Source organism: Coptis chinensis, chromosome 5 (assembly GCF_015680905.1).
Source record: "Coptis chinensis isolate HL-2020 chromosome 5, ASM1568090v1, whole genome shotgun sequence".
Lineage (NCBI taxonomy): Eukaryota > Viridiplantae > Streptophyta > Magnoliopsida > Ranunculales > Ranunculaceae > Coptis > Coptis chinensis.
In genome coordinates, this window is record NC_141460.1 from 17258423 (window position 1) to 17330511 (window position 72089).

The 72089-nt window shown below is 37.3% G+C and overlaps 3 protein-coding genes, 1 long non-coding RNA gene and 1 pseudogene across 7 annotated transcripts; all 5 read right to left on the minus strand.

The window, feature by feature from the left end:
* Positions 1–15584: 15584 nt before the first annotated feature.
* On the minus strand, positions 15585–16034 carry LOC147496924 (uncharacterized). The gene has a single exon (XM_086562702.1). It carries the CDS (start codon positions 16032–16034, stop codon positions 15585–15587), a length of 450 nt encoding a protein of 149 aa, XP_086418828.1.
* A 7835-nt stretch (positions 16035–23869) lies between these two features.
* On the minus strand, positions 23870–33365 carry LOC147496925 (transcription initiation factor IIB). Its single transcript, XM_086559759.1, has 7 exons — positions 32823–33365; positions 32710–32734; positions 29449–29578; positions 29235–29365; positions 29033–29121; positions 24379–24455; positions 23870–24239 (listed from the first exon to the last, which is right to left on the minus strand). The coding sequence occupies exons 1-7, from the start codon at positions 33173–33175 to the stop codon at positions 24106–24108; spliced, it is 939 nt and encodes a 312-aa protein (XP_086415885.1). The 5' UTR covers positions 33176–33365; the 3' UTR covers positions 23870–24105.
* A 1210-nt stretch (positions 33366–34575) lies between these two features.
* On the minus strand, positions 34576–36042 carry LOC147496926 (uncharacterized; annotated as a pseudogene).
* Positions 36043–42887: 6845 nt separating this feature from the next.
* On the minus strand, positions 42888–45045 carry LOC147496927 (uncharacterized). 4 transcript variants are annotated; one of them, XR_015194970.1, is made up of 3 exons: positions 44484–45045; positions 43738–43919; positions 42888–43652 (listed from the first exon to the last, which is right to left on the minus strand). It is a non-coding gene; the product is annotated as an uncharacterized LOC147496927 (long non-coding RNA). The 4 variants fall into 4 exon arrangements; XR_015194971.1 differs by having other exon boundaries at positions 43738–43888; positions 44428–45045; XR_015194972.1 differs by having other exon boundaries at positions 43738–43892; positions 44428–45045.
* Positions 45046–63135: 18090 nt separating this feature from the next.
* LOC147496928 (uncharacterized) lies at positions 63136–63750 on the minus strand. The gene has a single exon (XM_086562703.1). It carries the CDS (start codon positions 63748–63750, stop codon positions 63136–63138), a length of 615 nt encoding a protein of 204 aa, XP_086418829.1.
* Positions 63751–72089: the final 8339 nt, after the last annotated feature.

The window sequence follows — 72089 nt, forward strand, 5'->3', positions numbered from 1 at the left end:
GTCCCAGGTAGAAAGTACATTTATCGTGATCGAATTGAGGCTCACAATAGGATTATGAGTGATTACTTTGTGCAAAACCCGAAGTATCCCCTTGATATCTTCCGTAGGAGATTTAGGATGCAACGCCATCTCTTTCTCCAAATCTTAAAAGCGGTCTCCGACCATGACAAGTACTTCACATACAGGGTTAATGGCATTGAAAAGCCATGTTTGATGGGTATGCAAAAGGTGGTTGTTTGCATTCGTTTGATTACATATGGTTGTGGTGCAGATGCGTGGGATGAATACGTTCAAATAGCAAAGAACACTCTTTTCGAAAGCTTGAGGCATTTTTGTGATGCCGTGATGGCAGTCTTTGAAGAAGAATATCTGGGACTCCAAACAAATAAGACATTCAATGTCTAATTCAACAAGGTGAAAATTGTGGCTTCCCAGGTATGCTTAGAAGCTTAGATTGTATGCATTGGCAATGGGAAATATGTCATTCGACATTATTTTTTTAATGTTTTAAACCCTTTTCATGAACATTATAATGTCATTATGTTGAAGATAGTATTGGAAAGAACTTGATTAAAGAAGCAAGAACGTGTTTCAAAAAAATGCAATTTGAGGAGTCAATCTGAGAATGCGACCAAGAGAGATCCAAGACATCATCCAGATGACCTTCAAATGAGCATACCGGTTTGTCTGAGAGCGAGAAGACAATATTTGGCACGGACACGTAGTCAGGTATTCCTCATTGTCTCTTTTTGCTAATTGAAGAAATCTTTCCCCTCTTCTTCCTCTCCGGAGGTAGTACTTGAGCATCCCCATTAGGACAATCAGGGGAAGTATTTGCCAAGGGGTGATGCGGCGCTGAGTCAGTTACATCCTATGTTCTTCCAGAAAAGACGTCACAATCAACCACTTCCTAGACATGAATAATTCTATCTTCTCCTGCACTTGCAAGGTACCTAGCATTAAAGCTGAATTTAATGCTCCAAATTGAGCCTTGGTGAGCTTGAACTTCTTGGCACATGTAAAGATCGGTCATCTCCTTATGGAATTTCCCATGCCGATGGACTTTCATCCACTTAGAAGTACTCGCATTCTATTGATGCGTCATTGAGTAATCCCTCTCCTTGTCAGCAATAAATCCATTTATTATAGTGTTTGCAACACCCTTTATGTTCTTCAACCACGCAGGTCCTGTTTTTTCTTATTTACTCTAATGCTTTTACTCAAAGAAGCATTCATAATCTCTCTCACTATCTCTAATAACATCAATGGGACCTATAACTACATTTTCTCTACACATTAGCTCCTTAACAATCTTCTCAAATTCCTCCATAGTAAGTTGTTTCCCGGTTTGAATTGAAGATCACTAAGGCTACTAGTTGTTCCATCTCCATTAATGAGGAATGTCTTACCCGTGTCGAGATTCTTAATTAAAAATGAAGATCCAAAACTATTGCTTTTATCTATTGACAACATTCAACCATTTTTTTGTGCATCTCTAGACATAACTTTTGATCTTGCTCGAGATGGCCTAATGGATTTAGCGCGTAAATGCAAATTCCTATCGCCCATTGATAATGGCATTGAAGATATCTCAGTGATTCGCTGTACTCCAATTTAGCAGTCTCCAGAGCTTGGTTGTATGCATCCTGCAAAACTTTATGAACTTTAAGTTGCTCCAACTTGGACCTTGTTTCTTCAGCCAATGCTCTTCTGGTGTAATTCACCTGGTGCTAATGTCCAGCAATACACAAGTACGGAAGTGGTGGAGAACTACCACAAAGGAAACAGTTATACTAGCAGTAAAACCATCCCTTGCACCACTTATATAGAAAACTCATGTATAACCATCCCATTCTGTAGTAGAGCGGTGTAACCGTGCCAAATTGCCAATGCCAATCCTTGACGGTAATCTTGCCAGTGTTCCAACCGTCAAACCAAGCGAAGGTTCTAATGGGCTGTCTGTGGATGGTAAGAGATATTTCAAATGGGCCATGATCCCTATCTTTCAAATATATGCGCCATTAAATGGTCAGTCATTCCGAAATATATCCAAGAGTGTCAAGTTGTGTCATAGACAGGATAATAAGTGTTCTGATTTATAACACTAATAAGTTCAAAAGAAGTCAGACTATATATGGTGAAATCATTCTATCGTCTCTCTCCCAACATCTGGAAATGCCTCCGATAACTCAGGCATCTGGTCTTCCAACTTGGCCTGACTAGTGTTCTCATGAACCATCTCACAGATGGCAGAAGCATGTTTGTGCGGCCAGTCACCTGCTATAAAATCATGGATGACTCCATCAACTTGGATCTAGCTTCGACCTGGGAGCTTCTTCACACCTATCTCAACCATTTTTTTGTCTCTCTCACAACTTCAGCCCAACTTTTGGCAGCAGCATACACATTTGACAAGAGCACAAGGTACCCAGAAGTTTAATTTGGCTGAAGGTCTACAGTAAGTTTAGTAGCCACCGCACGTGCAACTTGTATATTCTTGTAAATCCTGCAACCACCTAGTAAAGCCCCCCAAATGGCATAATTATGCTTCATTGGCATGGTCTCTATGAGAGTGGTTCTCTTGATGATAAATCACACACGAACTCGAATTACTTTTGAAAAGGATTTTTCTTCAAGTAGTATTGAGTAAATCCCAGCAATCATAATAAATTAAGCATCTCTTCTCTACAGTATATGATATCCGAGTTATCAGGAACCACACTTCTCAACCGAATAGGCTATTTCTCTCATGTTTTACAATTTAGAAACATCTCCCTCAATTATTCTAATCAGCTCCCTCCATTTTAAGTAATTTACAAAAAACTCCCTCACCTCACTGAAATTAGAATTAGCTTTCATATTATTTAAAATAATTTAGAAAACCTCCTATACATCAATGAAATTATAATCAATCCCTCCTAATGTTTTTATATTGTTTTTTAAAATATGCATGTCTTTGGAAAAGTCTCATGCAAAATATGTTGTATTAATTTGGTTTAATATTTTTTGTAGGAAATAAAGATGTTGGTTAAAACCCAATCAAAGCTCGAGTCCATCAGCCAAAGAGGATCATTTAAAGAATCAATAAGTGAGAGCTCATGGAATAAATTGTGCAATCAAGAATGAAAGAAAATGTTAGAGAATTAATAATTATGGAAGGAAATCAAGAAAGGATAATTGCAACTACCACCATATATTATTTACCATTTTCACCAGATTAAATATCCTGATTTTCATTAATTATTTATTCCCTTTATTTTATTATATCAAATCATTCCTTAATACCTTATATTTTTTTTCCACCATGTATATTCCCCCATATCCTCCATATTCTTGTCAATCACTCCATTCCTAATTCAAAACCATATCATTCCATTTTATCCTTTATTTTATTACCAATTTATATTTCATTCCTTTCTCATGCCTTGATAATATCTCTTCCATATTTCATTTTCTAAATTCTTTTATCTTATATTTTTCTTTCTATATATCCTAAAGATCATTTCTATTATTTGTGAAGATATTATATGCAACAAGATCTTGTTTGTGGAAGCTATAAATAGAGAAGAGAATTGACATTGAAAGGAGACCCATTCTATCTCCATTATAGTATTCAATTAGTAGAAATTTTGTTTTGTACTTTTAGTTCATTTAGTTAGTGAGGAAGAGTTCTTTGGAGCGTGTAATTTTTCGAAGATCAACATCAAAGCAATAAAAGCGGTTTCAATGTTCATTATATTTCTTATCTTTAATTATTCTTTCATGGTAATTAATAGCATGGAGGGCCAAGCTTCCACCCCATGGTGGAAAGTGAAAGCTATCCATGAAATCATTGTTATTTTGTTTTTGTCATTTTTGTTAGAATTTCATAATATGTGTTTTTCATGAAATCTAATGATATATCTTTTTAATTAATTTTTACACTAAGGTTAAATGTGCATGGTTTCTATTACCGTGGAAAATATGGGGTATTTTCCATTGTTAGTTTATTTTTTTTGTTAAAAAACTTTTAGACTCAACTTTATTAGTTATTAAAGGATTTTTGGGAATTTTTGTACTTCTTATTGTGGACATTAAATGCCTAAAAACTCCTCATTTGGAGTCAAATAAAATAGAGGATTGAATTTAATATTGAGATGTTTTATTATGTTCTTAAAGTTAAAATTTTCACTAATTCTAGAACTAGCGTTTAAGATTTTGTAAAGTTTCAAAGAAATTTAACAAGAGGTATAAAATGAAATACAAGAATTGTTGGTAAGTTAGTAACTTTCTACCAAGGGTTTTGATAAATTGATCTTTCAAAATTAATTGTTTTAGTTAGTCATTATTTCTTTACAAGTTACTTTTATTTTTAGTTTAGATAAGAAATTAGAAATCCTCAACAATTGTTTTAATATTAATCACCAAGTTAGCTATTGGTTTATGAAATCTATTCTCCCCGATTAATTCACTTCAAGATGTGGATTGATACCTCACTTACTACTATTCTAATAATATTTTATTGATTATTTTGCAGTTTTTGATATTTTTGTTGATTGACAAGTTCTAAACGACGGAATTAAATATTCAAAGAATTTGTGCAAATCACGGTCAATGCATGCATAAGTAGGGGGAGGGTGTACTTGAGAAATGAATTTCGAAAATTAGTTTTCAAAACACAAACATATTTTTGCTTCTATATCATTAGCATGAGAAAGATGAATTTTAATGATGAGTTTGGGACATGTATTCTACATCACTAAGTATTGAGTTTAATGAATAGTTGATATTGTTGATTTCATTACTGCTTAGAATATTTATTATGTTAGACATAGTTCTTATTGATAGAATTCTTTATCAAGGCACCACCATAGTACTTTATCAGTTTTGTGTACTTCTGCTAGAAGGGAGATTTAAACCCCTAGTAAACTGGAAGTGGAATTTTTTAGACTTAACCCGTGAGACTTGAACTTTATACCCATTCTTTGAAGAGTTCTTACGTAAAATCCGAGTCTTCGTGACTCAACTTCTTTCGGTTCCTTATTTCGTTGTAATATAGTCTCATTATTCTTTAATTTGGTTAATCATGAAGTGACATCAACTGGAGAGATAGCCATTAGGTCTTGTAGTCTATTCGAAACAGAGTATCATACTGATAAGTCAAAGTAGTAAACCCATTCAGCCTTTATCCCACCTAGTATAACCATCATGTTAAACCCTTTTGAGCCATACATCAAACATTTTCCTTCATAAACCCTTTTACCCAACTCCAAACAAGGAGTATAATCTAAAAACCTTTATCAGCCATATATATATATAAAGAAAAAGATAAAAAGTTGAGCAGAATTGATGGAGAAGCCAATACAAAGGAAGAATTTTCTTTGCAATACAGAAATTGAAGACATCTTTCCAAAAAAGAAGCAAAGCCCTTAGTATTCTTCAGAAACCTTTTGAATCCTTTTTGCCTTTCCTTCATAAACCAATCCCAAGCCACGTTACAACCCATGACTTATCACTATAGTATGATACGAAGTCTAGAATAGGTGAGAAGATGCTAAAGCAAAGGACCCGACACTTCATATGTGATTGACATTATTTTCATGAGACTACTTTCATCTAGAAGTCCATTTTTCAAGGTAGTATATGGGATGTTCGTATTCCTTATTCTTTTCCCCACATACATGAGGTAAAATAGTAGACCATCTTCTGAGAGATTCTTTTCTGAAAGTATGACCAGTGAGGATTGAAAGTCGAGATTATCTATCTAAAGGTAAACTAGGGATTCCATTTATTAGATAGGAGAGTATAGGAGATTGACTAAGTACACCCATTAGCCTTGATTGGGAGTTTTGTAAATTTTTACTATCTCCCAGCATAATCTATGAGTCTTTGCAGCAATGAAGTTAGTAATGGAGACCTATCCATTAGATTAAGCACTAAGTTGGTAAGGAATTTTTCTCCCTGAAAAATACTATCATTCTTGAACATGTTATTGATTGATTTTGTGGGTATATCACCTGAAAACCCTCATGAGACTATAACTCGTCCTTTTTTAGGAACTTAAAGGTTTAAAGTCTTGTTGCATAAGGTAAATGCAATCGCGATGCCTGCAAAAGTGAGTTAGGATTTTATTTTTAGTAGGATATGATTTCGATCACTTATCTTTTTTTTTTCTTATTTGCTAAGAGACTAGTAAAAAACTAGTTGGGGGTTATGATAAGTGCTTAAAAATTGTATTTTAACCTTCAGTTATACCTTTTGTTTAGCCATTTTATTAGACTAATAGTACTTGTAAGTTGTGTTTTATGACTTTAGAGGTGAAAAAAATAATTTTGTCAAATATTAGAGTTAAAAGGGCAAACGGAGCAATTCGGAGCATTAAGGATCACATGGGAACTTATACATAAATTATGAAGAAGGCCCAAGGTTTTGAAGCTATGAGAAGATATGACTTGGACCTATTTTAGAGCTTACTTGGAAGCCTAAAGCAAAATGACTCGTTACTTGGACCAAATCCCGCAAAAGAGAAACGAATGATGGAACGAAAAAGGAAAACAGACTCATGCGTCTAGGACGCATGAATTCATGTTGTCCCATGCGTCCAGATGCATGAACCCGATATAATAGAGTTATTAGAATATACTCATGCATCTAGGATGCATGAATTTGTACTAGCCCGAGCATCCAGACACATGGAACCGACTCAGCAGTTCCACCTCTTTACACATATGGAAACGAAGATGGAAGTGGAAGGAGGTTGAGATGTAATAGGAAACTAGGTCCAAAAGCCCACGCTTTAAGATGTTTCTAGAATTCATTGTAACCCCTATAAATAGAGCACCTCAGTGCTAGTTGTAATCACCAATTCACATTCATTCATTATTGTCTCCAAAACTTGAGGCAGAGAGAAGTTAATAATAAGCGATTCGGTTTTCACTAGCTAAATCTCAATAAATTAATCTCCCTAGTCTTATGTTCTTCTTTTCTTCTTCTTCATGTTCTTCCTTTTTGATGGAAGGGTAATCTTCTCCTTCAAGGGAGGAGATGAAGTCGGTGTTTAAGGTTCGGTGATTCTTCTGGTTCATGGTGTTCTCCAATTAGGTTAGTTCTTTATGTTTTTAGTTATTAGTTCCATTACCCACACCAGGGGATGGAAGTATAGAATAGGGTTTATGTTTTGCAATATTAATATCATGCTAGTGTTCTTTACTTTTTTTCTAGTATTGTAGTTCTTTAGAGTTAGGTAAATATTCTTTGTGTTGCCCTAAGGGGTAGCTCAGTGAATGGCTGCCTAGGGGAAGTATTCTTTGTGTTTGCCTTAAGTGGTGATTCATTGAATGGCTGCCTAATTAGGAAATACTCCTTGATGTTGCTCTCGATAATACATTGAATGGTTGCCCGAACTTACATAAAAGGAAAGAAGATATTAATAGCATAAACATAGGAACCATCTTAAGTAGAAATAAGTATTAACGAGGTTTTGTCCAAAAAGGCATCAACACTCGCTTAATGGCCTAATTATAGTATACTTGTAAGAACAACCATGAAACAGAAGGTCATGGATCTAAGGTATCGGTGAATTTAAATCTCTTGAATCCCCTATCATAGAATAAATCATTAGTTTAGTTTAGCTTAGCATTAGTAATTTACAATCTCTACAACCACTGTTTTTAATCCCTCAAACCCCCTTTCCAATCCTCCCCTTATTCACAATACAACTTAAAAGTGAAACGATATCCTACTCATCCTTTACTCATAGAGGGATAATTAGGTTTTGATCTTCCTTAGTTTTGGTCAACGACATCCAACATCCATCATCTCTCATCCATCACAAACCACCAAAATGAACCGTTGTCATCTTGTAAAGCCAACAACACTTCTTCCCTTTAGCTACCACAATGGAACCTCTGCTCAGTTTTCATACCCCATTACCTAACGAGTTTTGAAATCCTTTATCATCTAACTTCCCAGTGGAAATTAGGCTTAGCCAAATGTCAAGGACATGTCTTACATCCTTGAGTGTCAAGATGTAGATAGCATTAGTTTCTACATGAACATCACCAATGCCTGTAATCTTTGAGACTCTATTGTTACCCATTTCCACCTTACCAAAATCACCTGATTTGTAGGTAGTGAAGAAACTCCTAAGGGGTGTGACGTGATAGGAAGCTCCTGTATCTACCACCCACTATGTACCCTAGCATGACGTGCTTAAGCATAACTCACCACACTCTAACATAATCCCTACTTTACACTTTGAAGCTATGACAGTAGAGTCTCGGCTGGTAGTGCTTTCTTTCATCTCTAACCTGTATTCGTGTACGGTACTAGTCTTCTTATCTCTCTTCAATTCTATGCATTCATACTTGAAGTGGTCATAGATACTGCAATGATAACACGACAAGTCTTTGTTAGGAGGTTTACTCATGCTCCCAGATTTTCTTCTGTCATCACCTCTAAAATGAGATGGCTCTCTACTTTTGCCTCTCTTTTGCCTTTCTATGACAAGGATCTCTGAGTGAAAGGAGCTACTTTGTGTGCCCCTTCTTGTCTCCTCATTGAGGTCTTCCAATTTCTTCCACAAGCTAAAAACAATAGTCTCTTGGGATACATGGTGGAATACACTATCGTCAATCCACTGTCGAATATACCCAATCGTTTTTCTATCAAGCTTGCTCCACTCGGCCACGGATAATGCATCCGGTTTTACTCCTCCATTCTCAATAGGTTGTGCTAGTCCTAGTAATAAAACATGTCTTCCCTCTTAGCTTTCCAAATAGTGTAGTTACTTCTATTTAGACTACTTATGCGAGTGTTTATAGAATGATCTATCTCAACAAACTATTTCAACTCAAACCTTCTCTTAGGAATTTAATCAAACACCTTTCGAGAAAGATTTGGAATAATAACTTTTGTGATTGATCTAACCATGTCTCTGATACCACTTATTGGGGAAAACAATATCAATCGATCCCCCCTAAAATAGCTTGAATATGAACACTCTAAACTCCTATTAAAAATCTAAGTTTTCACTATAACCAACAACCACAAACCTAAGCTATGAAATTAAGTATCATAAACAAGCAATAGCAATGTAAAGTAAAACTTACCACAATGAAATACAAGATATAACGTGGTTCGGCTAATGATGTCTACTTCTACAAGAGCAAATCTTTTTATAAGTGTGGGAATAAAGATTACAGTCACTCTTCTCAAGTCTCTCCAAACATGCTAGATCTCTCTTCACTAATATCTCCTTACAAATTTTAACTCTTTGCAAGTGTTTTCTCTCAATTTTGGTTGCTCTCAAAATTGGGTTTCTCTTTTGTATATCTTATGGGTAAACAACCCTACCTTCATATATATATATGATTTCGAAATTTTGGTGTGAAACGAAATTCCAAATCAACTCGGTTTGTCTATTGAAAACCGGACTCCTAATTGTGCACCAACTCGGTTTGTCTGTTGAAAACCGGACTTCTAACTGTGCACGGCATGGGGGCGTGAACCCTTTGTATAAACTCAACCACATCATACCAGCACATGGTGAGGGACCCCAGCACATATTCCTAATCATAACTCATTACTCGTGAGTTTAGCTCATGGTGATTAGAAACTAAAGCATGTAGCACCAAGGAAAAACATCAATCGTTATAGCACATTCTCAACTGTTATTTATTTATTTTAATTTTTTTTGGACATTTCAAACTAGAATTCATTCCCTTGTTAGTAATTCGCCGAATTATTCGCGAATCAAATTTTTGAAGGGCAATACGTATAATACTTCCGAATGTTTAAAAGATTCGGAATAATTCGCGATTTTTTGCCTTGAAACGTATAATATGGTTTTTGACAAATTTTTCAAAAATTCGGCTAAAAAATTCGGCACAAAAATAAAAATCGATTGCGCTTTTATTATTTTTTATGTACTTTATGTCATCACTCTTACTTTAAGTCCCCCACTCTTATATTCTTAGTGATAAATTAATCCAAAAACTTTGTTTTTATACTTTTTGGAAAATATTTAAATTGTCATGCGTGTGTATATTTTGAAATTTGAACTGTAATTTCAATCCAAAAACAAATAAATGAAGGTAACTATGTGGACCATTCAATTAGTTTCAATGTTTTCGTAGCTAAATTGATTGGATATGTTTGTTATGTTGTAAAGAATGACAACTATTATTAATATATACTAACATAATTGTAGTAGCCATATTCATAAATGAGTATGTATTGGGCCAAGAGATAGGCCCAAGACCATGGGATATAAGTGGGCAGTAAACCTAAAAGAAAGGGGAGGAAAAAGAGGGGAGAAAGAGGAGAGAGAAAAGGAAAGAATGGAGGCACGAGAGAGGGAGGAAAAAGAGAGGTCTAGAGGGAGGAGACAACCAGAGTAGGAGAAAGGAGACGACGACCAGAGAAGACGACGTCCAGAGAGGAGGAGAAAGAAGAGGAGATATCTAGAGAAGAGGAGTAGAGAGATGACGTCCAGAGAGGAGGAGGAAGAGGAAGAGAGAGCTAGAGAAGAGGAGTAGGAAGAGGAAGAGAGTGCTAGAGAAGAGGAGTAGGGAAATGACATCTAGAGAGGAGGAAGATGAGGAGAGATCTAGAGAAGAGGAGTAGGGAGACGACGTCCAGAGAGGAGGAGGAAGAGGAAGAGAGGGCAAGAGAAGAGGAGTAGGGAGATGACATCCAGAGAGGAGGAGTGATCTAGAGAAGAGGGAAGAGAGAGCTAGAGAAGAGGAGTAGGGAGATGACATCCAGAGGAGAAGGAAGAGGAGGAGAGATCTAGAGAAAAAGAGTAGGGAGACGACGTCCATAGAGGAGGAGGAAGAGGAAGAGAGATCTAGAGAATAGGAGTAGGGAGACGACATCCATAGAGGCAAAGTAAGAGGATGAAAGATCTAGAGAAGAGGAGTAGGGACACGACATCCAGAGAGGAGGAGGAAGAGGAAGAGAGAGCTAGAGAAGAGGAGTAGGGAGACGACGTCCAAAGAGGAAGAGGAAGAGGATGAGATCTAGAGAAGATGAGTAGGGAGACGATGTCCAAAGGAGACGACGTCTAGAGAGGAGAGAGAGAGGAGGCGACTCCAGGAGAGAGACACAAAAGGGAGGAGATATGGGAGAACTATGGCGCAGCTTGATCCCCCAGTAAGGGGGTACGTAGGCAACCCAAATGGGTTCAGCTGAGGAATTCAAATCATGAGTATTTCTCGTTTTCAACATAAAAAAGAGGAGTCGAGACTTATAAGAATAAAAAATATGAAATGGGTTCATACAATAATATCATGAATTTTTTACTTCCGAATTTTTGCAACCAAATGTTTAAAACGTGTATTAATTAAACACCGCATAATTGCCGTATTGCGAATTTTTGACCGAATATTTGACCGTACCGTTTTTTTGAGTCACCGAATAATTCTTAAATTATTCCCATACCGAATTTTTGTCGTATCCCGAATTGCTAACAAGGATTCATTCCATCCCTTTCCAACCTTGAGAGTTGCAAATGTGAACATTCAAACTAGAAAGTAGCAGATATATGGTGCATGAATTTTCACCCTATATTGGCTAATGAGTACCGAAATTTTCACCCTTACAGATATATGATGCAATGATGCAGGTGTCATAATTTGTGTATGTTGGTAGCTAGATTAATGTAAGTGTTCCCCATGAAAATATAATAACAATGTACAAAATCACCCTACTGCATTCGATGATAAACAATCAACAAAAACAGAAACCACGATAAATAATAAGATGGTATAGGGATGGTTTATGTGCTTGTGGAAATTAACTAAAGAAACTTTTATTGAAAGTAGGATGCTGAATGTAGAGTTCTGCACTAGCAAATGTGACCCCTTGTCCTAATTTGGTAGGAACCATGCAGACACTAGATTCAAGCCTTGTGCAATTTATTCTAGCAAAAGGATACAGGAATGGAAGTGACAAGTACGTCAAGAGATACAATCATCTCATGAAGTAAGTAGTCGAAATAGTCGCATTCCCGATATTAAGCTTTTCAGAGACCCTTCTACAGTTGGTAAAGTAAAACTGACCATTATCAAACTCAACCTTTTTTACAAAACAACCAATCATTTTAATGTGGAACTGAATATGGAACCATTATCTTGTGAATATCAGCCAATACTGTATAAAATCTGCTTATAATATTTTTAAAGTGTAAAACATTGATGACTGGGTAATTATTCTTTTGAATAAAATGTTTAAAATTCAATGGGTAGAGGTCTTGGATCTCAATCCATTGGCTACGAAACCTAATGATTGGCAACCGAAAGCTCAAATTGCTGTTTATGCTGCTGCGGCTGTAAACACCAAATTTCAGCAAAATGATGCCAAACACCTTAACATACACTTCTTAAATATTATCTTTGCATTGGATAGAACATATATATGGTCAAAATGATGCAAAAGATGTGTATTTTTGTTTCCTCACTTCTACTCTATCAAACACCTAGCTTGCAAGAGCTGGATCAGACGGTGAAGTGGTTTCTATTAGAAACACTCAACAACTATTTTGTATGCATAGAAACCAACTAACAACATACAAAATTAATGAAGTTCATCTAACCATGTACCTCCATAGATATTCTTTGCCAAAATAATAGAACTTGGGTGTTTGACGATATCCACAACTACTGAGATGGTACATTGGTGTAAGGAATGTATGTAACAAGAGCTTCAATTGATGTGCCTTAGCTAGGCTTAATTAGCTAATTAAACTTATAGATATAATTTAACAGATTTACTTGCAAAAGCATATTTTGGGTTTAATCTCCCTCACCAAAAAATCGTTACATAAAACCTCCCGGTTTGCGAACAAACTAACAAAACACCCCTCTTTTCTAAAACAAAATAAACTGACAAAAATACCCCCGAAAACTATCCCAACACCACCGTAAACAACCCTAGCCTCTCTTTCATCTTTTTCACATTTGAATTTTTTTCCTCACACCATAAACCCTCGCCTCTCTTTACTCTCTCTCTATTTCCCGACACCACCATAAACTCTTTTTACTATCTCTTTATTTCCCGATAAAAGATTACTCAAATCTTTTGAAATGAAAAAACTTGCAATTTACTTATTTTTCTTACTATTTATAGTAGATTATTGATTGGTACATGTTCTTCCACCTCCCCAAGGAAGTGGTGAAGCTAATTGGTTGGGTAAGCATCTTCCATGTAATTTAATTAATGAAGTTGAATGTGTAGTCTGTGGTTAGTCTGTATTCTTATGTTTGCAGACTAAATTCACAAAATCTCTGAAGATGTAGTCAGTGGTTACTCTGCATTCTTGTATTTGCGTAGTAGTTTTAGCCTTGAAGTTGAATGTATAGTCTATAGTTACTCTGCATTCTTATATTTGCATAGTAGTTTTAGTCTTGAAGTTGAATGTGTAGTCTATGGTTAGTCTGCATTCTTATATTTCCAAACTAAATTCACAAAATCTCTGAAGATGTAGTCTGTGGTTACTCCGCATTCTTATATTTGCATAGTAGTTTTAGTATTGAAGTTGAATGTGTAGTCTGTGGTTAGTCTGCATTCTTATATTTGCAGACTAAATTCACAAAATCTCTGAAGATGTAGTCTGTGATTACTCTGCATTCTTATATTTGCGTAGTAGTTTTAGTCTGCATTCTTAAAATCAAATCTTCAAGTTCTAGAAGAGATGGAGATAAAATTGAGAAGATGGATGCTCCAAAAACTACGAACAAACCAAATCTTGTTAAAATCAATTCAAGTTTTCATAGTTTTGCAATTTCAACTTTAAATTTTTATGTTTGTGTATGTAGTAGTTTTACTATGCATTTTTATATTTTCATAGTTATTTTTACTCTGCATTCTTAAATTTACATAGTATTTTTTATTTGCTTTTTCATGTTTGTGTAATGTGTGGTGGTAATTTTACTCTGCATTCTTAACTTTGCATTGTATTTGTACTTTGCATTTTTAACTTTGCATAGTATTTGTACTTTGCATTCTTAACTTTGCATAGTACTTTTACTCTGTATTCTTAAATTTTACTCTGCATTCTTAGATTTGCATAGTATTTGTACTCTGCATTCTTAAATTTGCACAATATTTTTTATTTGCTTTTTCATGTTTGTGTAATGTGTGGTGGTAATTTTACTCTGCATTCTTAACTTTGCATAGTATTTTTACTATGCATTTTTAACTTTTCATAGTACTTTTACTTTGCATTCTTAGATTTGCGTAGTATTTATACTCTGCATTCTTAAATTTGCATAGTAATACAATTCTGCATTTTAAATTTTGCGTAGATGATCTTTGTTTTTAATTGGTTTTATGTCATTATAACAAAATGTAAACAAGAAGAAGTTGTACAAGACATTTAGATCTTCGATACGAGGAAGAGCTTGTGGAAACAATTGAGACAGCAACAGGAGCAAAGAAGGATTGTTTGTACTTCATTAAGATTATTTGCCACAAGGCTACTTGAATGGGGTTCCAGGGTTTTTGCTGCTAACAGCCGCCCACCTAATCCTAAGTGAATTCCATGTCTTGGGAAATAATCGTCGTCTCTGAGCTTGGTTTAGTTTTGATTAGATTAGGAACTTTGTTTGCATAGACATATATGATGGTACATTTGCTTGTTTATTATTGATCTACAAGTATAACCAAGTTGTATCTATACAAGTGGTTAATTAATATGAAGTTTTAGTTTCCTTGAAAGCGTTTTTTTGCAATGAGTAGTTTAAAATTGGAGCTCGACATAGCTGACGGATTTGATGAATCAAATCCCGGTGACCTTTGCAAGAAGGTTAAAGGTTGTGCTAAATTTGGTGAAAGAATTAGGAAGCCAGATAACCTTGCCGCTTATGCCCAATTGTATAAACTTCTGCAATTTGTGTTCCTGGGTTATTTGCACCACAATTCCTAAATATAATAGTGAACTTGTGTTACTCTACTTCATTCTAGATGCCACCGATACAAGATAAACTTCAGTGATTGTATCTACATCTTGTATCTTCATAGAGAACAACTTTTATACTTTACATTTACATATATTATGTCAGGTGTCGGGCAATTTTTATTACCAAAAAGTTACTATATAATTTAAGTTTTCATAGGTCAAGTTACTATGTAAATATAGATTTACATATATAATGACTATGTAAAAATACATTTACATATATTATGTCAGCTGTCAGGCTAATTTCATCCGGCACGTAAAAATCCCACTTTCATGCCAAACATCTCAACCACTTGAAGCCTATCATCCCAAGCTGCAAAGTCATCTGAAGAGTTATTAAGATTGTTGGCCTTTATAGCATCAGCATCCTCCAAAGTCTCAGTAATTCTCCTGCAGCCATCTTCTCACCGACCACTTCTAGAAGGTTATCGTGAAGGATGCCATGCATTTTGACATTAGCAAAATTCATAGTACTTTTCATGAATTAAGAAGCCGCAACGTAAAATTCTTATGCAAAAACAACTTTTCATATAAAACTACTATGCAAAAATAGATTTGCATAGAAAAATTAGTTTGAAAAATTAATTTTAAAAAATAAATAAATAAGCTGGGGTTAGGAGGACCCCCACCTGTATTATATTACTCATTAACCATTTCGTACATAAATTTGTCCACTCGCATCATCATTTACAATACATTGTAATCTCTGATCTAATGGGGGAACAAATTGCAATACAAAATCAGTTGCATCATGAAGGGACCCTAGGTAGTCTGCAACTCGATTCACTTCTCTAAACGCGTGAGAGAAGGATATGAAATTGAAGTCGCTCCGCTTCATATCAATAGCTTTGAGTATATCCCGGCAGTACCATGGAGGTTTTTCCACTATGTTGATTGCATTCACCGCTCTCAATGAGTCAGATTCCAGTTCCACCTTCTTGTACTCCTCCGCTATACATCGATGTAAGCATATGTCTATAGCCTTAAGCTCCTGGAAAAGAACCGAAGCCAGACCTCCACTCCCACTGAAACCAGGAAGCATCCGTCCATCCTTGTCTCTTATTACCCCACCATGGCCAGCACCATTACTGCTCATAGCACCGTCAACGTTTAGGTTTTACTTTTTCTCCTATTGGTGGCTTCCAAACAATGCCAGTTTGCTTTGGAATTTTATACCTTGTGTGAATGTGAAGTCTATGAAACAGATTTCTAGCCTTGACCGTATCCTTGACCTCAGGTCTGAGTACTTGCAGGTAATTTTTAGTATCCTTGACCATCTTCTCAAAAACGCTTTTTGCGGTCTTACTAGTATTCTGGAACCTCCGAGCATTTCTCTCCTTCCAAATATAATCGACTAATGCACAGAAGAATACTCTGTATATATCTCCGACTTCTGACTCTTTGCAAATTCGCAGAATCGATGACTATTCTCTATTCGCTGAGCGATTATCGGTGACAATGCCGAGCATGTGCTTGAGTATTGTGATGATTTCCTTAGAGAATTGGCACTCGAAAAACAGGTGTCCAAAAAATTCTTGACTGTTGTTGCATAAGCAGCATGCAGAAGAGAGGAGAATTTTTCTTTGCACTAACCTATCTTGTGTCGGTATGCTCTGTGAGAACAGTTGCCATGTTGTGAAGGAATGTCTTGGTAAGACCCACTTCCCCCAAACCAAGTGATGCCATTTCTTCCTTTTTGCGTGCGAGCCTCATACGCGACCGGGGGGCGTAAACCGCCCACTCAGTGCGGAGTCCAAACAATTTGGTCTCTGGAGAGGTGTCGGTTAATCTCCACTGCTCTAATAACCTCTCTCAATGATTGTGGTAGCATCAGGAGTATATCATCATTCCATTCGCCATTCGAAATGATGGCTTTAACTTTTGAATTCAATGGAAAGTCCCATGCTGCTCTTGCTTCTACATCCTCAATCAGTGGAGATCTTGAGCACCAGATGTCATGCCACAGAAATGTCTCTTCTCCATTAGCATACTATGCAAAAATAAATTTATATAGAAAAATTGGTATGCAAAAATATATTTGCATAGAAAAACGAGTATGCAAAATTAAATTTGCATATAAAGTACTACCTATGCAAAAATAAATTTACATAGAAAAACTAGTATGCAAAAATAAATTTGCATAGAAAAACGAGTATGCAAAAATACATTTACATAGGAAAACTCATATGTAAAAATATATCTACATAGTAGAATTTATAGTGAGAATACATTTGCACACTGAAAAATTGAAGGAAGAAAGGAAAAAAGATAGAAGAAGAGAAAAAATGGAACTATTTGTTCAAACCCACAAGTTGAGATGACATCATCAAGTCGATTCAATTAATTTGAAGAAGATTGAGACCCAATAATAAGATGAAATTGAAAAAGATTTAAAACAGTTGAAGAAAATTAGTTAATAGATTCAAAATCAAATATTTCAAATAAACCAAGCTCCTGTCTAGAAAAAAATTGAAGGTGATTGAGAGAGAGATCGAACCAAACCTATCAAAATTGATTACTGATAAAAATCGAAGGTGATTGAGAGAGAGATTGAAAGTGGAAGCTTGTCTTGTTTCTTCAATGGCAAAACAAGAACATCACTGTTTCGATGTTATTCAATCGGTGCTCTTCATTTTTATTTTTTTCTCGTAATCCTCAGTGTTCTTCAATCTTACATCTCTATTTTCGTATTCCCCCATATATGAAAGGGTAGAAAAGGAAACAATTTTGGTGAGGAGATTAAAATTAGACTGGGTTTAATTATTTTTACAAAAATAGGGAAGTTATATATAAACGGTTTGAAAAGAGGGGGGGTTTGTGGGTCGGGGCGATTTGAGGGTGATTTAGTGTAACGGGTTCTGAATGAGGGAGGTGAGCCTCATTTCTTGCTTGCAAAAGTTGTAATGCAGGCACAAACACTTATAAGTGATGACCTTACATGTGTACGTCTATTAAGTTGGCACCAAGGAACAAAAATTGTTTATGACTTTTTGTATCAAAAACAATTTTTGTTTTAGATACATGGTGATATCAGTTTCCAAAAATAACAAACAGATGTACAGCTGAGATTTCAATGTGTAGACCATGACATAAAACAGGGGAAAACAGAGTGCAGGAAACAGAATTAACCAATTGTGAAAATTCATCAAAATTGACGAAGGAAACTTTGACAAGAAATATGGAACAGAAACAAAACTTAGTCAGATCAAGTAAGAAATAAGAATTCTGATGAACCACCTTACAAAAATATCTCCCGATTGAGTGTCGTCAATCAAACATCTCCATGAGAAGTGCCTCTATCTCATCACCACTTTTATTATACAATAAAAAGGCAAGAAAGTGCGTCCAATATCTTCTTTGTTGCAAGCTGAAACACAATCACCATAATTATTTTCATCAACACCTTCATTATTATACAAATAAGCAGGCAATAAATACTTGTCAATATCTTCTTAGATATCGAGTGCGGACATACTGTCACCATTGTAGGAATTATTATGATCATTCAATGGTGCCCCAACCTTCGAACTAATCTCACCCGCCACATCGTCATCACATATAAGTTCCGGTAATTAACTTATCCTCCATCATACAAGAATAATAATCATTCACCATTGCCGCGACTTTCGGATCAAACTCACCGAACTCAAAATCTTCATATGTAATATAACACCCCGTGTTTTATTCTTTTATTTTCCTAATAATAATAATAATAATAATAATAGATAAAAGATAAAATAAAATAGGATAAATGTTAGTGGAAATAGGAGACGTGGGTTTATGGGATAAACTTTCTTCCTTATTTCGGGGGTTTTGTTTTTAAAACGAAAAAGGAAACAAAATAGAGTTTTCTCAATGTAGAGTTTTGGGAAAAAAAAAAACACAGCTAAGGGTTTTAGAAAAAAATGGGAGTTTTCTTGAAGGAAGGAAAACGGAAGGTTTTTCCTTATAGTAGTTGATAATCGGAGAGCCTTCTGACAAGTGAATAGAGTTTATCTCTCACCACTACTAAAACTATGATTTTCGATGCGCTTAATATTTACGTATTTTAATCTTGTCGAAAGTGTTTCCGACCGTTTTGTTATAATTTTTAGTTAAATCGATATGTTTAGATTTGATTTGAACCGTTGATCTCTCGAATCGGTTTTGGAACTTCGGAACTCTAAGTCGTCAATGGCGCGTCGCGAGTCCAAAGACAAGAAAAATCGCCACTTTTCTTTGTTTCTCTATTGAACTATTGGAAATTTATGGGATTGATGTCGGGGGTTAAGAAATCTTGGAGGTTGGTGGTCGGTGATGGGATGAGCTATTCAAGCTCAGAGCATGTCGTTAATGGCGGCCCATCTAGTGTGGAGGAAGGGTTTGATCAAATGTGGATGGTCGTTGTTTTGGGTTGTATCTTGATTGATTGTCGCGGGGATTGAGTGTAGATTCGGTAGGGGTCCGGTGGAGTCTTTGTGGAAAGCTCCAAGCGACCATTAATGGCGGCATGCCCATTCCTCGATAATAATTGAACCGCTTTGTTTAATGGATTGTGTTGGTTTATTTAGGATGGATTGTTGCGATATTGGTGGAGTGATGAGGGCTGTCGAGTGGAGCTCGGAGAAGCCCGTAATGGCAGCCTGAAATTTGTAGATCTAGGTTGAGAAGAGTTTTGATTTACTAATATTTGTGGTTTTCGTTTTCATTAAAGTTGTATGGGTTGGTATGGGGATCGAAACCGTGGGGTCAAAATGGGTGGTCGATCGGAATTGGTGGTGGCGGTTTTGGTGGTGGCTGTTGGAGAAGATGACACTGTTCATCTTAGTTGGGCCTTGGGCCTTGGTTGGTTTTGTTTTGGGTCGACTATTTTGTTTGGTTGGGCCGGTTTGTTTTGTTTTGATTGGGCCGATTAGGTTCTAAATTGTTGGGCCAGTTCTAATATTTGTTTTGTTGGGCCAGTTTCATTTGTTTTGATTGGGCCGGTTTCAATTTAATTTTCGGGCCGAATCCAATTATGTTTTAGGCCAGTTTCTAATATTGCTTGGGGCCAGTCCATAGAACTTAAAATAGATCTTTTTTGGGTCTTTCAACATTTAAACTTTCGGGTTTTAAGGTTTGGGCTTGGTCAGTTGGGTCCGAACTATGACCTTAGTCACGAGCCCATGAGCCATGCATTTTGACCTTAGCCATGAACCATGGCTATGACCCTGAACTTGTTGAATATAGAAACCACAGTTGGCTTTGACTTTGACCAGGGTTGACTTTGACCAGGGTTGACTTTGACCAGTTGACCCAATTTGACCTTTTAACTCGGATTATGATTTGGGTTATTAAGATAGGTCTAGGGCTATTAGCATACTTGACTTTAGGCTAAGACCTCTATATATACGTGTGTATATGTATTAACTACTATGTGATTTTGCAGTATTTTATGATATGCAACGTTATGACACTAAGACATCCCTGAAATTAATAACGCGTAAATAAAAAATACAGGCATCAAGATACTCATTCGTTCTCTGAAATGATATATAAAATAAAGTTCAATAATGTGTAAATAAATTTACCACCTCTTTTAGAACTCTCCACGACTCAAGTTTTGGAATTGAGTTTTTTTTACTGTTGATGTCATAGGTTAGGTGGGCATTTATTGAATGTGCCATAAATGGCCCGTTAGCGTTATATATGGGTATTCATTGAATGTGCCATGAATGACCAGATTGTTTGGACTACCCTAGAGAGGAACTAAGGTATTCGCCTTGCGGGTTAGTTGCATTCCTTGAATGTGACGGGAATGACCTAAGGTATATATGCACTAAATGGTGAGTGTATAAGAAAAGAAATTTATTATTTGATAAGAGAAATTGAGTTGATTGTGCGAGTGTGTTTGGGTTTACTTCTGAATACCTATAGGATATCTACACATATTAGATATAAGTTCTAACTTTCTTTTGCAGGAGGGTAGGACTTAATAACATTTTGTGCAGGGATGTGGTCCTACCCTTATACAGCAGTGGATATCGGTAAGTGTTAATGCAATGATTTAGATATTAAAACGAGTGATTTGAATGAGTTAATATAATGAAAGTCTTGCTTGGGAAGAAGCTATGCCGGTTGAAATGACGGAACTACCTGTCTTCCAAGATGTGAATGATTAAGTTATGGGAAAATATAACGTGATTGTTTGGATAATTAAAGTATGATAATGTTTATATGTGGTTAGTCTACTCATACCAAAGAAATTCCATTTTTTCAACCCATGTTTTTGTTTGTTTTTAGAACACAGCGTGGGTGTGTTCTTAAAACTTTTATTAGGTCTGATCTTATTGATGGAAGGCTCTTTATATAACATGATGGAAAATTGTTATTCTTAAAGTTTGCGTGTGATTTTTGAATTTGATTTGATTAGGAATGCTTATTGGAAGGAAATAACATAGTTTTCTTTATATAACATGAGAGCGAAAATTGTTATTCTTAAAGTCCGTTAGTTCTTTTATTAGGTCGATCTTTTAGACATTGGAAGGATGTAATAACATAGGTTACATCTTTATATAACATGAGAATAAATTTGATGTTGGAAATTGTTATTAGTAAAAAAAGTTTGGTTATGTTTGTATGGGGATGGAAATAAAAATTTTTAATAAAGTGATAGTTGAAACAATGTGGAAAACATTTGGAGATTTTTACAACTTTTCAATACAGCTTTAACAATTTAAAATGCATTGATCCTGAATATCATGTTTAAGCTTTGTGTGGGTTTTAGGTTTTTATAAGACAATTGTATTATTTGATATCCCTCCATCATATGAGTGGCCTCGATTGACACACACCAGGTTTTTATTACAATTTTATTTGTGGAAAATTGTGATGTTTGAGATATTTATATTTCCAAAAAGTATTTATTATTTTTCAAAAGATTGTTTAGAAAAAAAAGTGTCTAGAGCCCAATTTCTGACATACTTATTTATATTTTGAATCACATAACTCATTGTCCAATACGCACACTGATGATGAACTACTTTCTTTATTACAAAAATTATTAGTGTTATCGAGATGATCATCACTCGATGTTGTGGCCACTGAACAATCAAAATTATACAAAACACCATCATAAATAGTGAATGGAAATTCACTGTCTATAATCATACCTCCTGATGACGACGAACCAAAATCTGCATTGCAAAAGCTCATAGTATTGCCAATGCCACTAAGGTTATTATTTGTAGTCGCCGTCTCAAAACTAACGGCTTGATCACAAAACCTAGACGATGATGAGGAAGAAGCGAAATTCTCCAACCATCTCGAAACATTGTGTTTAACAATCTTTAAATCTCTCTCCAACTCCTCCAACTTCTCCACCGAATCAAATTGAGAAATATCGATATCCTCCCACCAAAACATATGCTGCTGCTTTCTGTCTTCTTCTTCTTCAATGCAGTAACGTTGAATAACAGAATCAACAGATGGATCACCGAATGTATAACAATTGCATGAGATGAATAAACGAGGATACCGATTTGAGCGTGGCAAAGTTTGCAAAGAGCGCCGGCTTTTTTGAAAAGACCCTGGCGCCTCGTGGTGAACGTAGTTGCCCTATAATTAGAGTTCTCAATCTTCTTGATCTCGATCCTTTGCCCATCTTAACTTCTTTGTTAACACATAACAAATAATAGTGCGTGAAAAGGTTAAGGATTAAGAATGAGAGAGTGTGTGATTCTGTTTTAGAAGGTGAGAGTGAAAGAAAGAAATTGTTTAGAATTCAGAAAGTGGAATACCAATAGTGCGTGCCAACGTACTGAAGAAAATTGGACTTCGACTGATCATATATGGGTTGGTTTCCTAATTTCCTACCAAACGTCCTTGTTTGGGTGCTAATTGCGGGTGAATGGAATGACGCGCGAGAACGGGGAAAAGTGTGGGACATTGATTTGAGCGGGCTTTAGGAGTTAGGACTCAAATCCCCTGTTGGTATCACTATCAGTACTAAACTAATTCCACAGTCATCATGATCAAAAGCAGATAGCTCTTTTAATCATCTTCGTAGAGCTTGTACACCTTTGTTTTTTGCACGCATGTAGGGCATTTAGCTTGTACACCACTTCTGGAAAAATTAGAGCAACTCAACTACGTGCATCTGTGTGCACTGAGCCATATATTTGTTAAGGCTTTGCAATTTTATTTAGTCAATGGAATTTGCTTCTAAGGTTGTTAGGAAAATAGCAAAAGATCGAGGCTTCTTGCTACCAAGCCTTACCAATAATATTGCAAATGCATATCGTTGTATGTCGTCTTAAGCTAGAATTTTAAAATGAGAAATGTGTATGTACATTTTAAAATTGTATGCAAATGAAAATGAAACTCGGTCGAAGTAGAAATAGAGAAAAAAATAGTAAATTAAATTAATTAATTAAAGAAAAAAAATTAGTAAATCACCAAGAGAATTCTCCTAAGTAAAAGATGGAATATGGAACTCGTAAGTCCAAATTGTGTATACTAATATACTATTATGCTCTCATCCACCAAGCTGATTAAAACCTAAGAACGAAATAAATATGGTCATTAGTCCGTTACTTCCAAAAATCTAAGGTAAGACATTGATGCATCTTAGCGTAAACTAGTTCACTTAAAGGTAAGACATTTGATGATCGCATATGAAAAGACGTTTTTTTAGCAAGAACTAGATAGATTAACTTCCTCATGAAGCTGCCCAATTGCCTAAACATGTCCTTTTGCCTCCCCGTATCCAAAGGTGCTAAAGTTAGCTTCTTGATGGTGGAGAACGTGGCTAAGATTGCCTGCAATCAATCAAGAAACTGATTTGCTGTAGGGAGTATGTAGGGAGGTACGAATGATCAGACTCCCATGTAGTCCTTTTCACCAATGTGGACTGTCAAACTTTTACGCTACTGCTTAGATCATACCGTTGCATAAGCTATTCAACAGAAGATGAAGCACAAAAAGAAAATGTTTTAGCATATCCATTGATGACTATAATTGTTAAGATTTCCACCTACGGTTTATTGTACACCACGGGTATACAATGTCAGTCCAGAAAGCTCAACAAAACTGGAAAGACAACCTTCCTTTGATAGAGCAATAGAATTTTCACAAGGACACAACGTCTCAAAAGAGCGTTTAACACTGATGACCATTAGGCCCTAACAAAGTGGAGATGGGCTTGGAGGTTATGGGCTACAGAGGTTGCGGAGATCATCCTCCTTTGCAAATGAGCTTGGTATCAGCCTTGACGCATAGGGATATAGGTCCTTGTAGGAATTCCGGATGGTGCCTTCAGCCACTCCCGTGGCAAGTGAGATATCTGCAACCAACACATTCTTGAGTTATCTATGCCAGTGAAAAGAAGTACAATGCACTAAGATGTCGAGAGAATGAAAGTGTGAGGAGTGACGAGAATAACACATCAGATTTAAGCTTGTACAAAAAATATAAAATCAAACCTCTAAGAGGTTTCTTTTCATCTGACAACTGGGTTATCATGTAAATTACAGCAGCCGCGATAGAGATGGGGCTCCTCCTGCAAAACCACAGGCAGAATCATCTAAGAATCCTTTTTTTTTTTAAATAAATAAATAAGACAATAAGTATCTAAAGGAAATTATCTGAGTGGTGGCTGTGGTGCGACAAAGATGGCTAAGATTAATTCTAACACCAAAAATGTTTGACATATGGAAGAGAAAGTAATTAAGACAAAGATACAATTCTTTCTATTGTACAACTAAACATTTTAATTGGGAAAGGAACGTACAATTCTACATACTACAAAAATTGTAAAGTATAGGTGAGGAGATAGCAACCTCTAAATGTTTTTTAATAATGAAAAAACTCTTGTGCTTTCTTTAAATAAAATCATGGAAGTTCAAATTATTTAGGTTTCTCTTTTCTATCAAACACAAGACTCAAAAAATATTAATAAGTAAAAACTTTGAGATATCGAAACTGTTAGAGAGAGAGAGAAGAGAGAAGAGTTTTCCTTTTGTGACAAAAAACACTATCTTCATTGCCAAATCACCATAGTTTGAGCTACTTGCTGGTCATATGGCAGCCTCCATGGCTGTACAACCTGATCCAACCTCTACCCCTCTCATTCCTCCAAAAACTCCGATGTGGAGTGAGCTCTTTATCACCCCAGACAACCATACCTCAAAGCTGGGGAAAATTCTCAAGCTATAGATGAATATAAACACTATAATAGCATAGACTTTTAGGGGATACCATAACTGTCTCTTTGTCTTCTCTACAAGTTTGTCTCCCAATGATCCAGAAGAGCAGCAAAAAAAGGTAAGCAAATGATACATGGTTAGGTGTCACCAAGTACACCGCTATGAGAATGGTCAAGAATGCAATATAAGTTCCACACGCCCAATAAACCGATAAAAACTTCTGCCCTATTGTGTTGAGAAATGTCGCTATCCTTCTCTCTGAAAGGAAAATCTCAAAAAGTGCAAAATACCTAAGCTTCAAGTTAACTTGGCAAAGTGTTGTGTCCATACATTAAGGCTAACCGTCATAAACTTAAGTCCAACAAGCATAAGATTAACCATTTTGGAAGATTCAAGACACAGTTCATATGCAGGAAATATAAACCATCGTTCAGCGCAACACCTCTTGGGTGTACACGTCATTTCATACACCTATACAAACTGTTTGAAATTATGCAATCTTTTCTATGAAGTAATTTCCAACGGAAGCTCACTGAATGGTGGGCCCTGGCCCCTGCACAAGTGTCACGTGCTACAATTAAGTCAGATAGTAAACGCATTCAGCGCAGGATGCAGCCATAGAATGTGGAAAGTTATCAAACTGGCTCTGTCTAGCTGTTGGGGGGATGCATAAACTGACAATAGATCGGATTTGTTCAAACCAGCTTTCAAGATGCTAAAACCAACTGGAGGGCAGGGCATGTGCTGCACAATTGCTGAGAATGAGAGGAGCATTTCAATCCCTTGGTTATGAATTGCAGAAAAGCACATAAGCACAGCAATCTGCAAGAAATCCCAGGAACTAGCACAATCTACACCTAACTTTGACAGAATTCCCATGATCAAAGACCCTTTTTCCTCAAGAAACTTATATACTAAATCAAGACAAAGGATGTATAGCAGAGCAAAAATGTATCTCGCACAGAAGAATCAAGGACCGACGACCATTTTTGTTTATGGTGTGGCTTAATAGAAACATCAGAAAGAAGACCATACATACAGCTCTTTAAGAGAAGATCCACACCGAACCAGCATTGGTGATGCTTTGGTAACTTATGAAGTGGAAATCATTGATGTTGCTGCTCTAGTACATAGTGATTATCAATGATGGAATCCTTGAACGGGGCAACTTCCACGTTGTTTTTTTCTTTGGAAACAGGTTACCTTTTCCTTTGGTTAAGGACACATCGCTCAAAGGGTACTGTTGAAATTTCAGCCGATAAAGACCACTTTAACTATAAATTCAACAGTGTAGAGGATAAAAATCACGTCTTAGAAATGGTTCCTATACACATAGCTGGTAGCATCTTCTTGATTCGACCATGGACTGAGAAAATACAGGCTCAAAGCAGGCAGAAAAAAACAGTTCCTATATGAATTAAAATCTTGGATCTCCCCAAGCAGCTTTGGACACACGCAAATATCAGTTTTGTTGCCAGCCGCATAAAGGACCTATATGCCTTGACCAAGCAAAAACAAAGAAGCAAAGGTTGAACTTTGTACAGTTGTGTTGAAATTTCAGTAACATCTAAGTTTCCCATTTCCACAGATATAATATTGGTAATGATAAAGCGGTTTCCATTGGGTATTAATACCCTTGGACTCCCTCAATATGCTCCCAATGCAGTCAATTTGGCCATATCAGTTCAAAATACCCAAACAAAGTGATCCAGACATGTTCAAAGAAGTCACAAGGACATAAACAAGCAGAAATAACTCATAATATTACTGCTCGAAGAGAAAAAGAACAACAACACATCGATGAAGTTAATCAACAAACTATTACAGAACTGCCTAATGAAGTTGCTGAAGGCACTTAGATCATGCCTTCTTTGGAGCAGAAGCACACCCCCCTCAAGCACTAAATCACTGCTATTGTTGAGCTAGAAGTTAGAGAGACCTAAGCTCCTCTGGAGGCTACCACAAGCTAGGAGCTTATTTCTGATGCTAGTGATGAGGATCAAGGTGAGTGGACAACTGTAACTAATCCGAAGGTCAAGCTTAGAAGTCCCTAGAGCTCTCTCAAGGAGAATTTGAAGCTACATTGACTATAATCAAACAAGCAATGCACCAATCGGAGAATATATATATATATTAGATTAGATTAGGCACCTTGACGAATGCGTTAAGAAGGTTTGGCATGATGATCATGGATGGACCTATGCTATGGCTGTTGAGAATACACTAGATTTTCTCGTGAAAAAAGTATGGCGCAATTCAACTTGGGAAATGAGCATCTGGAAATTGTGAAGAAAATGTCTAAATCAGCTGGTTGCAAAACAGGGGGTCCAAGAAAGGTTAGATTCCGTGATTAATTGGGTTGATGGCTTTCGTTATCACACCGAGCATGATGTAGGATATGTTATGGGACAGACACTTGCTGTTTAACTATTGTTCTCAGAATCTCAGGCTTGAATTGTAAGGCTTGTGGCCAATAGACTTGTCATCTAACCTTGGTCCTTCCCCTATTCATAATCTCATACAAGAGGTGTGTCACGATGTTTTTTATTCAATAAAGCAGGTGGGGGCCTGCCTTAACCCCAAAATACTTATTAACAAAAAACAAGTTAATATTTCACTGGGAACTTTCTTATAAGTTTTTCAGATTATATAAATCATGTTATGATCATAATCAAATTCATAATAAACAATTAAATAAGTAAATACAGAGTCTGGTGCCCGGCACGCCGACAAGTTTCGAAGAAATTGGTATACCAGAGGTGTTGTTTGAAAAAGAAATGGGGAACGAAGGATGATGAAGTGGCGAACTAAGCAATGTTATTACACTGCAGCTGAAGAAAAAGGTGCCTCTAAAGAGCTCAAGAGAAAGGGAGAGAAACTGTAAAAGACAATGTTTTTTTTTAAGCCCTCGTTGATTTTCAGTGTTTAAGCTTGGTCTTATTTTTTGGACTTTCATGATTTATTTGGAAAAAACACTTGATCTGGTCTGGCCCGACTAGTTGCCTGCCTGGCCCGACTAGTCTGCCAGGCAAATCGTATTGCACCACCTAGGCCGATTTTCAGAGCAACGATTCACTCAACCCACTTACCCTCCAAATGCAGTGGAAATCTTGTTGCTAATGGCTGAGCAAGATATTATTGGGAGGAGAAAGAGAGACTAGGCGAGGGAATTGAAGGCAGTAAGAGCAGAGTAGAACCCTAGAGGGAGCCCGGGTCAGGGAGACGGTGGTAGAGATCGTGGGAAGAGCGGTGGTGCTCAAAAAGTTGTATGTTTTCGACTATGTTTCATTCTTTATTTATATATTTATACTTTGTGTAGAAAAGTAATCTTACTGTTGTTTTTGTGTTGGATTAGTAACCTCTTCTTTTATTTTGATAAGTACTAGTAAACTCTTTCTAATGGACGATTTGTTGAATTTCAGGTTTCCTATTTACTGTAGCTTAATGTATAAGGAGTGTACTTTGAAAGTAATTACCACTGAATTTCCATAACGAATGCCAAGTGGCTGTCCTAAACAATGGCTGAGCATGTTAGGTGCGGGGGATTAAAGGCCAGGTAGGTAGCAACGACACTATAATCCCAGCTTTTGCCATACCTACCTCCTCACGCCCTCCTGCATTGTGGGGTTTTCTGGAACTGCGGGATGGGCTTACCTACCTACCTCCTCGAATCCACGTGCACTGGGAATGCTCTAACACTATGATAATAGACATTTTGTGGAATTCTACTTTACAGTTTTATAGGTTATGGAAAACGAAAGAAACCAACTGACTACATGTGAGGTTTACCTGAATCATACAGATCAAGTGCAAAGTTCAGTATGCAAGTCCTTAACAAGTGCGGCAATAATAAATAATAGAACAATTACCAAGCAACAGGGAATTTAACGAACTGGGTACCATAGCAGAATAGCAGACCAATAATGAATACCTTATATCAAGTTCCTCTGACTTCTGGACAGCTTCTTGGGCAGCTTTAATGGCTGCATTGTTCATACCAAGATGAGAACAAAAACGTCTCTGTAAATAAGACAAGGGCGCATCAGCTTTCACAACTCAAAGGATTAACACTTCACGCAATGAAGATAGCATGTGAAAAGCTTGAGAAGAAGATTTGTATCAGAAATACTCACAAGAAAATCTCCAGCATGTATAGTTCCCATCTCCATTGACTGGCCCATCTCTACCTCTAGCTGTTTCACGATAAATTCCTTTGCTCGCCCGACCTCCTTTTTTGTAGCTCCATTGGCAACAGAACAAATTTCTACATATAACACACGAGTTAAGCTCGTGAAGATTAAAAAGTAAGTAAAGCATGTAGCATTCAAGAAAAAGCTAAAGCTGTACCCTTTACGGTTCGGGGCCTGTCCTCTTGACGACAAGCTATGTAAAGACAAGCAGCCAAAATGGCATCCTGATTTCTTCCCCTAATGGACTTTAGATCTTCAACCTTCTTGTATATCTCGTTAGCACGATCCTTCAAAAGAAATTTTAGAACCATCATAAAGGAAACAGAAGTAGACCATATGAGCTTGAAAACTGGGCCTTCCTAGCAAAGCACAGGTCTGTAAAGAGTCCTTCTGACAAATAAAGGGAATCAATATAACCACTTAGAGGCTCCGAAATGGTTTTGAAAAAGAAAAACATTTCTACCTTGCAATTGAAAGTTTATCGCAACTGACTGGCCAAGGAAGAACTACATTTGCATTTACAGGCAAGACTAGGAGGAGATCAGTCCTTGCTCAGCAACCAAAGGCCATTGATGCAAGCCTAGAAGGGTGTATTGTATAAGATTCAATGCTCCAAAGGCTCTAATGAATCCTGATTCAAGCATAGCACTCTGAAAGCTAATGATAAGGTCAATGCCCCATACCCCCAGGGTACCGCCTCATCATAACAGAATCTATGAGATGGAGAAGAAGGCTCCAATGGAGCAGAATCAGCTGATGCTATCAAAAAATCGACAGTCGATTTTTGTTGCGAAATTATAAAATGTAATTGAACCTAGGGTTATGTACTTTATATCTCTTGATTTCAAGTTACTTTGTATAGTACAGGAGGATGTTTCTGCACTAGCAGTATGTAAAACTTTGAGATTAATACATTTTGGGTCTGCATAACACCATAACCCCATTTTATTTTTTTTAAGAAAAAGAATAATAAAAAACCCTCTCATTGGGTACAATACCAGATAATGAACAATTTATATGTGCTGCGTCAAGGGAAAGGCTGCTCTTGAAAGGAACAACTTTCCTGACAAACCTACCTTGTAAATCAAGAATGGCCAGAAGAAAATGTATCCCCTCCGTTCAGATGAGAAAAAAAAAATAAAAAAATAAAAAAAATAAATAAAGGTTATTTATCCATCTGTTTGAATACAGAAGTCTTTTATCCTTTTCGTTGACATCTTTTTTAACTTATCTCTGTATCATGATTTTATCTCCATATATTCTGATTTATCACCGATATTAGCAAGATGGTATGCTAGAGATATGTGAGTATTGAAACTTTGAGATTAGCAAGATGGCATGCAGAGAACGTGACACAGCTGGGACAAATTCACTTTTTCTTATTTTTTCTATTTTTCTACTTTTCTAAAGGAAACTGAAAATGGCAAATGTGTGTATCCTTCACATGGTTGGAAATCATATAAGGATTGAGTATTAGCTGTACTTTGGACTCGAAGAATTTAGTGTATATAGGAAAGAGGTATTGAGACAACAGCTCACCTTGCAAGAAGTAAGCACTTTGGCAAAGTAAAAGACATAATTGGGCCTACAGCCTCCCAAGCGATACACCAAACAAATAATAACTGTCAAAACAGATACCCCTTTTTGCCTTCAATGTCAATAGTTGTTGAAGACCAATATACCAAAGCGAAGACTTAAACTGCATGCTCACCTTTGCAACTGAATCTAGATTATCCTTGGGAATGCCATTTCTAACCTTCCAAGCATCCCATAAAACCACAACCAACCAACAGTCGAATAGCTCCGAAAAATGCTGACAAAGCAAAGGACATTTCAAAGATCGATCCACAATATGGTGAGAATTGTAAGGGTCTACCACCCTGTTACCCGTCAGATTCATATAGAATCTTGCACCTTCTTACTAAAGCTACAATGCATTATTAAATCAACATGACTCCTTGTAACTGTTACATAGCATACATCTGCTACAAATCCTCATTATTCTACTTCGCCATGGGTCTATGGCGATAATCGTGGAGCAATATGCACCAGTTAGAAATTTTAATTTTTTGAGTGAAACCATTTGCTCCTACTTCGATAGGAAGTTGCTTAAACTCTGCAGGTTAGAAAATATGAAATTGTCACTACATGTATCACACCACACAAACTCCAAATCTTCCACTCCTCTTATAATTTCAAAGTCCTAGTCCCAAGAAGATCCATTCCACACTCAACAAGATTACAGTAACTTTTTGCGCAACTAGAGGAGATGTTGACACAGAGAAGGAAGTCAACCCCCCATCACAATAACTCGTTCTGATCATGGATGATCTGAAACCAGCCAAAAGTTGTCATTTGTGGCTTTACATAATGTATTGAAACATTTTTCAAAGTTTATCAAACCACGTAAGTCTTCACAAATCACAATAACTCATTCTGCTTGTAGACGATTTAAACTAGTCCAAATCCACCAATGTGTTGAGACATCTTACAAAAGTTTATCTAACCACCTGATGTCCTTATAAAATGTAGTCTGATATTCTTTTCTGAGATCATAGCAAATGACATTTGGTTTAGTTCAGTATCCTGTGTAGAAGCTACACCATATGTCCTTGAGACATTCTATAATCATCCTCCCAGTTATTCGCCCCCAAGCTTAGATCAATAATACCTCCTCATAGAACTTGCTCCCTTGCCAATCCACTACCCAAAATGCCTTATTCTTCAGATCATTGTGTCTCAAGGAAAGTCTGAAAATATCTTCAGGTTTAGAAACCTTGTTCTAAGCAACATGACATAATTTTTTCTCTCCACGAAACTCTTATGACACGCAATGAAAATTCAATTGTTCATGTCCATCTAGAGAACCAAACACACAGAGACCACGTAAAGGGATAATAGTCCGTGAATGGGAGCAAACTCTTGTGCTGAGATGTGGGGTTCCGTATTGTAATCAGGTCCTACTGCGTGTTCCCTCCCCATTTTCTCCTCTTCTTCCTCCCTCTCTCTCTCAGCTTCTCTATAACTCCATGCCATCTTCTTCTCATTTTCCCCTCTGTTCTTCTACCATGCTCCGCTCACCCCACTGCTCTGCAGTATTCTAGTAGATGGGTTTACCAATTCTCAACGTCAGGCTTCCTTCCTCTGATAAAAGTATCCTTTCACAACCATAACACTTTCTTAGCTCATTCTAACCATCAGGTCCCATAAATCTTTTTTCTTACAGTAACAACCAGTAGGGCCTAATATATAGACAACATGGATCCTGTATATCATACCAAATCCTCCAAAATCAAGGGCTATCCACTCCGCCCCGACCACTACTAGAAGTTGGTTTTAAGTGATACATCTCAAAATTATAGCTAGATTACAGTTGGCGTCATACATACACAGCAGAGAAAAGAATTAACATACATACCTTAATAGTCGCAACAAGGCCCAACCTAGAACACAAAAAAGATGATATAAATTTGCATGATACATACTAGTAAATTAAAGGGTAAAAAATAATAATAATATAACACTGATTACCTGTCACACATGATGGCAATAGTTTTAAAAGCCTGAATAAGAGAACGGTCAGGATTAGAGCCACGATTCTGCCAACGACCAAGAGAAGAAGACAAAAAATCACCGGAAGCACCATTCGGTTTTGATATAACAGTAGAGAGACCACCGTCTGTAAGTAACGGATTCGACGGGCCACCGACACGGACTGGGTCGTTCTCACCAGACTCATTTGCAAATGTTCTCCATTCAGATGTCTCGTCAATTGAATGTGCTTCTAATACTAGTCCACATTCGAAACATACTGTGTCACCTGCTGAGTGGTCCAGGACTACTTCTGTGCTTTTTTTGCACTCTGGGCAGAACATGTCCGCCATTTTGACAAGTGAAATTAAACAAAATTTTTGGGTTTTAAGTTAAGTATGAGTGGGTTGTCAACAGGTAGACGGTGTTGTTGGTGTGTTTGTGTACTTTCGGGGTACTACTAGTCTACTACTCGCCCCTTATTTTAAGGGTCAATGTTTTGGGCGTGCAGACATTTTTGGGTGATTATATTCAACCGTTAATGCGACATCACTTATCCGTGACCCTAGTGAATATGCACTTTCCAAACAACCAGTCAACTGCTGAGGATTGAAAGTGTCCTACCTCTTTAAGGGGGTAATACCATCCTCTCCCGCATATATATAGACAAGAACTAGTAACTTGGTAATGTTTCAACTTTCAACCGTGCTTTGTTTTTGAAAGGTAGTATCGATGCAATAACAAAATGTAAACTGAAAACCAAAACTAACACGTTTAAGTCATATTTTTATTACGAAATATATAGAGTTTGGTGGAACGGAAGTGAATTGAATTAGAAATTTAAAATAGAGAGAACCCATTTTCAAGTTGAAATGTTTATATTACATGAAGAAATTATAACCCATTTTCGGTGGTTTTACATCTTTTGGGTGGTTTCTCGATACGAAATTATAGCTGTCGTGGGTTCGATAAAAATCTGTGTTGTATGTGGACATGTGGTATAATATATGTTCGATTACCCATGTGCCAATTAATCAGTTGCATATTGCTACCCAAATTCTTCAATTCGTCAATCTCAATGGCAACTGTTCAAGCGCTATCATTCTGATCCGCTCACTTCATTTTCTTTGCATCAGTGCCTTCAATAGTATATTTTAACGTTAATGGAAATACTTTAATGATTATTTAAGGTATTTGTTAATGTCTGACTCCAATTTGTGTTGGGCGGACTCTAACAAAAAAAAAAGGGGTTTTTAGGTTTTGGTCCTCCTAATAATAGGGTAATTAGGCTTTGGTCCAACAATTATCGTTTATTAGGTTTTGGTCCTCCTAACCGTGAGTTGACCGTGAGTTGATTTGGTTGACTAACGATGGACGTCCACCCATCTCACATATTTTGCTATTACCCACAATACCCTTATGAGGTCCTGAGTTGACCATCTCCAATTTTGGTTTGACCAGCAGCACCAAGAAATCATTCGACGGTATGTGATGAGGCAATTGGTCAATCTTCGGAACAAGGCGATGGTCAATCTCGAGAACAAGGCGAAGAGGAGAATCAGAATCAAGGCGATGGGTTAACGGGTTCGAAGTAAAAGACCATTGGGTGTTGAGCAAGATGGTTCGGGGTATGGTTTTCAGCAGCATTTTGAGTAATAACCCAACTAGTAGCTCGATTCCTTCCACCTTCACTTTCGACTTCGGGCGCCATTCTTTGATACCATTAAGTCTTTTTTCCCATTGCAGCTTCTACAACATCACCTTCAATCCATTTTCCAAACTACCCACCTGACCCCCTTTCAAGAACTAGTAGCCACACTCAAGATCTTCGACTTTCACTTTAGTCATTTCAAGACCCAATTCTACTTCACCATCAACATTCCAATCCTAATTCTTCTGTACAACAAATCCTTTTCTCCAACTCATCTCTCCTGCCTTTTGAGACTAACTCTACTAGTTGGTCTGACCAGCAGCACCAAGAAATCGAGAGGTTTCAAAGAATGGTTGCTTGGAATGTTGGTACAGATGCAGGCAGTGGAGGAGGTGGTGGTAGTGGAGTAGGATTTGTCTTCAATTCGCAACAGCCATCACAACCAGTACTCGGCCAAATAATAGAGTGAGATTACTTATCAGCACCTCTACCAAGCATCTCCTTGTACCTGAGAATAGAATCTAACCTCTGCAACTTCAATTGGTTCTTGAACTTGTTAATGAAATCATCTGCCTTTGCATCAACTTCTTCATCATCTCTGAAACTCTGCAAAGTACTCTTCCCTTCTCTTACAGTAGCTGGTCTAGTAACTTGTATATCTCCGGATCTTTGGTTTTGTATCGATATATAATGTTCTTGTTACATGATGATCTTCAATATTGTGATAAGTTTCATCCATGGGAAGATGATGGTTCTCTTGAGATTCTCATCAAGATTCTCATATGGGAATTGGTCAATGTCTTTGTTTATCATCATGGGGTATGTTAAAAGTGTCTAAAACTTGTTGGGAATGTTCTAGTTACGAAGGTTGAAGTGTAGTTATTGTGATTGAAGAAAATGGGTTTAGTTCTTCGGACTTGTAACGCGATATAGATTAATTGATTTCACGCGTTGTAAAAGAGATGGAGATCTAAGTAACCGGCGGGTTGTTGGTTATTGTTGTTGTTGTTTTTCTGGTTTACGTTTTAGAGTTCCAAAACCACCGGAAGCAACAACAACAATGGTTCCAATCATGGGGTAAATAATCGGCGGTTTGTTTGATGTCCCAAAACCTCTGCAAAAATTGGTTTCATCACTTTAATTCGATATCTTTCCAAATCTCTCGTTGTTGTCGGTATTCCTCTAGCCTTTTTAACATCTTTAACTAGATTGCGGCTATGGAGCCATTATAGAATGCTTCCGCCCATGCCTTCCAATTATTTGAAGTGTTTGTGCTAGTTTAGTGTTCAAGACATATCTTGCCTTGTTGCAAGAGGGTTCCATTTTATGTGAATATATCATGAAGTCCCTTGTCGGCCATGATCCCCAATCTTGTTCTATCCATTTGCATGTAGAGATAAGGAGAGATTTTGAATCCCTTTCAAGCAAGGCGCTCTGTTGGTCTCACCACCTTTCCTGTAGTAGCTTTCCATGTTGTTTCCAAGCTTCATAAAAGCCCCTCGCAAGTTCCCAAAGAACTGCAATAGAAAGTGCACCGGCAGCTTTTGAGGCAACATTTCCGGCATACATGTTCAAATGAAACGAGAGAATTGGATGGAGAAGTAAGAAGTTAAGATATTTGCAACCCACAAGTTTCGAGTTTGACATCAAGAACAAGCACCCGGTTAAGCGTGGTCGGTCATAAATCAGCGATAATCTTGTTGTTTCTTTTGTGCTGAAGACACGTGTCTCATCACATACCGTCGATTTGGCGTCAAACTACAAAATTGGAGATGGTCAACTCGGTCAATATTGACCTTATAAGGGTATTGTGGGTAATAGCAAAATATGTGAGATGGGTGGACGTCTATCGTTAGTCAACCAAGTCAACTCACGGTCAACTCACGGTTAGGAGGACCAAAACCTAATAAACGATAATTGTTGGACCAAAGCCTAATTACCCTATTATTAGGAGGACCAAAACCTAAAAACCCCAAAAAAAAAACGATTATTACAAGTGTGTCATTGGTTTCAAAAAATTCAAAAAAAAACAATTATTACAAATATGTCATTGATTCCCAAAAAATTGAATTCGAAACCCCAAACTTAAACGATCCGGCTAGATCGTTTGGACTAAGTCCCAAACGACTTGGTCACACCGTTTGGGACTTAGTCCAAACGACCTGCCACACCGGTCAAGAGCCCAAAAAACAGAATTTTGAATTTTTTTTCAAAGTTCAAATCCTAAACGACATGGCCACACCGTCTGGACTGAGTCCAAAACGATGTGGCCATGTCGTTTGGGATTTGGACTTATAAAAAAATGGCCACACCGTTTAGACTTAGAAAAATCTCCAACGATATGGCCACACCGTTTGGACTAAGTCTCCAACGATATGGTCACACCGTTTGGACTTAGTTCAAAACGATGTGGCCATGTCGTTTGGGATTTGAACTTTGAAAAAAAATTCAAAGTTCTATTTTTTGAGCTCTTGACCGGTGTGGCCGGGTCGTTTGGACTAAGTCCCAAACGGTGTGGCCAAGTCGTTTGGGACTTAGTCCAAACGACTTAGCCGGGTCGTTTGGACTAAGTCCCAAATGGTGTGACCAAGTCGTTTAGGACTTAGTCCAAAACGATCTAGCCGGATCGTTTAAGTTTGGGGTTTCGAATTCAATTTTTTGGGAACCAATGGTATATTTGTAATAATTATTTTTTTTTTAGATTTTTTAAAACCAATGACATATTTGTAATAACTAGATTTTTGGACCCGTTCAACGAACGGGGCCCATTTTTATATGATTTTTATATATAAAAAATATTACTTCCAAACTATATTTAAAATGTGGGTTGCATACAAATGTAGAGTTAAGTGATAAACCCATTTGGTAATCTGTAATACGAACTAAATTGACGCATACAATCCAATTTTATCGCTTAGGCCCATAGTGCACTTGTTAGGGCTATAGTGCATCTTAGACATAGCCCATAATAAAGTCTATTAACCCATTTAATTGTGATTGAGTTTAATTTTTTAATGAAAATGTGTTATTGGTTTATTTATTAAGACATTTTTGTTTATGTATAAACTTGCACTTACTGAATTGTTAAGGTTTGATGGAAGAAGAATCAAATAATTGGAACGATAAAATTCGTATTAACCAAACTATTATTTATCTGCTACTATTTATCAACGTATGTGGAATTTATAGTTAAAATATTACAAACATCTATGCAACTTTCCATAATGTTGTTTGAATATGTTGTGACATTGTTTGAACAAAGCGTTAGAGTGTATTTTGTATGTATGAATAGTGTATCCAGCCAAAAATTTTTACTAACAACATCAAAAGGACAAAGTCTTCTAAATATGTATGTATTTTACATATTTATAATTATTTAGCATTCTTTTTTTTTAGGAGTTGCTTCAATTACTACTTGATTTGTATATATATAGGAGATAAAGCATGATTTTGTAGGAGACTCAATTACTACGTGATTTGTATATATCTTAAATTATATATATATATATATATATATATATATATATATATATATATATATATATATATATATATATATATATATATATATGGGGGGATAGAGGCACATTCATTATCATACATTATAGCCACATTTTAGACATACAAATGAATTAAGGCCTAGTTTTTTGTGGAGATGATCTCCCCGCCATGAAGATCATTCTCACAAAAAATCATAATATTTGGATATGTCTAACCATGTAAAAATTAGTGTTCATTTGTCTTCATTTTTGAACTTTTCATCTAATGGTCTAAAAGTTTTGTGAGCATGTTATAATGTTAGACTTCTTTGAATAAGCTCAATTTTTGTGAGCATGTTCTCCATGGTGGGGAGATCATATCTACAAAAAATCAGCCCTTAATTCAACTTTTAAGTCCATGATTTTTGCTTGAATTAATTTACAATGTGGCTATAATGCTATATAAGAAATGTGCCTCTATCCCTCCCCATATATATATATATATATATAGGGGAGGGATAGAGGCACATTCTTATCATTGTTATAGCCACATTGTAAATTAATTCAAGCAAAATCATGGACTTAAAAGTTGAATTAAGGGCTGATTTTTTGTAGATATGATCTCCCCACCATGGAGAACATGCTCACAAAAATTGAGCTTATTCAAAGAAGTCTAACATTATAACATGCTCACAAAACTTTTAGACCATTAGATGAAAAGTTCAAAAATGAAGACAAATGAACACTAATTTTTACATGGTTAGACATATCCAAATATTATGATTTTTTGTGAGAATGATCTTCATGGCGGGGAGATCATCTCCACAAAAAACTAGGCCTTAATTCATTTGTATGTCGAAAATGTGGCTATAATGTGCGCATAATGAATGTGCCTCTATCCCTCCCCTATATATATATATATATTTTTTCCAATTAGCTAGAAGTTATTGTATTGTGTGTGTACATATACAACTCTTAGTTTGTGTGTAACTGTGTGTGTACGTGTAGAAAATATATCTCAATGTGTGTGGGTGAGTCTGCATTTTAAAATATTGCACTCGATCCACACTTCCCCCCTCCCCTTTTCCTGTGATGGTTTCATCCACCGAATCCTAGATAGAAAAACAAAATGATAATAGTTCACACAATCATGGTAATTCTTCGTTCTCGTTAAAAAAATCAAAGAATATAAAAATATAAAGTGGGTTGATATATCGAGAGTTGAGTTCTACATAATATAATGAATGGTGATGATTGTAACTTAGTAAAAAGAAATGGTGCCAAAGATAAATGGCGTGAATAGCTCCACATTCAGCACTTTCTATTATAACATGTGTGCATATAAATATGTTAACCTATTAAAAAGAAAATAACTTCCAAAAAAAAAAATGTACCGTCTTCCTCATCGTTGTCATAATAATCACCATCAAGATTTCCACTCTTTGATTTCTTCGAACATTCTTTTTAAATGAAACGGCCTCGATAGCTTCTTGAATTGGAAGTGATAGGCTGATTAATTTCTCTGTGATGAAAAGAATCACTCTCGCCATCACCATCTTGCTCATAATAATCATCAAACAACATGTCCTCAGCGACAGCACATCAGCCGGACTACTTTGTACATCATCACCATCTTTCTCACAATCTCCCAATTCTAACCTACCATTCATGTCATCCAAAGAGTTATTTTCTTCAGACCCTTCATCACTTTTATAATCAGAATCCAAATTCTTGATTCCCGACCTGATTCGATCCGCTTTCTTGGCGTGAGTTGTACATAGGTTGACAATCTTTCCAAAATGAGGAACCACGGTTCCCAACCATATTTGTTCCGACTCGAGAATCCTGAATGTCACCTCTACTTCCCTCAAAGATCATCAATCCTTAACCGAACGAAGATTCACTTTTCTCTTCCGGCTCTTGTGTGATAACCGTTCTTCAGGACTACTTTGGATTACCCGACGATAATAATAGTCATTCACAACAACATAGTCATCCTGTCTCGGTTGAGTGACCTTGGCGTTGGATGGTTTTTCAGTTTTAAGACTTCTTTCACCACCCTTTGTTTTCTTCTCGACTTCTTAAACTTCGTAGAGAACAGGATCGCTCAAGCTAATTGAGTTCCTCAAATCGGTGAAGAAACAAACAATGGTAGGAACAAAGCCGTAACGCTTCAAAGGGATCTCGAGCGATCAAGCGAGTTGTGAAAGCATCTCACCGGATAAGAAAATTCTTCCTTTAGGGAAATTGGTCTTCCTAAGATCCTCACACCAATCTCGGAAATAACATCAACCTTAACAGCAGTTTTCTTAATACTATCACCACTGCAACTTACAATAGAAGGGGATTTAGCCAGTTGCCTTGCAATCCTATGAACCCGATCACCGAATAGACAATAAGCGGGAAAAAAAGGTGCGCATGTTAATTTAATGGGACTGCTATTAAATAATAAGCTCTCAGGAAATCGACTAAGAGATGCAGTCTTGGCTCAATCAATCAATCACTACTATAAAAAAAAAATCCACGATACGATTATCAGTTGTTTTATGTGGTTTAGAACCAAAGTTTTCTGCAACTATAGTTTCAGGCCCATACCACACCATTTTAGATCTATCTGGTGAATAAGTGTGGAAGTGATAGAGAGTTCAATTTACAATCTGAACCCCCAATATGGAATCTTGGTTCATGAGAAACTAAATTTTCCACTGGGCTAATCTCTTTTTTCCATGTTCCAGAATCTGCGGTAGATGAAACTGCCTAACTTTGATTCTACTCCCACAATTTGAAAAGAATTGTTCGACCTACCTCGAGGTGGCAAATGAACTCGGCTATTCAAATTTTGATCGAGACAAATGGCAAATGCAGGATTGCATGCCTTTCTTGATCCAAACCCAAACTTCTTTCCCTTAGTTTCGGGTTGTTCGTGGCTACTATTTTCACGCACCGTCTTGGTCGCTCACTACCCTCGAGCATAACTTATGTTGCAGTTTTTCCCTTTTGCGTTCTTTGAATTATGCCTTCGGGTTTAGCATATTCAGAAAGATCCCTGTTAATACATTTCAAGTATAACGAGAACCCAAGAACTAAAAATTACCAACTCCGCCAAGTACATATACAAAGAGTATATAAATAGAAGCGGAAACTTACGTTGCAGTTTTTTTCACGAAAATAGTGACGGATACACATACACCATAGATATTAGTAAATGAATAACCAAGTTTATCTTCCGAAGATCTAATCCGTGAGTACTACGTAAGAAATATATGTTCTAAGTTTTAGTAGTTCTAAGTACCATAGATATTTAGTAGTACTAATAGTGGCATCACATTCTTTTCACTACACCATGTCAAGATTATCATCTTTTAATATCCTGTATCTATTCTATAAACATTATGTTAAGACAATGACACTGACCACAACTCACAACTTCATGTTAGCATGCTCAATGCCAACATACATTTCAGTTCATGCTAGAAAACAGCAGAAAATATGAGATTGAAGTTTACTAAACAACACAATACAAAAAAACCAATGGGCATCTTTTCACTGATATGGTTTATAGATAGATACTACTCATTACAAAAATTAGATCTATTTTACTGAATCAATTCTTACGAAGATGCAATTCATACTCCATGAAATTGAGCGCAATTCATACTCCATGAAATTGAGCATCACTCACAGCACCAGGAAAGTATGCTCAATGCTAACAAATTTTCAGGTCATGCTTAACAATGAACTGGAACTAATAAAGTTGGGATTTCATTGATCAAAGCATACTACTCTGTTATGAAAATAAAACATATATAGAGGACTTCTAAAGTGTAGACATCAGCAACTACGTAATCTTATCCTAAACATTTTGGTTTGGATGACTCTCATCATTCCTTTACCTTTAAATTGAGCTTTTCCGGAATTCGAAATCTGAAATTGTTTGCCAAGCCAGGAGATTATTCTTTCAGACTACTACTGAGGGTTGTCTCACGACGCCGAAAAAGAAAAAAACCTGTCTTCAAAATTTGGAGACCCGATTCATGAGGAAGACATGGAAGACTAAATACAACCCAAATTAACTGCAAACTCACAAATGTAAGCAATCGCTTTAATCGGTTCGTTTCCGGAGATCATGAGATCGATCGCAAAGAGGCCAAGAATACTGAGAGTTAAAGAAATTAAACTAATGTCTATTGATGACACATACAGAAATGGCAATAGGAGTTTAATTTAAAGCAATAGGCGATGCATTCCATGCCAATATTAAACATCTGGAAGAGTGTAAACATACTTCATGACCCGATTCTCTCTCGATTTTATCCGCAATAGCAACCTTTTACTTCATCACCGGAAGCAAAATTTTTTTTTTTTTTTTTCTCATTCATTAGTGTTTAGTTGGTAGGGAAAAGGAAAAAGATAAATAGACAATCCTAATTTTGAGGAGAAAAGTTAGGATTTCGATAGAATTTGGATAAGGTTTATTTATTTTGTTTTTTTTTTTTATCAATTTGAGGAGTCTATAGAAAATTAAGCATAGATTAGGGAGATTTAAACAAATCTGGGGAGGTGTCACTAATTATTATTCCATCCGATTTTTTAGGAGCCAATCATATTGTTGGAAGTGCAAAATGGAGCGATATGGTGAGGAGAGAGAATGTGCGCGAGCTTTTATATATATATTTCTCATTAAAATATTTTTTATGGTGAAAAACAGAAAAATGCAGAGATATCTATGACTTTTGTTGATATATAGGCAAATGATGTTCTGGGTAGACTTAGCTATTGATTGATTTTGTTGTTGCTGTTGTTATTACTTTTCCTCCTTCAGTTGGAACCAGTACATAACTATACTCAATATTGGACCTAGACAGATTGTTTATAAACCGAGTTTTAAGTAAATAATTAATTTAGCCCAGAACGTAAATTCCCAAGGCTGACTCCTTCAAGAAGAAACATGTCATGCACCTGCATTACAACTTTTCGCTATATGTTATACATTAGACCGAGTAAGAAAGTCCACCAATATTGAAGTGTTTTCAAACATGCTAAATGATACAATCTCTACAGATGAAGGATATGATGGCTTCACAGGGAACCTAGTGCAAAAGTCTCCCTCTAATTCTACAATTTCAACTTCGGTATAAAATGTCTTCAACCACTTCTTTAATGTATAATCCATCATAGATAATTCACCGTTCTGCCCTCTGCCAACGTCATGAGACCTTCCCTCACTTTTAGGAATTGTTTTCCCTTTCAAGAAATTCTCATAATCATTTCCATAAAGGTTGGCCCTTCTATTTGCATGTGTCTTGTGAAGTGTTTAAGTACCCCACTCTACCCATCTCCCTTGTCCAACCTCGTCCTCAGGCAAAGACTTAACATTCTGATGACGTTTATGAGTTCCATCTATATGACAAAAGGCATGGACTGTGATGCCACGGTCTCCAGAAACAAATAGAAATTCTCTAAAAGAAACATCCTTGTGCTGATCGTATGCATCCCCATAATGGCCCCATGCCAACGATTTAACATCAAAAATAAGTGAACAATCCTCATATCTCGGAGAGGTACTTTCAAGTGAAGGAACATCTTCTACTAATCCGGAAGTACTCGGGATATTGTCTAATGAGCTTAGCCATCTAAGGGTTGTCTATTTTGATGAGGAAAAAGAGTTTGAATCAAAACACCTACCAAGGTCATCCGTGGCTGCAGATTGAAAAGATAAATTGGCAATGAAGCAGAGGGTTAAAGTTCAAGAAAAAAGAAGCAAGCGAAAGGTAAGAAGTCGCACCAGTGAGATGGAGCAATGACACTTCACACTGATGTGAAAGCAACAACAGCAGTTCCCTTGTTGGAGAAATAAAAGCTTCACAGAATTTAGAAAGGTCAAGTTTGGTTGAGTCCCACTTTCGCAAATGTATAATAGCAGGATCATCAACAGCCTGACTACAGCAAGAATAAACCATTTTGAGCCTACAAATAAAGAAAAGAAATGGCAATGAATAGATGATAAAAAGAAAATAGTAATGACAATCGACCAAGCAGGGTTAAAAACATTGTTTGTCTAACTTTGAGATGAAAAAATACACAAACATAGTGTGTGGTTTCTAGGTTTCCCCACATGGAATTCTGCCAATACACATTGTTTCTATATAAAAATAAGCTTCGTGATTGAACATTCCACAACAAAACGCATTTAAAAATAACAAAGAAGTTAATCTATATATATATATATAAAGTAAGCTCACCGTCAGTATAAAGTGATTGCTCTTTCTTTTCTTCCTCATTTACATATACTATTACTACCACAAAACAATTTTTCATAATTTGATATATTCTAGTTTTCAATATTTTCACCTCCAAAAAATTTCTAACAATCAGAGACGTGGAATTAGATCAAATAACATGAAATCAAAGTCCTATATTCGTAATTCAAAAGGTTGTAATACTCATAAAAAATAGATAAGAGAAAACAATGTACCTAGTTGTTTGTAAGACTTAGGTGATCAGCACTCTTTGAGTGTGCTATGCCATTACCTGAAGCGGAAGCCATGAGAATAGACGTGGGCGAGAGATGATGGGTTCCTTTAGTGCGGATTGAAGAACTCTATGGAGTCTAGAACTTTGTGGAGTCTAGAACTCTGTGGAGTCTGTGAACTAAAATATTTCTCACATGTCCAGCAAAAGAATGCAAACTCAGATTTATTAGAAAAGATATCCCTAAACATCAATGCAACAACCTACACGTAATGGGATGACCAAAAACACAAAGGTTGAACTAAGAAGAATATTCAACAATTACTACTCCCTGATTCGCATACAAAAAGTCATGAGGGTTCTGGACTCTTAACAGAACAGGATAAGTGAAAAGAATGAAAACCTCTAATGTATTTTGCACTTATTATTCTTGACAAAAAAGTAAAAGAAAACACACTACAAATTTTTAGTAGGTTTTAGATCCTTTAAACTGTTAAATGCTAAAAATCAAGGAGAAGTCAAGGAGGTAGAAAGAGAGCTCCGATCTTACCTGATTGTTGCCTTTGCTTTCTTCTTCTTATTCGGAACACCAACTGAAACAATGGAAGTCTCTCCTCTCTCTCTCCCCACTCTCTCTCTCCTCCTAAATCCGTAGAATACTTTTTGTAAAATGACATGAATACCACTTATGAGGATAGGCTTAAAATTATATATCCAGACGTGTCCACTGTCCAGTGCCACCTAGCCACCTCTCATGTACTCCGAAACTTTTTTTTAGAATCAGTTGGAGGTTAGGCTAGTATCATCAGCTGCACCATTCTCATGGATGACAGTGCCAGGTCTTTATAGTCCAGGAATGTTTATAGCTTTGGGTAAATCATATGTCAGGAATAGAAAATCAGGAATGTACATCAGAGATAAACAATTGATTAGTTCCTACATAAAGTTCTACAGATCTACGTGTACCTATATCTTCAACACATTTTGGGCATTTTGAAGGTGTAATACATGCTACAACCACCAAGAGTCGAAGTAATGTAGTACTGGGAAGTAATATGAGTGTAACAAAATGCATACTAATGAGTCGAAGTAACAAATGGCAGTAATAAGATGAAAATAATAACGGAATCACAGACCCAATATATAGACTCTCATTAACATTCACTAATGCAATTTTGTGAAAATCACATTGGTTAAACTTTTAAAGGGTAAAAGACACCATCATATAAAAATCAAAGCTAACTTCACAAATATTAAGATATATGAACCTCCAGCAACACCATAGACAAAGAAAACATCAGAAGAAAGAAACTTGCATGAGGCCTAATTAATTTTGGAATGAGAGTTTTACCATCATGCCAGCATATCAGTAGCTTCTCAAAAATATTATGTACAACAGACCCTGGCTTTCCCATTTCTTTCAAGCGCTAATAATCCCGGAAAATTATAGATTCTAATTTCGAACACCAAAATCGCCCAAGCTATGGCCAATAAGCAGAAGCATAAACATAAGCTTCAACTCAATGAAAATTTTCACCCAAAATCGCCCAAGCTATGGCCAATCAGCAGAAGCATAAACATAAGCTTCAACTCAATGAAAATTTTCACAATAATGGATGAAAAGGGTTTTGTTTTTAAAAAGGGGAGCAAATACATATACCTAAACTTCAAAATGTTTGCAAAAGCCTCAAATTGATCACTTAGGAGTTTCATATAAATTAAATCCTGGAGGATCAATTAGGAAACAGACCATTTAATTTGAATCTAACTTATACTAAACCCATCCTAAGAACGGAAGTCCCAATTGATCACTAAAAAAGTTCCAACTAATCTTAACCCATATAGGGTAAACCACAAAAAACTGATAAAGTACATCAACTATTGTTTCAATCAATTGGATCCCAAACGTCTTGTTGAACAGCCGAGAGAAGTTGTTACACAGGTGATGCTAAATAATCAATCAAGTTCATGTCGTACATGTGAAGCACCTATTCATCACAAATCATTGGTAAAAAAAATGTAAAAGTTTAAAAAATAACAACATAGTAGAATAAAGAACAAATCTAAACTTAATATATGTTTTGTAGCATCGATGGGCAAGTAATCGAAGATCAAACAGGACAACAAAAGATGATCAAAATCTTTTGGCCAAGATACTAACCACACGATTATCTATGGGTTTTTGCATTTATGGTATGACTACACAAAATTTAAAGCTCCGGCGCAACTATTAACCGTCAAACTAATTTATTAGTAGAACTAATTAGATTTTAGAACTTCAAATTTTCAAACACAAAGTCAAATAAAGAATCAAACATGTAGCAAATCAATTGGGTGCAGCAAAATAATTCGGAACTCTAAAGTTAAGTGAAGGAATACAAAACCAAGAAATTCTAATAAAAAAAAAGACCCAATTGAGATTGAGGGTTTAAATACCCGTATATGGGGAAGAGCTTATAACAGAAGGCTTCAAGCTGGGCTGGGATCATGAAAGTTGATCGGACTAACGTAAAGAAGCACAACTGAAGGTAGAGTATGATCGTGGTTCTTTCCGCTGCTAGAATGCAAGTAATGAGAAACCCTGTCCTTCTCTTGTCTCAAACACATTTGAATCTTCAACATGTACTCTGCACAGGAATCTTCTTCAATCCACTTAGTGTCCTTCCCATCATAATTAGCAAAAGTGTCAGCAAGAAAGGCCACTTCAAAGTGGTTTGCATAGCAATATATCCATTACGCCCATCCCAATTTCAATGAAGATATCCAAAACGTTCTTCAACAATGCAACATGTGTTCACTGTGTGTTTCTGGGATAGATGGCAAAACCTTCGCAGTGATATATTTAACGAAGGCCTTTCTGTATTGGTCGTAGTGATCTTCAAAATGATCATTAGGAGCTTTCTCGCCTCCGAAATTGTAGAGAGTTTGGAGTAGCTGTGACTTGAGCTTTTCCATAATCTAAAACTTGAAGCAAAGAGTGCAAATACCTGAGGATGAACGCCGAATTCTCTTCTGTACCAATTCCTTTTCTTTTTTATATTACTTTTCTACCAATTCCTAAAGCATTGCGAACTCTCCAAGGGTTCACCTTGTTCAAGGGTATCGAGCGATTGAAAAGAAAGGGCTTCGTGGGGTTTTGTTTTGTTTTTTTTTTCAAAGGTTTCTTAATTTGGTGTTGGATTCGTTGCTTTAGGTTTTTCTGGTTATTTTGTTTTGCTTTTTTTTCATTATAATTTGTTTATAAAATTAGAATTTGGGGAGGACATAATAATATAAAAATAGATTAGGGAGATTTAAACAAATCTGAGGAGGTTTCACTAATTATTATTCCATCCCATTTTGTAGGAGCCAATCATATTGTTCCGGGCACAAAATGGAGCGATATGGTGAGGAGAGAGAATGTGCGCGAGCTTTTATATATATATATATATAGATTATTTTTTTTTGGAAATCCGCACAACACAAATTGGGGTCCGCAGTAATAGGACCCTTATTTAAATATACTCTAATCCCATATTGTGAATAATTTTCATCAGTTGGGAACTAGAACCCAAAATCAGCGTCTACATTTATTTAAGCACCAACCAACTAATTGGGTGGATTTCGTACCTTAAGCACTAAACAAAAAAAGTCAATTACTTCATAGGTATATTTTATTTGCTGTAAGGTTGCACACGCACCGCGCTCAAAAAGCACGACCTGAGGAGTTGCTCTTTCATGATTTATAAACAAAATTCTCATGCACTAAATTTACATAATAACCGCTGCTACGGATACTCGTGTCATAGCGGATACATATCTCCGTGGTGTCATAGCATTTTGTGCAAATTTGCAACATATCTCCCGGCGGGCGGGGTCCTACAAGTAGTACTATGCCCTAAAGTGGTCATCTAGACAACCTAGGAAATATAACCGCTGCGCGCTATAGTCAACAACAACATTAACGAGAGATTTTATTCTGTAACGATCTCCATATCTTTACTTCATAATAGACTATTTAGGTATGGAATTATACTTTCAACCTGAGATCGGGTTTGATGGAGAAGTGGTTGCACTCTTCTTTGGAGAAGAGTTGCCTACGTATCGAGTCTTTGGCTATACTCGAATCAAGCCAATCGTAGTTCCTTAGAGAGAGAGCCCCTTTTGTGGAGAAGATGGAGCTTCCCTTTTATAGTCGTAGATCTGTCCCTTCCCTTTCTGGATGCGTCTGTTACGAAGAAAAGACCTGGAGATCGTTACAGAATAAAGTCTCTCATTAATGATGTTGTTGACTAGCGTGTAGCGCGCAACGGTTATATTTTCTAGGTCGTCTGGACGACTTGATCTTAGAGCGTATTGCTTGTAAGTCGGAGTGTTGACGTGTGATTGGAATCTGGACACGTGGGCTACCACGAGTGCTTGAGAGTGGAGGATACTAACACCCTCTTTCTTTAGATAACTGTTTTTAGAACAGTGGTGTAAAGAAAGATTATAAATGAGACCACGTGTCTTACCTGGTTTGATATGGAGATTGTTGTGAATTGAATTTTCTGTGTTTGTAGGCTGGATGTCGTTTGTTGCTTAGAGCTTTATTGTGAGTTGATGTGCTAGGTCCTACTTCATAGTTCATAGATCATAGTGCGCAGATCGTAGTTCGTAGCTCGTAGATCGTAGTGGGCCTCTTAGTGGCACCTTTGATCGAGTTAATGTGCTAGGTCATAGTCGTGGATTGTATTTCGTAGATTAGATTTGACTGATAATTAGCCTTTAAGTGGTAATTACAGTTGAATCAAACTTAACCCTTTCGTAGGTGTTAAGTTGATTTGTGGTCCTTTTGGGGGTATCGTGGATTATATTTGACTGATAATTAGCTTTTGAGTGGTAATTACAGTTGAATCAAGCTTAACCCTATCAGAGGCCTAAAGTTGATTTGTGGTCCTTTTGGGGGTACCGTGGATTGGATTTGACTGATAATTAGTCTTTGAGTGATAATTACAGTTGAATCAAGCTTAACCCTAGCGTTGGTGTTTAGTTGATTTGTACGCCTTTTGGGGGCGTATTTGTTGATAGTTAACCTTTTGGGGGTGTCACTGTGGTTGATAGCTAGCCTTTTGGGGCCACTATGGTTATTAGTCTTGAATTGACTGTATATTGTTAAGCCCAGTTTTGGAGCTTGAGTGACCTGTAAAAAATGCGAGCTAGTACCAAATAGTTAGTACCAACTAGAACTAGTTATTACACTTCAATATCAATTGAAATAATTTTGGAGATGTATGATATATTTGAGCTGGACTGGACATGGCCAGATGGCTTTAGCTAGCCCCGGCCTGTTCAGAGATGTTGTTCAGTCATTGTTAGGCAGGAGATTGTCTCGTGCCTATTTGGTCGTTGCTCATTCAGGTCGATATTCGTGTTGAATTTTTATCCAACAACTATAGGTACTAAATGCCAGTATGTACCAAGATATGTAGCACAAAATTCTGAAATGAAGCAACGTTTATTTTGGTAGTTTTTCTACCAAATGAAACAGGTTGTCCACGTTGTTGATTTTTGGCCTGAAGTCGTGAATGATGCTTTCGCTTAAGGCTTTTTGACATTGCAGAGAGTCAATAAATGAGAAGTCATTGGTTTGGGCATTGCGTGAGTGGCTATAGCTTGCTTGTTAATCAAGTCAAAGTAGATATGCATGCGAACTGGAACTATCAATTGAATTGCATTGTGCAGGTTGCTGTTGGCCTGCATGTCACTGATCAAGTCGCTGAAGATCTTTAGGAACCATTTTAGACATCAGTTAGAGTCCTCCACTTGTTAGAATGTACAACTTTGCAATGTATACAAAAGGATGCAGTAGAAATATTAGTTCTGAAAATTAAAATCTCGATCCAAGTTTTTCAAAATGGACCGAGGCGATCGCTGCATTTGGTCGACCTATTTAAGTAAACCAGGTCGAGTCTTGCTGTAGATGATAGCTGTAAGATGGGCCATTGAATTCGAATACTGTGTTCATTGTCTGTAACTGTAAAGTGCTTAACATGATACTGTGTTCATTGTCAAGTATGTCAATATAACAACCTATTAAAGTCGATCTTAAGACATTATTTGATGATGGCCAATGCCACCTGAGAGCGAAAGCGTGATGGCGCATGGTATCTAATATGTGACCAAGGTGACTATTCTGCATGCTAATCAAGTTCAGGATTAATGATAGGGTCGTCTCTAGCACAAGACATAGAGAGGACTACTAGCATGGCATCTTCAATAGTCTATGTGAAAGATTTAAACAAGTTTACCAGCAAGAAAACGTTAAAAACAAGTTTACTAGCATGGCATCTACATGCTGGATTATGTTGTTTGTAACATCTATTTGGAATCGAAACACTGAGTTTAAAGTTACTCGAATTGGCAAAAAACGTTAAAAATTATGGTACCTTATGCTAGATATTAGGAATTGAAAATACATGCAAAGCATAGTGTAACGCTCATGCCAAAGCCCAAAGCAAGACTTGAATGTAATAAGCAGCGGTTATAAATATTAATCGAAACTGAGATGGCTAATATCAAGCAACGTAACTCTTAATTGGAATATCTCCAATGATCCACAGAATTTCTGATGTTGTAAAGTATAATGGTTTTATGAAATAAAAGAAATTTTTGCAGCATAGGTATAGTATCAAATGATGCATGCATGTGTATCGGCTGCAATCTGATTGTATTTAACATCGTGTGTCAACTGTAGCTTATCAGGTAGCTCAAGTACTAGAGTTTATGACTTTATCTCATAGTAGGATAACAAATTAATAAGGCGCGAAGCCCCCAGTTCAGAATTTGAACCTAGTATGCTTCGTCCTAGTAAGAGATGGTATAGATCGACTTCCTAACTTGAGTGATTCAATAAAAAAGTCTAGCAAAATATTTAGCTGAATAAAGTGCAATGCACCGAAACAAAAGTTGGGTCTCTATCTATTGTTAGTGACGATGATGTTGTATAGGCAGGATGAAGTAACCCATCTGATTGCCAAGTTTATTGATGCCATACAAAAAATGGTATCAGATTAATGGTATGTTGTATGCGCATGCTAGTGAATATGAGTTATTCGAAAACAAAGAAATTGGATACAGAATTGATGCACCAGGAATAAGTATGTAAACAAAGGTTTATGTCCACAAAGTTTTGAAGCAGCTTTGTTAGTTGGCACCATAAGCACATTTTGTTGGACCAGAATTGAAACAGATGATTTCAAAATTAACCGCAAAGGAGTTTTGAAAGGATCGTGGAGTACTTATTTGATTGTTTAACAGGCGACCTAGTTGCCTTTCATTGATTTGATAGATCCTCCAATTGCTCTACGATTTATTGAGATTGGTAGATGTTGCAATCTTATGAATTTTGGTAGATTTTTGCTTCGATTCCACGCTTCGTGAGCTTGGAAACTCAAATCTTTAGAAAGATTGAGAGAAATGAGTAGATGAGTTTCCAAGAAATTCTCCCCACAGATGATGCCAATGTTTAGGTATGGAATTATACCTTCAACCTGAGATCGGGTTTGATGGAGAAGTGGTTGCACTCTTCCTTTGGAGAAGAGTTGCCTACGTATCGAGTCTTTGGCTAGACTCGAATCAAGCCAATCATAGTTCCTTAGAGATCAAAGATTAAGAGAGAGAGAGAGAGAGAGAGAGAGAGAGAGAGAGAGAGAGAGAGAGAGACCCTTTTGTGGAGAAGATGGAGCTTCCCTTTTATATGCGTAGATATGTCCCTTCCCTTTGTGGATGCGTCTGTTACGAAGTAAAGACCTGGAGATCGTTACAGAGTAAAGTCTCTCATTAATGATGTTGTTGACTAGCGTGTAGCGCGCATCAGTTATATTTCCTAGGTCGTCTAGATGACCTGACCTTAGGGCGTATTGCTTGTAGGTTGGGGTGCCGACTTGTGATTGGAATCTGGACACGTGGGCTACCACAAGTGGTTGAGAGTGGAGGATACTAACACAGATGCATCTAGAAAGGGAAGGGACAACTCTACGCCTATAAAGGGGAAGCTCCATCTTCTCCACAAGAGGAGGGGGGGGCTCAATCTTCGATCTCTAAGGAACTATGATTTGCTTGATTTGAGTCTAGCCAAAGACTCAATACGTAGGCAACTCTTCTCCAAAGGAAGAGTGCAACCACTTCTCCATCAAACCCGATCTCAGGTTGAAAGTATAATTCCATACCTAAACATTGGCGCCATATGTGGATCAAATTTCTTGGAAATTCAGTCTACTTCGAGGATAATTCTTTACACAAACTTTCATTTCCAAACCCATGAAGCGTTGGTGAAAAGTCATGGATGCTGCTGATGAAAATCGAAATTTCAAAGTTAACGACTACGATGTTGTTGATGAATATTGGAATTTTCTATCGCCAGACTCGATCTTCATAAATATGATGATAAGTTTCTCTAACTATCTCTTATTCAAAACTTCATATTTGAATTAAAGGCTAAAACACACATTTCAACTATTGGATTCATGCTATTTGGTATAAGATGAATTTTTCATTGTCTTGTTTAATCACATGAGCATATGGCCGATTACGTTATTATTACCATCATCATTGATGAATGTGTATTTTAGATGCACCATTAGTCTACAGGACACCCCAGTTTCAATTCCATATAGCAGGTCGGTACATATCTCCAAGTCAACAAGTCACTTTGCAAAACTCCTGGCTGAGCCTCTCGTCAAAGATAGAGACCTGACTTTTATTTCAATGCATTGCACTTTAATTAGCTAAATATTTTGCTTGACTTTTTAATTGAGTCACTCAAGTTGGGAAGTCTCTACCATTTAATTCTTACTTAGGAGGAAGCATACTAGGTCGTTCAAATTTTGAACTAAGGGCATCACGCCTTACTAATTTGTTGTCCTGCTACGACACAAACTCTAGTACTTGAGCAACCTGATCAACTACAGTCTGTACATGACGTTAAGTACAATCATTTGATACCTATGCTGTAATAATTTATTTTATTCCATGCCATAAAACCATTGTACTTTACAATATCAGAAGAAGTTTTGTGGATCATTGGAAATATTCAAATTAAAAGTTGTTTGATATTAGCTATCTCTTTTTAATTATGACAAAGAGTTGCTTGATATTAGCCATCCCAATTTCAATTAATATTTATAACCAATGCACGCTTATTACATTTAGTCCTTGCTTTGGCATAGGCTGACGAGCGTTACACTATGCTTTGTATTTCCAATTCCTAATATCAAGCATAAGACGTTAAAAACAACATAATCCAGCATGCAGATGGATTATTATCTCCATTGATCATTTTACTGGATAAACGTCCACCTTAGTTACTATACCAAGTTGACGCCAAAGTGAGTATTTCTGATCCAGTGGGCATGTAGGACTAAAATGGTTTTGGCGACTCAAGTGCAATAGTTCCAAAGATCTTTAGCGACTTGATTAGGCAAACAAACCAACAATTTGAGCGAGCTCCGCTAAAAAGAGCGACCTCTGCTAGGTTGCGTACATATCGACCTCCAAATGTGCAAGGATTCGATTAAACTATCGACCTTGATAATAATGTTAACTTCTATGTCTACAACTTGATCAATTGCAGGCCGATTACACTCTAAGTTGCGCCTCATCCATCTACACATTTCGAGCTATGACTCAGATGGTGTAATGGCTCCAAGTTTTAGTACCAGTGATATGCACTAATTTTTGTTGTATTAGTTCGATTTTTGGCCGGTCGTCCACATATTGACACCCCCTCCCCAACGTTCAAATGTTCAATTAAACTATCAACTTTGATGAACCAGCAACCCTGCCAGCTAATCTTGATCAAACTCTCACAGGGGCTACCATGCATGCCACCCATCCGAATTTAACTTGATCTATTGTAGGTCGGTTACACCTGAATCTGGGGCTCGCAACAGCCATATGCACAAGTACAATCCTGCTGTGATTTGAGCTCAAAGCTCCATTTATCTCCAAATTACCATTTCTTTTGTTCTAATTCCTTTGGGATATTAGTTCGATCTAATGCAGGTCAATCAAGCTCCAATGCAAACTGGGGGCTAGCCACAGCCATCTCCGGACTGGGGCTTATTATTGCCATCTAAACATATTTAAATATGTAATTATGTTCCATGCATCTCCAAAATTACTACTGTTAGTTCGTACTGACTCCTTGGTGTTAGCTCATTTTTGATAGGTCAGTAAAGCTCCAAAATTGGGGCTAGCTACAATCACGCTAATTTAAGGCTAACTATCAACCATAGTAACGCCCCCAAAAGCCTAGCTGCTAACCAACCAGCTCGAGGACCTGCTAAGGATCAAGTTTGATCTACAAACTACGATATCATATAGCAATCCAAGACGCTTAAACGGAAATCAACCATAGTGACTCCCCCAAAAAGCTAGCTATCAACAATAATGCCTCCAAAAGGCGTATAAATCGACTTAACACCTATGCAAGGGTAAGTCCGATTCAACTGTAATTACCACTCAAAGGCTAATTATCAGTGTTTTGACCCCCACCTACGTGACAAACGTCTATTAGTAGGGGTCTCTATTTTATTCGTTTAATCGACAGGGCTAACGCCCAATTTGCAATACCATAGATCAATGTACATGCCCATTAACTCATGTGTCTAAGGCTGAATCTTAGCCACATGACTTGCCACTAATGTACATTAATTTATGTCCATATTCATTCCTTATCAAAGAGATAATTATCAGTTGAGAGTTATATTCAATCACAATTACTTAAGCTACAAAAATACTTGAGCTACAAGGAGTTTCTACTATACCTATATAAATATCAAACTATTTTTCGTATAAAACTACGTTCTTGAGATTTGATCCCATCGATAATTTGGGTACGTAGGCAACCGCAAGGTACAATCTCATTATTCTCCCGATCACCATCACTTTTCTAACTACTTTTCTACGTTCTTCGTCTCTTTCATTACCACTTAGTGTTTTGATCATATTTGGTCAAAACATAATTGGTATCGTCTGCGTGGTTCTTATTCAAAACCGACGATCATGTTCTACAAAAGTTATGACGAATACTCGACGAGCCTAAGTTCTCAATACACTTACTGATGATCATCGCGAATGGACGTTTATTTGGACTTAGTTCAACGAATTGCATGAAATTTTACATCTATCAGTATTGTACAATATTCACATTATGATGTAAGGCATCCTGATTCTATTGCATACTTATCTGTGGAAAATCAAGTCGTCGCTGTCATGACAACACTAGATTAACCACTTATGCTGTCAGATGATTCCAACGAGCTTGACACTGATAATGTCTCGGTATCTACCGATGACGATCATGCAGCTGATGATGCTCCGGAATTCCTGATAACTAAAAACTCTATCACAGCGGCACAAGTCTCAATCATATCCTTTATTGTTTGGGTAGAACGAACGATTTACTAGGCCTCGAAGAAATTCATTCAAGACTATGTGAACAACACTCCCGGGGGCGAAGTCTCGCTCACATAGCAATGACCCAATGGTATTGGTGACCATACATGCCAAAAGATGTTAAGCGTTTGTCCGAGAAGTGTGTCCCTTGTTAAAAACATGATATATAATATGGGTTAAACTTTCCGCGACAAAGCATCATCCAATCCATAAACCTTGGTCATTTGCGAAATGGGGCCTTGATATTGTTGGTTTATTTCCGTTAGCCTCTGACAGTGTTCGTTTCTTGCTCGTCGCAACAAATCATTTTACTAAGTGAGCGAAAGACCCGATCCATGCTTTTAGACGTTAAAAGTTTCTTATGGCGTGACATTATTTGCTATTTTGGTATTCCAAAATCGTTGACTTCTTACAATGGCAAATAATATGTCGTCGATGAAATTTGACAATTTTGTTTTGTCTTTACAATTAGTCACAATTTCTCGTCACCATACCATCTTTTATTCAATACACAAACTGAACGAAAAAACGGACAACACTCTGTTAGTTCCAATGGTATAATTATGTTTCCATCACAACCTTATTATCACTACAAAAAAATCTAACGAAGTTATCACGTTTAGCTTCGTCAGTCTAAGTTTGAATGCTTTTACGCTCGCTTAGTTTGTTACTATCGTTACGACAAAATCTGACGAAGTTACCATGTTTAGCTTCGTCAGTCTAAGTTTGAACGCTTTTACTCTCGCTTAGTTCGTTACTAACGCTACGACAAAATCTGATGAAGTTACCACGTTTAGCTTCGTCAGTCTAAGTTTGAACGCTTTTATACTCGCTTAGTTCGTTATTATCACTACGAAAAAATCTGACGAAGTTACCACGTTTAGCTAGCTTCGTCATTCTAAGTTTGAACGCTTTTACGCTCATTTAGTTCGTTACTATCGTTACGACAAAATCTGACAAAGTTACGGCGTTTAGCTTAGTCAGTCTAAGTCTATCGTTATGATAAAATCTGACGAAGTTACCGTTTTTACGCTCGCTTAGTTCGTTACTATCGCTACGACAAAATCTGACGAAGTTACCGCGTTTAGCTTCGTAAGTCTAAGTTTGAATGTTTTTACGCTCGCTTAGTTCGTTACTATCACTATGACGAAATCTGACGAAGTTACGACGTTTAGCTTCGTCAGTCTAAATCTATCGCTACGACAAAATCTGACGAAGTTACCGCTTTTACGATCGCTTAGTTCGTTACTATCGCTACAACAAAATCTAACGAAGTTACTGCGTTTAGCTTCATCAGTCTAAGTTTGAACGCTTTTACACTCACTTAGTTCGTTACTATCGCTATGACAAAATCAGACGAAGTTACGGCCTTTAGCTTCGTCAGTCTAAGTTTATCGCTACAACAAAATCTGACGAAGTTACCGCGTTTAGCTTCGTCAGTTTAAGTTTGAACGCTTTTACACTCACTTAGTTCGTTACTATCGCTACGACAAAATCTGACGAAGTTACCGCGTTTAACTTCGTCAGTCTAAGTTTGAATGCTTTTAAGTTCGCTTAGTTCGTTACTATCGCTACGACAAACTCTGACGAAGTTACCGCGTTTAGCTTCGTCAGTCTAAGTTTGAACACTTTTACGTTCACTTAGTTCGTTACTATCGCTACGACAAACTCTGACAAAGTTTCCACGTTTAGCTTCATCAATCTAAGTTTGAACGCTTTTACGCTCACTTAGTTCGTTACTATTGCTACAAAAAAATCTGACGAAGTTACCACATTTAGCTTCGTCAGTCTAAGTTTGAACGCTTTTACGCTCGCTTAGTTCGTTATTATCGTTACAACAAAATCTGACGAAGTTACCGCGTTTAGCTTCGTCAGTCTAAGTTTGACCACTTTTAAGCTCGCTTAGTCTAATTTTGCCCAGTTAAGTTAGCATTGGGGGCATTTTTCTCTATATGGGGGTGTCTCGTTCTATTCCATTTCAACTACATAAATCAACAACACTGTCAGTTTTCCGTAGGTACGTTCTTTGACACAACAATAATATTCAATAGCAAATCTATACTCTATTTTTATTTTCATCAAAAAGAATTTTAGCTCTATGGTATTACATTCACACAATCACATAATCATTGGTTTAGAAATATCCAATGGTTCCTTACCAGTTTTCACTTATACAACTCGTACAAATCTTTGTAATTTATCTTTTCACATTCTAGTTCATCTCTCGTTTCTATCAAAGTCTTTGTCAATTGTCTTACGATCGCTCAATTAAATCTCCATTTTTTTCTTCAAAATCTGCATTCGCTTTGCTTAGCTCTTTCGGTTAAATATTTTCCGACAGTTTTATTATTTTCTACGCATTAAGCTGATCTTTGTGAGCGAACCTTTCCGATAGCTTCATTATTTTTTCTAAGGCATTCTGCCGATCTTTCTAAGAGAAATTTTTTGAGCGAAGATTTTTGACAGCTTCATTATTTTTTATGAGGCATTGAGCCGATCTTTCTTAACGAAACTTCTGTCTGCTTCTTTAATTCTTCTACGACATTAATTGACACATTTTTGTGTGAAGTTTTTCTCTGTCGACTCTTTGTGAATATATTTTGTTCGTAATACTGTCGTTTCTCCGTGTGAAAACTTTCTCCACCTTATTCATTTTTTTCTAAGGTATTTTGCCGATCTTTCTACGAGAAATTTTCCGACCGAAGATTTTTGACAACTTCATTATTTTTTCTACGGCATTTGGCCGCTTTTTCTGAGCGAATTGAAACTTTCCGACAGCTTCCTTATTTTTTCTAAGGCATTAAGCCGAACTTTATAAGCAAAACTTTCCAAGTTAAACTTTCCGAAAACTTTATTATTTTTTCTAAGGCATTAAGCCGATCTTTCTGAGTGAACTTTCCGAGTGAAACTTTCCGTCAGATTCATTATTTTTTCTAAGGCATTGGGCCGATATTTCTGAGAGACACTTTTTGTCGGTTTTTATGAGCAAAAATTTTCTCCAGCTTCTTTATTTCTTCTACGGCATTGCGGCGCAATCACCTTGAGCAAAACCTTTCTTCAACTTCTTTATTTTTTTTAAGGCATTGAGATCTTTCCGTTCGAAACTTTTTTCGCGAACTTTTCGTACATATCTTTCGCTAGTCATACCACCATTTCAACCTGCGACCAAAATACAAACCTTTTCATCAGTCTTTCTCACTTAACCAAAATTTTAAAATAACTTGTAATAGATATTGACATACTCGTTATATGCTATCAACGCGAATAATTCTTGAAGCTTCGAACTTCTATTAAATTTATGTCTACTTGCATCTTTATTCTTTTGTGCTTTATTCTGTATCTCATGTATAAACTCTAGTGCCACCCTTGAAGAAAATTTCTTGTTCATCCATGGTATACGACACACGTTCGGTGTTGTTTGTCTTCGCAAATAGCCAAACAGTGCAACCTACTTTCGGGTTGCCTTGCGTCTTCGCTTCGAAACTTCTCCATTTTCTTGATCTGTACTTATTAGTTTATATCTTTGCTTGTTTCAATTTGGTTTCTTGATTTGTGTGCTATCTTGCGGTACTTCCACACTTTGTTTTAGTTTATTGGTCATTCTTTGCGGCTTGGAGGAGCATCACATGTCGATATCTGGTAAGAGCTTTGGTTCCTCCAACCTTACATTCCCATTCTTCATCTATTTTTTCTACCAAGTAAACATTCAGATTTAATATCAGTAAAGGAAAAAAGAAAATACAACCACACACGATCGAATATTTTTTTTTCCGATAAGCAGTGCAATATATATAAACTTATAGAAATAGAGGAACAAAGTCTGCATCCAGCATACACTTCGGAAGATGTTGCATTTCTAATTGGTGGTTTGCCCACCCAGCTAGCTGATGAGCATCCCCATTGTAAATTCTACCTATCCAATGAAACTTACTGAATTCAAAACACTTAATCTGGTTCATAACAGACTTATATAAGGCTTCTAAAGCCCAAGAGCTTCCCTCATTACTAAATGCATTAACAACATTTGCACAGTCCCCTTCAAAAAGGTATCGATCCTTCCTCATATTGCTAGCCAGCAACACTGCCACCATCTCAGCCTCTTCAGGTCCTTGTGCCTTAAACTTCCTAGATGCTGCTCCCATAAGTTGACCTTCATCATCCCATGCAAGACATCCAGCTCCTATCCACCCTGTATATCCCTGTGGAATGATGCATCAAATCTTATTATAATATAATTAGGTGGTGTAATTGGGAATAAAGAGTCTTAATTATTGTTATTCAAGAGTTTGAAAGGAGTAGTTTGTAAGTCAGGATCACTGAAGGCTTGGATACACTGGTCTGTTGCCATGCTACACTTTCTGAGCAAACTTCCCCTATGAGCAATTCTGTGCTCAAACTTGATCCCATTTCTAGCCTCCCATATTCCTTGCAAGAGAAGGCAGCTGTATATCCCTGCTCTCCTTGTTGGTTCTGCACTGCTAGAGCACCAAGCCATCACTTGTTGCACCCAATCTCTTAGGGCATCCCCTTGTAAGCTTTGGATTCTCACACTTATCTTAAAGTCATACCAAGCTGTTCTAGTCCAGTTGCATTCAAAGAAGAGATGCTGGTATGACTCTAGAGTACTTTCACAGAAAGGGCAAGAAAAGTCTCCCACCATCCTCCTCTGGCTCAATAGCATACCCAAGGGTAAAACTTTCATATATAGCTTCTAAAGGAACAATTTTGTACTAGTAGGGAGTTGTGCTCTCCAGATGTGAGCCATCGTGTGCTGGTCATAGCTAGATGATTGCCCAACCCAACTTCCTCTGTATAGGTGCATGTATACAGACCTAATAACCAGATCCCCTTTTTCGGTCCCATACCACTTCATCTGATCTTTTTGGGCTCCCTGTGGCCTAACCACCACCTCTTGTATCCTTTGGCTAAGAAAGGGGTGGAAAAGGCTATTTAACCTCCCAAGATCCCATCCATTACCATTAGCTAAGAATAGATCCTTAACCGTCATATCCTCAAGTAATGGGTCATCAATCCCCATTTTCTTAAGAGTTATAGCGTAACCCATCCTTGCAAAGCCAAGGATCATTAAGAACAGATGTGGTGGTTCCACTGCCAAGCCTCCAAATGAGCCCACTACTTATCTTAGCAAAGGTTTTATGGATTCCTTTCCAGAAATAAGAAGCAGTCACTGGGGTTTAGCAGTTTCTCCAATCCACTTTTTACCATAAATGCTGGCAAAGGTTTTAGTCCACAGGGATTCTAGATCTGTTGCAGCCTTCCATGGTAATTTGGCTAGCATTGCTATGTTCATGTCCCTAGCCCTTCTGAACCCCAGCCCCCCAAGGCTTTTGGGCTTGCATAAGTGTTCCCACCCAATGGTGTGGACACTGTTTGTTGTGTATGATCCATTCCAAAAGAAATCTTTACAAACTTTGTCAATTTTATCACAAATTGACACAGGCAGCAGATAAGTAGCCATGACATACAAGGGTGTTGCTTGAGCAACTGATTGGATCAAAGTTGCTCTCCCAGCCTGAGAGAGCACCTTAGTTTTCCACCCTTTGATCTTATTATTGACTCTCTCCACAAGATACTCAAAATCTTCAGTTTTTTCTGGAAAATCATAATAGGAACCCCAAGGTACTTATCCTTGGGTGCAGAAAGCTTCATCCCCCAGAATTTCTTATGTTTTATTTGACTTCTAAACTTTACATTCCTACTAAAGAAAATGTTGGACTTCTCATCATTTATCTTTTGCTCAGAAGCCTTACAATACTCCTTTAGGATATCTTTCAAATGAATACTATCCTCAAGGTTAGCCTTGGTAAAGAGAATCAAGTCATCAACATAGAGCAAGTGTGTGATTGGGGGGGACCCCCTTCTGATTTTGATACAATGTACAACACCATTGCTCTCTGCTGTGGCTATCCTTCTAGATAGGGCCTCTGTTACCAAGATGAACAGGTAAGGTGACAGGGGATCCCCTTGCCTGAGCCCCTTCTTAGATTTAAGCTTTGCCAAAGGAGATCCATTCAGGAGAACTTGAAAGGTTACAGTAGAGAGACATTGAAAGATCAAGTCTCTCCACTTCTGACTGAACCCAAGGTTCTCAAAAATAACATCCAAGAAAGACCATTCAACCCTATCATAGGCCTTAGCCATGTCCATCTTGAGGGCCATCTAACCAACAATCTTGGTTTTCATGTGTTTCTTGTTATGAAACACTTCACATGCCAACCCAATATTATCACCTATAATCCTGCCTTTGATGAAAGCCCCTTGGAAGGGGGAAACAATTTTATTAATGTGGCATTTAAGCCTATTAGCCAGCAACTTAGCTATGATCTTGTAGCTAAAGTTGCATAAATTAATAGGTCTAAACTTGGTCATGTGATCAGGGTTGGATATCTTAGGTATCAGGGCAATGTAGGTCTCATTAAAGGTAGGATTCAACCTCCCCTTACAGAAAAGGTCTCTCACAAAGGTAGAGATACTATGTCCAATAATATCCCAACACTCCTGGTAGAACACCCCCTGGAAACCATCAGGCCTAGGAGCCTTCAACTTCCCCATCTTCCTTACCACTTGCCAGATGTCCTCTTGACTAGGGATGGGAGTCAACATCTCATTTTTTTCTCTCAGTGATACAAGGCTGAAAAAGATTAAGAAAATTGGGATTTGGCTCAGGGTTATCAGAGGAAAAGACATCTGTGAAGTAGCTATTAATGGCTTTCCCCATTTCAGCCTTTCCCTCCTTCCAATTTCCATCATCATCCTTTATTTTCTCAATCTTATTCTTCCTTCTTTTATAGATGGTAGAGAGATGAAAAAACTTGGTATTCCTCCCCCCTTTCTTGATCCATTGGTTGGTAGATTTCTGTTTCTAGAAATTCTCCTCTTTAGTGTACCAATCAAGAAGGGTGGATTTGAGCTCTCTAGCCCTATTATGATTACTGGCATTATATGGTTTCATCAGCACCTTAGCAAGCTTTTTTTGGGTTATCTTTATGTTATGAAAGATATTTCCAAAAACATGCTTGTTCCAACCAGTTAAGTTATCTTTGGTGGCATTCATCTTGGCAATAACATTACAGTCAGGTAAATGTTTCACCACAGAGTTCCAAGCATTATCAATGTAGGGCTTGCAAGATTCATCCTTTAGCCACATATCAAAAAAACAAAAAGGTCTGGGGGCATGGGCTTCCTTTTTATTCATGACAATGTGGAAGGACAAATGGTCAGATGAAGCATTAACAGAAGTGGTGACACATGCTTGTGGGAACTTAGCCAACCACTAAGGAGTGGCTAAGGCTCTATCCAGCCTTTCAAGCACATGGTCACCTGGTCTCCTATTATTGTTCCAGGTGAACTTTAGCCCTCTAAACCCTAAGTCCACCAAACCAAGGTCATTAATCAAACAATTAAAGTCCTCCATATACTTATTTAGCTTACTCCTACCCCCAACCTTCTCATCCAGAGATGATATGACATTAAAATCCCCAAACAGACACCAAGGTCCAGGGACTAAAAGGGCTACATCCATCAACTCCTTCCACACCCTTTTCCTTTTACAGGGAACAGGGTCTCCATATATAAAAGAAAAATACCATATACCATCACTATTATAATTCGTAAATTTACCTGTTACTTGGTTTTTTGTAGCCCCAAGAATCTCTAGCTGCACTCCTTCCTTCCAGAGCACTGCTAAACCTCCACTGAGCCCTTTAGCTGGCACAGGGAAGCATCCCTCAAACTTAATCACCTTTCTAACTTCCTCTATTTTCCTCCTGTCCACTTTTGTTTCAAATAAACAGATCACATCTAACTCCAACACCCCAATTTGATTCTTTAGATGTTGAATCGCCGTGGTAGAACCAAGACCCCGGCAATTCCAAGCGTAGATCGTCATTTATGTGAAGGTAATTGTGTTGGGACAGCTGCCGCGAACCCTTTTGCAGATCCAGATCCTGAGCTTCTTGTGTATCCACTGGAGATGGGCATGTCCACAGACTGATCATCCGATTGGTTGATGCTCCCAGTCCAAGCCCCGCTCTTAGACTCTCCATCTTGTTCCTCATACTCTATCTTATTAGCTGTTAGATTCCTTAGATGTGAGTCATCCACTGCTATAGGCGTGGGTTGAGTCACGCTTTCATCAGAGTCATATTGTGTCATACTTCCCACTTTTTGTTGCTGGGGGATTACTAATTTACCTTGCCCATGTTGTTGTTCACTCGATTCGCTGGAGATGGAGATGATGAGTGCTTTTGGTGGTATCAGCTTATGCCCTTTTCCCTTTTTACGCATTTCATCAGCTATCAGACGATCTTTTTTTTATCTGTTAATCGCATTCTGCACTCCTCGTCCTAGCAGCCCCTCCTATTTTGGTTTGCTTTCCATACTCAGAAAATTTCTTTTTTTGCTCACAGAGCTTTCCTCTCTCAGATTAGAGTGGGGGTTAGAATTTTGAAAAAAGGAGGAACTGGTGTCAACTCTAGATCTGCCTTCTTTCCCCCCTCTTGGATTACGAGTAGCCAGCTTTTTGTAGGTTTTTCCATGCCTTCTGACCAATCTAGCCAGCTGGAATATCGAGCTTTTATGGCATTAAACTCAACTGTGCTTCCCAAAACAAGCCTCCCATCAACTACAGTGGAAGAGATAAGGGTTGCGTGGAAATCCAGAGCAGCTTTAGGGTTTGGTGTAAGCTGGTTATCCACCTCCACCTGGTCTGGAGATTTGTGCCCTTTGGTCTTAGGTGTGTTGCACGCGCTCAACAAAGTTTTCTCCAACACGATTTCTTGGGCCTCCTCCATTATGTCCCATGTTGGGCTTCCACCGTTGAACCTCCGTTGGTGGGCTTCCTCCATCGTGTCCACCCTTTGCAGGCCCTGATCCATATCTTCAGCACCCACCCCATCCATTTCATAAGGCCCCAGCCCTGATCCAGTACAGCTATCAGGCCCCATGGGTGTGCTTAGAGAGAGGCCTGACTGTTCATCTCTGTGTCCTTATCAATCCTATCCTCTGTATCACTAGTTGTTAATGTATCAGTTCTGCCTTGTTTTGTTTGTTCCCCCATACTGATATCCTTAACGGCTCTATTTTGTACAGTAGCCCCATCTTCCCTCTGAACCAGATTCCTATGCCAGCTATCCCCTGTCGCACGTGCCCTCTGAACAACAGCGTGTTTCCTATATCTTCCCTTGTTGTCAGCTAGAATCTCGTCATACCGTGGTATTTAGGGGGGTTCCTGAGAAGGTGATGGACTGTGTGCCTCTGCTAGCTTTCCCATTAAAGAACTTATTGGCCCTAAGCATGCTTTTGAATAACGGTTTGATATCTTTGGTGGATCCCCCACATTTGTATTGTGCTCTAATTCTACAGTTGTGATGATCATGCCCAATGACTTCACAGAAGTAACAGAAGATGTCAAGTTTTTCATACTTTAAAGTCACATAGAAGGATGATCCTGTTTCCAATCTAATTATAAGGTCTTTGGTGAGCCTTTCTTTGATGTCCATGTCCACTCTGACCTTAGCTACTGGCTTCGTGAATTCCATTGGGCATGAGAGATCTACTTCCTGGACTTTCCCTAACTCAGCTCCAATTTTCTCCATATTATCCTTGTTGATGCGTAGTCTTGGTATCCCCCAAACCTATACCTAGAAGTGCACTCTGTCAAACAAATATTCCTCTATATCCTCTATTCTTTTCCATTTTTTAACTGAGAATATATGTCCATAAACTATCCAGGGACCATTATTAGTGACAAACTTGTATTCACTCCCTAGTTCAAACACCACCTTAACATGTTCCGGAGAAACCAAGCCCATGGTTATCTCTCCCCTTGTTTGCCAGATACGGTGTAGTTCTTTCCCTAGATCCGCCATATCAATTGGGTATCCTCCATATAACTTACCCATGACTGTACGCTGTTCATTGGTATTGTCTTCTTCATTGCAGCATTCTATTTCAATCTCTTTTCTAAAGGAGAATAAGCTTTGTAAGTAGCTTCTGCTGAATGCTTTCCAATTTGCTAGCATTGGTTGTTGACGATTCTCCTGTGAGGATTGTTGGTGTATTGGCCATAGTCCTTAACATGTAGATGCTACAGGTTTGCTGAACATATGAGAGGGATATATTACTAGGGGTTATGGATCTATAGAAGGGTAGGTTGTGAACTAGAAGGAGGGGGAGGGACTACAGTGATAGAGCACAAAGAGATGTGTGGAGATAGTGAGAGAAGGTATGGTCTCAAAGAGCCAAGGTTACGAGACCTGGTGTAACCAGGAACTAAAGGTGGTTTTTAGCTGCTATAGCCCACAGGAGAGGCTGCCATTGGAGTTTGGACCACAAGAGATTTGTTTCTTGATCTATCCGGGCCAAATGGCTAGTACGATCGAATATATATAAACTTCTATCTACACCTTTCTTCAATTATCCCAGAGGGACACCAACTAATGTATCCTGCGCCAGGTACATTCTTCAATTATAGGTAAGTACAGTACTAACAAATTGCAGCTAAAAACAGATGAATCCCTAGACAAAATGGAGAGTGCACCAACATAAATAATGTCTCTTGGTCCCATGGGTTTTACCACCCACTTGCAACGTCACCCCACTGGAGTACTTGCCAAGGACAATGGATTGAAGGATACTCTTTTGGGCTAATGAATAATTGCTTATAGCAATATAGCATCATACAAGATTAATAAGACACTTGAGAAGAAAAAAAAAATATATCAATTCCTTATATGTTGATATAAATTCGTTAGCTATTTTATTATACTAGAAGTATCAAAAAATTATATTAAGACTTTGAGTAGATTACAGAACCATATCTTACCGATTAACTATATAAGAAATCGTATTTTGGGCTGTTCAAGTCCCACTTATATTGGACACTAGCTCTATCTCTTATTTAATCCAAACTCCTATCTCTAATCCAAACTCTTATCTAATCCAAATTTTTATCTACTCCACATTCTTATCTAATCCGAAACCTTTGAGTCCAATTCTTAGTTAAATTTCTTTTCTTTCTATTATTACTAAACTGCCCCTACATTTAATTAACGGCTCTAATCCTAATATCGCTATTCCGCTGGCATGCGTCGTCGACATCAACTTTCGTATTGTTACGTGATGGGTTGGGTACAGTTTTCACAATCATTTTCTTTTGCAATTTTTTCTGTGCATCTTTTATTTTTTCTGTGCATTTTCAGCCATAATTTTATTTAACAACATTGCGTCCTGTATACATTAGTTTGACATTATTTCATTCTCGATATGTCACGAATTTTTCCCAATTGTCCATTTTCCTATCGTTTACGTTCACACGACACTTTGTTATACATTCCGCTCACTCTTTTCTTATTCCATTTTTTCCTTGATTTTTCGTCTCTTCTTTACCATATGAACTTTGTTCTCATGCCAAAGAGGGGGCGGTGTTTCGACCCCTACCTAGGTGGCAAACATCCATTAGTAGGGGTCTCTATTTTATTCGTTTAATCGACAGGGTTAACGCCCAATTTGCAATACCATGGATCAATGTACAAGCCCATTAACTTATGTGTCTAAGGCTGAACCTTAGCTACATGACTTGCCACTAATGTACGTTAATTTATGTCCAGATTCGTTCCTTATCAAAAAGATAATTATCAGTTGAGAGTTATATTCAAAGCTACAAGAATACTTGAGCTACAAGGAGTCTCTACTCTACCTATATAAATAACAAACTATTTTTTGTACAGAACTACGTTCTTAAGACTTGATCCCATCGATAATTTGGGTACGTAGGCAACCACAAGGTACAGTCTCATCATTCTCCTGATCACCATCACTTTTCTAACTACTTTTCTACGTTATTCGTCTCTTTCGTTACCATTTAGTGTTTTGATCATATTTGGTTGAAACAATCAGTCAAATCCAATCAAAAGTCCCCCAAAAGGGCCACAAATTGACTTAACACCTACGCTAGGGTAAGTTTGATTCAACTGTAATTACCACTCAAAGGCTAATTATCAGTCAAATCCAATCCATTGTACCTCCAAAAGGACCACAAATCAACTTAACACCTACGAAAGGGTTAAGTTCGATTCAACTGTAATTACCACTCAGAGGCTAATTATAAGTCAAATCTAATCTACAAACTATGATCCACGACTACGACGTAGCACATCAATTCACAACAAAGTTCTAAGCAACAAACGACATCCAACCTACAAACATAGAAAATTCAATTCACAACAATCTCCATTTCAAACCAGGTAAGACACATGGTCTCATTTATTATCTTTCTTTACACCACTGTTCCAAAAATAGTGATCTAAAGAAAGAGGGGTTATGTTAGTACCCTCCACTCTCAACCACTCGTGGCAGCCCACGTGTACAGATTCTAATCACAGGTCGGCACCACGACCTACAAGTACTACGCCCTAAGGTCAGGTCGTCCAGATGACCTAGGAAATATAACCGCTGCGCGCTACAGTCAACAACAACATTAATGAGAGACTTTACTCTGTAACGATCTCCAGGTCTTTACTTCGTAACAGACGCATCTAGAAAGGGAAGGGACAGCTCTACGCCTAAAAATGGGAAGCTCAATCTTCTCCAAGAGAGGGGGGGGTCAATCTTCAATCTCTAAGGAACTATGATTGGTTTGATTCGAGTCTATCCAAAGACTCGATACATAGGCAACTCTTCTCCAAAGGAAGAGTGTAGCCACTTCTCCATCAAACCCGATCTCAGGTTGAAAGTGTAATTCCATACCTAAAGAGGGGGTAACACTAACTAACCCTTACAACTTTTGTAAGTAAATCTGTTAAGTATATCTATAAGCGTATTTATTATTTAATTAGGTAATTAAGCCTAGCTAGGGCACATCAATTGAAGCCCTTGTTACATATGTTTCTTACACCAATGTACCATCTCAGTTTTTTTTTTTTAAGCAAAAAGGGAATTGCCCCCATAGAAATGGAGGGATTCCCTCAATGGGACTAACACTTACACATGTTAATTAGGGATTTTGCCGAAGCTCTATCAAAACAAAAGAACGGAGGTGCTCGACCTCCCCTAGATGCTAGACTATGAGCTACAATATTTAAGGATCTACTGATATATAAAGTTTTACCGTCATACAACTTTGAAGAAATAAATAAATATCCTGAGCAACAGAGGCCGCTCCCCATGATAGCAGTCCTGATCACTTTTCCATGGCAGCAACAAAGTTCATACAATTTGTCAAGATCATCAATTTCTCGACCTTCATTTTCCTAGCTAGTTCTATTCCTCTGAAGATGGCATGAGCCTCTACCTCTTCTGGATCTCTAGCTATAGTCTTGTTGTGTCTTGCACCAATGCAAACGCCATTATTATTCCATAAAGCAAAACCTAGACCGGCATGGGAAGTTGCATCCATCCATGATGCATCTGTTGAGACATAAAACCAATCTTGGCCTATATTAGGCCAAGATTCAACTAATGCACTTTTAGTGCATTTCATCCCTATATTAAATGTGATGAATGACGAAGCCTTAGTAAGGGTGCATGCGATAGAGTTATGGCAATCTTTGTTAAAAATGATGTCATTTCTATCTAGCCAAATCGAGTACATAATGGTGCCCATAATGCTAAGCAAATCAATAATACCAGGTTTTGATGAATGACTATCAATAAGTTTGAAGATAATAGAGTAGAGGTTCTCACCCAGATCCCAGTTTTCAGTTCTATTGCACAAGTTAGAAGCATACCAGATTTGCCTAATGATGGTGCAGTGGAAGAGGGCATGTGCAGTGGATTCGACTTGATTACTACACCTTGGGCAAATAGGAGATTGAATGATATGTCGAATGTGAAGATTCTCTTGAGTAGGCAGCCCATTTTTTACTGCTTTCCAAAGGAAGATCTTTACCTTCTCTGCTACATTTAGTGCCATATGAACTTCTAGAACTGGGGATCATTCCCTTCATCATTGTATGAGTTCCTGCTAAGGTACTTGTACACAGATTTAACCGTGATATCGTCAAATATCCTAATTCTATTATTTTAGCAAAAAATATCTATGGAGGTACATGGTTAGATGAACTTCATTAATTTTTTATGTTGGTTTCTGTGCATACAAAATAGTTGATGAGTGTTTCTAATATAAACCACTTCACCGTCTGATCCAGCTCTTGCATGGTGTTTGATGGAGTAGAAGTGAAGAAACAAAAATACATATCTTTTGCATCATTTTGACCATATATATGTTCTATCCAATGCTAAGATAATATTTAAGAAGTGTATTTTAAGGTGTTTGGCATCATTTTGCTGAAATTTGGTGTTTACAGACGCAGCAGCATAACCAACAATATGAGCTTTCGGTTGCCAGTCATTAGGTTTCTTAGCCAATGAATTGAGATCCAAGACCTCTACCCATTGAATTTTAAACATTGTATTCAAAAGAATAAGTACCCAGACATCAATGTTTTACACTATAAAAATACTCTAAACAGATTTTATACAGTATTGGCTGATATTCACAAGATGATGGTTCTATATTCAGTTCCACATTAAAATGATTGGTTGTTTACTTGTTTAGTAAAAAGGGTTAAGTTTGTTGATGGTCTAGTTTTATTTTACCAACTGTGGGCCGGCCCTAAATTCCAATAGGCCCTATGCAAGCTCTCTGAAAAATGGGCCTTTATGTTTCTTTTTTAAGTAGATTGGGCTTTTGTAATGGATATCTGTAAGGTTTTAAACACAGTAGTAGGCATTTTTTAAATAGAATGTGGCCCTAGTTTTTAGTTTATTTTTGGGGGCCCTATGCAAGGGCTTAGACAGCATAGGCCCAGTCGGCCCCCCCTACAACTGTAGAAGGGTCTCTGAAAAGTTTAATATCGAGAATGCGACTAATGACTTCATGACATGATTGTGATAAATCACAAAGAATGGAATAATTTTCTGATAATTTTATTGATCTCTTTCCTGATATATATATATATACAAGGCACAAGGTATAGGATATTCTTTTGTTACATTAGTATAATCCTAATTACGGAATTCTATCCTTAATTAAAGGAGAGAATCAATCATATTGATTCTATCCTTAATTGACTCCCAATTATAGGAGATAATTACTCCTAATTATATATTCTAACACCCCCCCTCAAGGTGGTACATGGATATCACACATGTTCAGCTTGTCAAGAGAACCTGTAAACACTTTGTTGGATATTGCCTTTGTAAGAACATCGGCAAGTTGAAATTATGACTTGACAAATGGAAAATGAATAATGCCAGCTTCAAGCTTCTCTTTGATGAAATGTCTATCAACTTCCAAATGTTTCGTGCAATCATGTTGAATAGGATTATGAGCAATCTCTATGGTTGATATATTATCACAGTAGAGATTCATTGCTTTTCTTGGAGAGAATCACAAATCTTTCAACAAGTTCCTTAACCACAACAATTCACATACTCCAACGGCCGTACCTCTATATTCAGCTTTAGTACTTGATCTTGACACTACTGATTGTTTTTTACTTCTCCATGTCACAAGGTTGCCACCTACATAGGTGAAATAGCTGGATGTAGAGCGTCGGTCATCAACAGAATCAACCCAATTAGCATAAGTATACCCGTCAACATCTAAGTGTCCATGTTTAGAGAATAGTAGTCCCTTTCCTGGAGAAGATTTTAAATATCACAAAATATGTTCTACAGCATCCATGTGAGGTTTACGCGGATCATGCATAAATTGACTTACCACACTCATAGCATAGGCAATGTCAGGCCTGGTATGTGATAAATAAATAAATTTTCCCACAAGTCTCTGATATCTCCCTTTCTCTGTATGACTAGCATTTGAACATAGAAAGAGTTTATGATTTTGCTCCATGGGAGTATCAACTGGCTTACATCCCAGCATCCCTGTTTCCGACAACAAATCAAGAGTATATTTTCGTTGGGACATAAATATACCATGCTTTGATCATGCTACCTCAATTTTGAGAAAATATTTGAGGTCTCCAAGCTTTTTCATTTCAAATTCAGATGCCAACCGTTGTTGTAAACATTGAATCTCTTCAGCATTATCACCGGTTATGACCATATCATCAACATATATAATAAAGGCAATAAGCTTACCCATTCGATGCTTTATAAACAAGGTATGATCTTAGTTACTTTGAGTGTAGCCAAAATTTCTCATGACTTGAGTATATCTACCAAACCAAGCTCGAGGGGATTGTTTCAATCCATACAACGCCT

What these genes read in the sequence shown, in the direction of transcription:
- LOC147496924 (XM_086562702.1), bottom strand. Translation starts at nt 16,034, where the DNA reads ATGAGCAGTAATGGTGCTGGCCATGGTGGGGTAATAAGAGACAAGGAT.
- LOC147496925 (XM_086559759.1), bottom strand. Translation starts at nt 33,175, where the DNA reads ATGGCGGACATGTTCTGCCCAGAGTGCAAAAAAAGCACAGAAGTAGTC. An exon ending in GCCTTGTTGCGACTATTAAG is followed by an intron (nt 29,579 to 32,709) that starts GTATGTATGTTA and finishes TTTCTTTTGAAG; the next exon opens with GATCGTGCTAACGAGATATA. An exon ending in CAGGCCCCGAACCGTAAAGG is followed by an intron (nt 29,366 to 29,448) that starts GTACAGCTTTAG and finishes TGTTATATGTAG; the next exon opens with AAATTTGTTCTGTTGCCAAT.
- LOC147496928 (XM_086562703.1), bottom strand. Translation starts at nt 63,750, where the DNA reads ATGACGATCTACGCTTGGAATTGCCGGGGTCTTGGTTCTACCACGGCG.